The 72,089-nt window shown below is 36.3% G+C and overlaps 3 protein-coding genes across 3 annotated transcripts in view; 2 read left to right on the plus strand and 1 right to left on the minus strand.

Moving 5' to 3' along the window:
- The window catches only part of LOC113337071 (zinc finger protein 3-like), a 720-nt gene extending 287 nt beyond the window's left edge, over positions 1–433 (minus strand). Inside the window, exon 1 of the mRNA XM_026582759.1 lies at positions 1–433. This exon is cut by the window's left edge and continues 287 nt beyond it. Within this exon, the coding sequence (XP_026438544.1) occupies positions 1–433 (433 nt within the window).
- A 40,226-nt stretch (positions 434–40,659) lies between these two features.
- Positions 40,660–41,361, plus strand: LOC113337072 (germin-like protein subfamily T member 2). The gene has a single exon (XM_026582760.1). The coding sequence runs from the start codon at positions 40,660–40,662 to the stop codon at positions 41,359–41,361; it is 702 nt and encodes a 233-aa protein (XP_026438545.1).
- Positions 41,362–47,490: 6,129 nt separating this feature from the next.
- Positions 47,491–48,222, plus strand: LOC113337073 (oxalate oxidase 1-like). The gene has a single exon (XM_026582762.1). The coding sequence runs from the start codon at positions 47,491–47,493 to the stop codon at positions 48,220–48,222; it is 732 nt and encodes a 243-aa protein (XP_026438547.1).
- The last annotated feature ends 23,867 nt before the right edge of the window (positions 48,223–72,089 follow it).

A 72,089-nucleotide genomic window follows, 5' to 3' on the forward strand; every position in this document is an offset into this window, starting at 1 on the left:
CATAGATTCCATAATCAAACCTAGGTCCACCATGTGATCCAAACCCATCAGAGAATAATTGCTGCTGATGATGATTATTATGAGAAAATTGATGATTAAGAATTGCTGCATGAGGAGTTGTTATATATCTTGATGAATTAAGATGATTATAGTGATGATTAGCAAAGATTAATGGAGGATGTAAAGAAGAAGCGGCAGCGGCTAAACTACAGAGTCTATATTCAGAAGCTCTTTGTGCTTTTCTTGCTGCTGTTCTTTCCTTTTTGTGAGCGTTCTGATGCCCTCCTAATGCTTGTGAACTGTAAAACTTTCTTGAACAAAATAAACATGGAAAAACCCTATTTGCTCCTCCATCATTTGACTGATCCATAGTATTGTTGCTGTTATCTTCATGATGCAGTCTTGAATTCCCTATTTCCTGATCACCACCCATCTCCCTATAAAACAAATTAAGAAAACACTTTAGATCATTTAAAAAAAAAAATTAATAAATCAACTCACAAATTAAACTTTTTAATAAGTACTTTGTGCACTTACCCTTTGAATTTTATGATGATGATTTGTTGATATTAAACAAAAGAAATCAAAGAAGATATATGTAGAGTTTTTGAAATTATTAGACAGAGATGGAGAGAGTTGAGTTGAAGTAGTTTTTGAATTGAGATTTTGAAGAGATTAGTAACTGTAAGTATAATAATAGATGTCTAGTAGCTGCAAGCTAGTGTTTGCTATCTGTTTTTCCTTCCTTATTCAAAAGACGTTTTGCATGCCAATATGGAGATGGGGAGTGATTGATTGGTGGGATAATTATGATTATGATCAGAGAGAGAGATAGTAGTATTTTTGGTTTGAACTTTGAAAATCAAAAATGGTATCTTCTTCCTTCTTCCAACTTCTTTAAATCTTGAGATTTTTTTTTTGTTATGTGTATGTGTTGTGTCTGATTATGCATCTGTCAGACTGAGTGACATTTATCGGTTTCATGGGCACTTGGTTTCCTTTTGCAGACGTTTTGATTTCTCTATTTTCTTTTTCTTTTCTCTTTTCTTCTACCAGTAACTTTTTTCCTTTTTTTATCCATTTATCAACTGCATTTATAACTTGTTCTAAACAATTAATGTTGTAGAATTGTAAGCAAAGAATTCAAACTTCAACTGGATCATCTCCTCTAATCTAGTTATCCGGCTGTGTTCCTTGATTGACTATGTATCCCTTTTATAGAGAAAGTGATCTGTGTTCCTTGATTTACTATATATCCCTTTTATAGAGAAAGTGATTTCCGGACCAAAAATTTAAACAGAAGCAAGCAAGGCCTAATTAATGTAATTAATTTTGGTCATTGAGCGTATAATACTCGCTTATTGATCATTTACTGATCACAATGATAGGGAGACCAAAAGCATGCAAGGCCTGATTAATGATAGTAATCTGGTTTTCAACTAAAAGTGCAGGAAAACTTCCCAAACAGTTACCCATCTAAATATTGTGCGCTAAGCTTATCATAACCCACTCTTCCAAGGGAATGGCTGGGTTTTATCGTTGGCTCACGACAGGCTGTGTAGAAAAGCTACACAGGCGAAGTTATCAAAATACATCTAGAAAAGTGTTGGTGCCTAGATTGTAACTAGGCCACCGACCAACTCATGGCTTTGGCTAAGAATTCTAAATATTACCCCAAAAAAAATCAATTTAAATTCTATTTATCGATTTAAAGTTTATATAATTTCTATATATTGTCCAAGAAAAATCAATGTGAATTCTAAAAATAGATAGAAAAACTTGCGACCCCCACGCTGGAGTGCAAATGTAGGGCCGAACAAGGGGTTTAACATGTACAAACCTGTTCCAAGTCAGACAGACTTTGTTTAGTAAGCAAGATGGTGGTGATCAGAGTCGATCAGATCAGAGATGAGATCATATCAGATTAGATTTCGTCATCTTCTCTTTACATTGTGGGGATTTTTGAACTCCAAAGTAACTAGATAAATAAATGGAGACAAATGGCTAATGCACTTCCAGAACTTTGAACACTAACTCTCATTCTTTAACCTTCAGTGTCTTCCACGTGTCTACTGATGATCGGTAGATTCAAGGTGGATTAGCCACGTGTTTTACAAACAGAGTGGTGGATTAGCCAATGAGATGATGTACACAGCAGAATATCAATTGCATGCATATGCCGATTGATAAGCCAATTACAAGAAGAGGGAGGAGCTTCCAACTTTTATGACCGATCCCTTTCTCCATGTCTTTAGTTAGTTTAGTTTTTTTGGGGGAGTTTGATGGTTGGTGTTTAAATGGGGTTCGTCACTTTTGTTTTAATACCTGTTGGTTGGTTTCTATTTCTCTTGTTGTTGTTACCAATGCATTCTATCTATCTCATGCTCATGGCTCTCTGTCTGACTTCTCAGTTATTTAATAGTGTTATGGACTTTGCCACTTTGGAGACACACTAGTCTGCCAAAAACTGCACACTTCACCTCTTCTATCTATCCATCCACCGCCAATCCATGCAACTTGTGGTTATGGAAATTCGTCGATTTTCAAAAAATAATTGGGATACGAGATATGTTGGGCTATGCGTATTTATTAAAAATAATTAATGTAATAATAATTCATTTTAGTGTAAAAAATCACATAAAATAAGAAATTTCTAAATACTATCTGGAATATATAAAAATAAATAGATAAAAGCTATCTAAATTCTCGCTCACCCGTTACTCATCAATACGATCTTCATCAAAAAGCACCGCTTCTAGTTCGGGCTTGTCAAGAGAAAGATTTGAAAATTCAAAGTTCTCCCACACCGTCTAGTGGATCAAATGCATCTCCACTGATATTCTAGATTCTATTTTCTCTTTGAATAATTAATAAGAATGTTAGTGTTAGACATTTGTATACTACTTGTATAGAATAATTTTAATAAGTACGAATATATTACATACCTATAAATATTTGATATATTCTGTATATATATATTTATATATTGAAATTATTTGGCAATATATTAGATATAATTATATATCTTATATTACAGGAAGTATTTCTTTTAAAATACCCTAGAGGTATCACAAAAGTATCCCTTATCCTTTTCGTAATTAATAAAAAGTGACACCTTAAATGAAGTATCTGATACCTGTCCTCATGTATCATCAAGTATACTTTACGGATTTTGAAATGTTCATGCTTCCTAGGTTTCTTTGTTTGCTTTCCCTCTTTATTGCCATTTTTCTTTTCTTCCTAAGCATGCTCTGAACTTCATGGTTATGGATGGATACATAGATATGTAGAGTACAGCAATAGTAGCATCTATTAATCCTCTGTCTATGCGATTCAGGGACCGGACTACTACCACTGCACGTAAATCATTTCCAGAGCTTTGTACCACATCAAAGAAGCCGCATGGGTCATTTTCTGACTTGTCGTTTTCCCTATGGTGGGTTGGGTATTGTAGTGGGCCAGTTTAACTGGCAGGGTTAGGATAGGGTCTTGGGCCCTACTTTCGCGTGAACAATAAAAATAAAATCCCTATGATTCATGCATTGCTGTTTAACCAGAACCCTCTACTCCCTGTAAAGGGTTTTCCATTCCCAGATAGAGAGGGGTGAGAGCCAAATATTGGGAAAGAAATAGGGGTATCAAGCAAAGTCATTATTTTACATTGTAATCTCTATGTTTCGTTTTACACTGTTTTTCTTTATACATTTTTTTGGGACATATCTATGAATACATTCTCGTTTAAACCCAAAGAGAAACAAAATAGTATCCAGTTGCCTCTGGTTTTATTCAATCATATCTAAAATGAGAAGCAACACAAATTAGTAACTTTGAAGTTTATATACAAGAATAAAAACATATCTAGAGAGCCCTATAAGTTTTCTACTTTTACTTCCTTTAATACCCAACTTCTCCATGGCGCTGAATTTACTGTTTCTTAACACATAAGTGTAGAATTGTCTTGGTGCTCTTTTTTTTTTTTTTTTTTTTTTTGAGGAGAAAGCTTAACATATTAAGAAAAACAAAAAACAAAAAAATTACAAAGAAAAGGAAAAACAAAGCTCCAAAGAGTCCAATACAAGGTCAAGAAAAGACCAATACAAGATGCAACAGCAAAACAAGATATAAAGCAAAAGCAAGGAGACGATGCACCGCAACATCAAGTCATTTCTTCTTTGCTGATTTTCTGCCAAGCTTGTCATTTTTAGGTTCATCCTTCCAGCCTAGTTTTTCAAGCTTCCTTTCCTTCCTAGATTTCTGAAATTTAACATTTAATTCACTGAATATACTCATATTTGCCTGTTTTCCACTAGGATCTCCTAGCAAAGTGGAAATGTCTTCAATATGTTGAGCTTTAGTCTTATGAATCTTGATAGGAATGTCTGCAAGAGATTTCTCCTTCACAATTTCCATGTCATCAGCAGAAGAATCGTTGTTCTCGTTGTCAATTGGCGGCAGTATTAGAGTTCAAATACTTGTCAGATTCTTTTAAAGGATCTTCACCCGTATTAAAGAGATTTTCTAGTCCTAATTCTATAATCCCCACTGAAGAAGCAGAGTCATCGGCAATGGGGATAGCGTCATTCTCACTATTCTTCAATTTTTCCTCCGCATACTCCAATTGTAAGATGCTGAAAGAATTTAATTGTCCAAGATTCTCAACAAATGGAGCATCTTCCATTCTCCTTGTATGCTTCTTTCTTCTAGAATAAGCTACCCATTCCTCTTCAACTGGTTGAATCTCAATCACCTGAATTTCACAATCTTTTCTCACAATCTCACTTGTGGCAATTTCATTCTCAAGAACAGGAGGATCATCTTTCTCATTAGCAGCCCCAATGGACACTGATTTTTCTATGGGATTTTCGTCACTTGCAGAATTAGAGACATGGTTTTTCTTAGGCACCCATTTTTTGATATACTTTGGAGCCGAATTTGAGATACATTTTCCACCTGTATGTCCAAAGCTTTTGCAGTGAGAACAAGCAGAGGGTTTCCATGGATATTCAGCCCTCACCTCGTACTTTATGTCATCAATTTGAAATGATAGCTTAGATGGGAAAGAGAAGTTGGCATCAATTTCAACACAAACCCTGGAAAAAAGCCATTCTTTTCTTCATCGCAGTTGGAGCATCTGTCATGATAGGTTTTCCTACAAGACTACAAATCCTAGAAAAACCAATAACATTCCAGAGATGTAGTGGAACACCTCTAAGATCCATCCAGATAGGAACTGAACTTATTGAATCAATCTTTTGCCTAAAAAAGGAGACCAAGGTCGAATAAGAAACAATTCTTAGCAATATGCACTGATCCTAATTCCAAAACCCAGGCCCTATCTTCTTCAAGAGAAAATTTCAACATGAAGGCTTGTTCTCCATGAATAGTCATGGAGAAATCACCTTTGGTTTTCCAAAAAGAAGTCAAGTTTTCTTTCACGAAATTGAAATCAAGTCTGTTTCCCACAAAATAACCAACCGAAAAAGATTCACAGATAGCTATGTGGGGTTGTAATTCACCTGAAGAGAAAATTGCAAATTCATTGACATCCTTTCTAGGTTCTTCAAAAGCAAGTTTAATTGAAGAAGAAGTTGACGTAGCTGAAGGATCTTTGAAACAAGAGATATAACTTTGAGATCCAGTTCGATTTCCTCCCAAATCATTAATTGGCAGAGAAGATCCATCTAAGGCTGGAAAGTTTTCAGACCCAAAATTAAGAGAGTTTCCGATTTGATTTGAATGATGAGTGAGAAGGAGGATTAACTCCGCAGTCCATGGTGAAGAAAAAGAAAATATATGACCTAAAAACTCCCTCGAAATCGCCTTGACACGTCATCATATTCTCTCTCTCTCTCTCATTTCGCGACCCTAGTTTTAGTGCCACATCACTATGGTTGTCTTGGTGCTTGGTGTATTCTTCTACCATCAAATGAAGAGAAGACAACAATATTAAAAAAAAGGAAACCTAGCTAGTCTAAAAAGGAAACAAGAGATTTTATCATGCTTATTGCACTTTTCCTGAAGTCATTCTTGTTTAATTTTGAGATCAGAACTTTATTACAGATTTTTTGTTTTGAAGCTCCCTTAACTATAAAAGCAAAGTTAGGTCAAGTTTCTGGTCCTTATCCTTAACACCAGCAATAATAATCTTCATTTGTTGATCATGCTCAGGACTTTCTTTAATATTCAGCAATGATAGATGAGATTATGAACTAGTATTATTTGCAGTAGTAGACGATAATTCTCCGTTATTGTACCCATTTTGTCTTAAACTCTTTTGCCAATTCAAGAAGAGGAACTGAGGAAGCACCAGCTGCTAAACTACAGAATCTATATTTAGAAGCTTTTTGTGATTTTCTTCATCTCCACCCATTTCTACTATTAAACAAAGTTCACAAACACTCTAGAAAATGAATGAATCCCTTTTGAATCTGATGATGGTTTATTGATCTTTAACAAAAGCAATCAAATTAAAGAAGTAAAATAAAGAAAAAAACTCACAAGCCCACAAAGAGTGGGCCCACTGGACTGCATATGTGGGACCCGAGCAAGGGATTTTAACGTGGACAAACTTGCTGCAGCAAGTCAGGCTCTGTTCGGTTTAGTAATGCAAGGAGATGATGGCGGTGATCAGGCGATCAGATGAGATGAGATCATAGCAGATCAGATTTCGTCATCTTAGGATACATTATGGGGATTTGTGAACTCCAAAGTAACTAGTTGATAAACAAAGGTGGCTAATGTACTTACTTCAGAGAATTTTGATGATATTAAACCTGACTCTTTAACCTTCTTTGTCTTCCACATGTCTGCGGTGGAAGGTAGATTCGAGGTTGATTAGACACGTGTCATGCTATTGAAGTGGTGGTGGAAAGAAGACTTTGGTGTTATTAAGCCAATGAAATGAGGCAGAAATATCAAGTGCATGCATAATGCCAATAGATAATCCAATCAAAAGAAGAAGATCTTCCAAATTCCAACTTGGACTTACATTATTTACGACTCCCTTTAGTTAGTTTAGTTTTTGGATGGTTGGTGTTTAAATTGGGTTCGTTAGTCTCTTTTGTTTTAATTCCTGTTGGTTGGTTTCTGTTTCTGTTGATATGTTGTTGTTGTTACCAACGCATTCTATCTATCTCATCTCATGCTCATGGCTCTCTGTCTACTTTTGTGTTAATGTGAAAGCAAAGTAAAAGAGAGAGTTATTTAAGAGAGTTATGGGACTTCAGACTGCAAAAACTCTGCAAACTTTACCTATTCTATCTTTCCATATCCACCGCCAATCCATGCAATTTGTTGGTATCTTTCTTTCCCTCTCTTTCTTCCTCAGCATGCACTGAACTTCATGACTATGAAGAGTGTAGTATAGACAGTAGCATCTATTCCTTTCTATGTGATGCAGGGCCGGACTACTACTAATAATCATTTTCCAGAATTCATTTTGTAACAGGCACACGGGCTATTTCTCGTTGTAATCAACTGTGTGCTGGTCTTGTATTTTCTACATTTTTTCGTCACTATATATACATTTTTGGCGACATCCCCGTACATTCCGATTTGGAACGAACCCAAAGAAAATCCATTTCACTTTGGTTTTAGATCCAATCCCAAAATGGGAAACAAACACATATTATTAGGGTAAAAGACATCGTAAAATAGTTTACAGCAATTACTAAAATATACCCGGTTATTTTGATAATTTCTAAGATAACCCATTTTTATTTTTCCTTCATGTTTTTTCAATAAATCGGTTAAGGCTGTTATGTTAGTAAACAGGGTGAAGTTAACTGATGTAAGTAGGCTGTAAAATGGCTACCCTGACAGTTTTTTTTTTTAATTTCCCTAAATTGAGAATATACAGTATTAGCAAACAAAATTCAAGATACATGCATCATGCCATAACATCTATTGGTCAACTCATAACATGTTTTCCACTCTTTTCTGCGAAGACTCTAATTTAGTTACATACCTGTGAACAATTTGTAGTTCAATACTTCATGAATACAGAACATACCGTTTATTGGTTACTCCACACCACAAAAATCATGAGTTCGATGCCTATAATGAACAAAATTTCCAACATACCGTTTATAGATTACTCCACACCACAAGAATCCTGAGTTCCATACCTATAACAAACAGAATTTCCAAATACGCATTCAAGTTGTTAAGTTTTAGTGAGAATGTCAAAATCCATCAAGAGAATTTCTCACTAAACTTAATCACATATTACAAAAAAAATTCATAGAAATTTCCCTAGATTTAACTCCTTAATAGCTTATAGTGAACAAATGCATTGTCCAATTTTCAACGGGTTTTATTACAACTCAGAGTACAAAGCATAGCAGGATCACCGGTTGGTGTAAACTTAACAAGATAAACATCCATATTCTACTCCTCCTCATAATCTTCATCTTCTTTATTACTCTTTGCAATTTTCCTGTTCTTATTATTCTGATTTTTGGTTGATGATGTTGCATTACCATTACCAGTTCTTCTCAGTTCATCATATCACCGTCAACAGACTGGAAGGACATCAAAATTATTGTCTTTTTCACTTCTAAAAGACAAAGTGAAAAACAAATTGAACTATACATTAATCCACATGCTTTCTCTTTAACATCACCTTTCCGTGTAACATCATTAATCCACATGATCTCTTTGTAATGAATTCTTCCCTTCAAGAGGCATCAGAAAAGAAGATTTTTTATCTCCATATATCTTTATTTTTGCCATGGAATGGTTTTCTAGAACCTTATTAGAGGCTCATGATTCTAAAGCAGTCAAAGGGATTATAGCTGCAAGAGGTGCTCTCCCTATCAATCACTTGCTTTTTGCAGATGATTGTATCATTTTCACTGAAGCAAATTTAACAAGTGTGAATAATATACTTCAAACTTTAGAAGATTTTAGCTCACAATCTGGTCAGGTCACTAATTTTGACAAATCCTAAGTGCACTATAATAATAATTAGATCCAGCTCTATGAAATTCTATCAGTAGTATCCTGGGAGTTAATTCTATGAAGGGAAATGAGAAATACTTAGGGTTTCCTCTAGTTTTAGGTAAGTCCAAGACTAAATCTTTTGAAGAAATTAAACTAGCTTTTGAAAAAAGACTTGGGCATTGGCAAGGCATTAATCTTCATCAAGCTGGCAGAACAACTATGGTAAAGATAGTTCTCAATACAGTTCCTATGTATCATATGATTACTTTTAAGAAGCCTAAAATACTGCTCAAAAAACTTGATACTTTACAAAGAAAATTATGGTGGGGATATAAAAATAATAGAGGTATGAACTTAATTGCTTGGAATAAAATGTGCATATCTAAATATTTGGGTGGTCTAGCTTTTAGAGATCTGGAAATGCTTAATCATGATGTAGTCACCAAATTATCCTGGAGAATTTGTCAACAATCTGATCACTTGCTGTTGATGAGTGCCAAATATTGTATATATTTATCCCTTTTTGTTGGCATTTAACTCATCTTTTGATCATTAATTCTACATTTTATCCCATATTCTGTATTTTCATTGTTTTCAAGAATAAATATTTTTATTAATTAATTTTGCATTTTTAGGTAATAAATAAAGTTCGGATGAGTCGCGGAGCGAAAAGAGCAGAAAAGTAGTGAAAAGCCGGGAGAAATTACGCAAGGAAACCGCGAAGAATGGTGCGCACAACCTCATTTTCTACACACAAAAGCGCCTCCGTTCTCAGCCATCAGATCAGTTCTCAGAAGCATCCGACGGTCGCTCCTTCATAGAGCATCAAAATCGGAAGTCTCTGCCAAGCACCACAGCGCTGAAATTCCAAGCCTTCAGATTAGATGGTAGTTGAATCCAACGGTCGCTCCCTTGCTGTGCATCAAAGTTTGATATCTCCGCCTTACACTACAGCACCTAACTCCATCTGGTGCCGTTAACTTCGTTGCACCTCAGAATCCGACGGTCGCTTCACACATCCTTCCATCTATCCGTTCGATTCCACTCAGAACCAATGATCCAACATCTCAGATTCGCCAACATCTAAACTTGAGGTCTCCGCCTCACACCATAGCAACACATACCCTATTCCCAACCAAACAACCCCTAATCCTAATCCCATCGAGCTCTTCTTCCCCTTCTTCCCAAAAAATTGCAGAGCTCTGCAACACCACCTCCCCTCTTGCCATGCCGCCAACACCATCACCTCCACAGTTCTGCCACCACCACCAGTTCCATCACTGCCACCACCATCTCCAACACCCGACAACATCCTAGCCTAGCTATTTTCTTCATCTCACAACCTCTGAAACCCTAGGTTTTGGGGTGAGTAAAATAGCTAGAAATTAGGGGACAATAGGAGCAGGAAGAGCATCAGAGGGACATCAAGAAGCATGGGTCGAGCAAATTTTGGGAGTTTGTAGGTAAATTTTATGTAATTTAAAATTGGCCTAATTTTCTGATTTGGGGAAAATGGGTGTAAACCCTAATTTGCTAATTTGGGTATAAATAGAACTGATGTATGAGATGTAAAACTGTTTTCTTGCCACAAGTTTCCACCCAATTTGGGTTAGGTTAATTTCAATTGTTCATGCACTGTTAATTGTTCCTGTTAATTTTCAGTTTCAACTGTTAATCTCTTGCCATTGTTAATATTGCTTGTTACTTCTTGTTACTGTTAAATGTGCTCTTGTTAATGCACTGTTAATGTTAATGTGTGATGCTCCTGTTGTTAGTTAGACTCATTGTTTTGTCACTGTGAATGCCATGTTTAGTGTAATGTTTGTCATGTTCTAAACTATCATGCTAGGGACTTGATGAATCACTAATTCCTTATTGTGTAGTACATTGATTATATTGCTTTAGAAGGCTAAGCAGGTTTAGGAAAAACTTGAACTTAGTTCATCATCACCTCACTTTCACAATGTATGCCATGTATACTTTGTAGTTAGGTTCATGAGTTGTTGATAAGCTGCAACTCAAGCTGAATTCATAAGCCTTTGACTAGTTGTGCTGTAGAAAGACAATTAGTGCTTTGGAAATAATACCATAGTTGTGTTTAACTTTCTATAGGAGAATACATAATAAAAGTTAGAGTGAATTCAACCCCTAGTTCCCATCCATAATCAACCTTCCCTGTCATCCATAAATCCATCTTCAACTGTTAGTCTTGTTTTCTTTCACTTGTTTGTTTTACCTGCATTTTCTGTTTTGCATTTTCTTTTCTACTTGCTTCCCCTCCTGCCACTTCTGTTGCATTTCTTCTACTGTTGCAATTGCTGCTGCAGCACTTGTGCTGCTATGCTTTCCCTTGCTGCTGCCAATCCACTTCTGTGACTGTTGCATTGCTGCTGCTTGCTTTGCTCTCCAAGGCTCACTTCACTCCTGAGCCCAAGTCCACTTCAGTGAAACCAAAGGCTAAAGGCCCAACCAACTGAGCCCAACTCACAGTTCACTTCCAAAAGCCCAGAGCACAATTTGAGCTCAACTGTAAGACCAAAACCAAAGCCCAGTTCATTAAGGCCCCAAGTCAAATTCATTGTTAAGGCCCAGCCCAATTCATAAGTGAACAACTGAGCACAAGACTCAGTTCACTGTAAGGCCAAAGCCTATTAAACTGTTAAGCCCAATTCATAGTTGAACTGTTGAGCCCAAAGCTCAAATCAGTTCACTGAAACCAAAGCCCATATTCCACATTTCTGAGCCCAAGCTCAGTTCGATCCATTTCAAAATCACTCAAAGCCCAACAGTCTCAAAAGGCTTCATAGCCAATAGCAACTTAGAACCCAATTAGCTAAAACACTTCCGAAACACACCCGATCTCTGTGGATCGACCCGTACTTGCACGAGCTACAACTGACGACCGTGCACTTGCGGTATTATTGTAGGCCCGTTTTCATCGCATCATTTTTACACACCTTTCGAGGCCTGCCAAGTTTTTGGCGCCGCTGCCGGGGATTGGTGCTGTGTTTTATCTGTGTTTTTCTTAGCTATTTTGCATTTCATTTCATAGCATTTGCATGCATCTGCTTCATTTCATTTGCTATTGGACCTGCTGATTCTGAACCTGTTTTTCCTCTGCTGGGACGCCACTAAGGAAAAGAACCAAAACCCAACTGGGTTTTTGCAACAATATCAGAGCAGCTGGGCTGTGCTAAAAAGGTAAGCCTAAACCCATTCATTAATGAGAGAACCCAACCTGTGGGCTTCCAAATTTTTAATTGTGGGCTTGTAATAATTAACCCAATTTTTTGGGCTTTTTATTTTTCTATTTTGGGTTTGTAATAATTTATTGTGGGCTTGTTGTTTAATTTGTGGGCTTGTATTTATTTTGTGTGGGCTTGTTTAAATTTTTCCATTGGACTTGTATTTTGGACTCTGGGTTTAAACCCAGCTGATAACCGATTGTGGGCCGCAGCCTTCCTTCCATTTCATTAGAGGCTTGCACAGTGGGCTTGCTCCCATTCAAAAACCAAATTATTTTTTTTTTAATTTTATTTTTCTTTAAAAAAAAAAAAAAAAAAAAAAAAAATATTTCTACTTTGCTCCCAATTTTAAAACCAAATTTTTACTTGCTCCCATCTTAAACCAAATTTTTATTTTTACTCCCATTTTAAACCAAATTTTCAAATGTCTCCCACCAAAACCAAATTTTTCCCAAAAATCCAAACCCTTTAAAAACCAAATTTTTCCCAAAAATCCAAACCCTTTAAAAACCAAATTCTGAGCTTTGTAACATAGTTACTTAGCTTTTGAGCCAATCATGTCTGGATATTGGTCTGCTCCTGGGGATGGAAATAAAACTCTTAGAGAACTTGCTTATGGGCATTGCCACGTTATGAACCTTCCACGGACCATGATGTCAATAGTCATAGGAATTATTATGGACATTTTCAAAGTCCCGAGCCGCAATACATGAACCCTAATGACTATTCATACATGCATCATTCGCCACAACGTGAAAATGAACATTTTGCTAGTGCCTCACTCACACAATCATCACTTATGGATCAAATAGAAGCTCGAATCACAGCTTTAGAAATGCAAGCACATGAGGAATCTGTCACATCTAATTTTCTTAGGCAACCTGAAATCTATGCATGTCCCGCATGTGGTAGTTTAGACCACCCTGTTGAGAATTGTCATATTTTGCATAATTTTAGGCAATCTAGAGAAAATCCAAGGTATGAAATGCCCATAAATTGTGAGAATGGTAGTCATTGGGACCATAATCAATCCTTTGAGGGTTGCGATCAATCTTTTATAAACCCTAATGACCATGCACACATGTACCAATCACCACAATTTGAACATGAAGAATTTTGTACTCCCATGAATTTAGACTCCACCACAGAAGCTTTCAGACTTAGTGAGCAAAACTTCGATAGATCTACATCACGAATTCAGGCATATTTAGATCAGATTTTGCTTCACCTACAAAAGGAGGAAATTCATGAGGAAATGTATGTTGTCCCTAATGAAGTGTCTAGTCCCATTCATGTAAATGATGTTGAATATGAACCTAATTTAGAGGAACATGAATCGACTAACGACACCACCACTTTTAATGAGGACCAATATGCATGCTACCATGATGATGATTATGATGATTATGATGATGTTAGAAGAACATGAAAATATTGTGGAACCTGTTGGTTCAATAACATATGGCTTCTCGCCCTCGACCTTCATGAATGTTGTTTTTTCTAATACTCATTGTAATTCATATGATTTTGATATTGACATGGGATTCGTACAATTATTCTGTGAAGATGAGCATGACATAGGAATAGTTGAATCTTCTGTAGACACTAATATGCATGAAAATATTTGATGTGTCTGATTCTCTACCTAGGTCACATTGTGATATTTCTCCTGATTTGCCGATGCATGAGAATGAATCTGTTGATGATGTTGATGATTCTAAGTGTGAACTTGCCAATGTGAGTGATGATTGTGAGCATGATGTGACATGTGTAGATGAGTTAGAAGATTTTGATTTGATTGATAATGATATGCCTATTCTTCTACCTAAGTCACAATCTGATGGCCTTCCACCCAACCTAGATTTGGTTTGTACCAATATTATAAAACCAATTTCTTGAGAATGCCCAACCTAGGTTTGGAACTGTGTGCTTCCCAAGTCCTTTGGACTATTTTGCTTCCAAATATAATACATTTGAGGAACCACAGTTGGAAATAGCATGTTTGCCCGTCCCTAGCACAGTTCATTTTGAGCTAGACCTTGCTGATGATGAACCCCCAAAACTGCGCGATTTTGTTTTCAAAATTATATCTTCTGTAAAATCCAGGTTTTGGGGGTAGCTCATTTTGTTTCACAGTTTCACTTGCGTTTCTTTCCTGTTATATTGTGTGAAGCTGTTGAAATGTCTACACTTCGTCTTTTGGGTTGATCCTCAACTCTTTAGATTGTTAGTGTATGGTGAATTTTTTGTATATAATCCAGTAGATAAAATTTTAAAAACCCTTTTGTTCCTTTTGTATATATTTTGCTAATCCAATATGATCTCGGTGTGAAATATGTTGGATTTTTGCCTTGAATAACGGAGTTTTAATTCTGCTTTCGCCGAAATCGGGTATTCTCTCTCCTTTTACTCTACTCAGCATGTCCCTTTCCATATGTTGCATTTTAATTCTTTCCATATTTTGAAACATTGAGGACAATGTTTAGTTTAGGTTTGGGGGTATAGAGTAGATACCACGATAATATGCCATAATTGAAAACAAAACTCCATCTTTTTGAAAAAAAAAAAAAAAAAAAAAAAAATTGAAAAATTCCAAAAAAAAAGAAAATTAAAAAAATCAAAATTCAATAAAAAATTAAAAAATGAAAAAATCATAAAAATGGAGCTCATTTACCTTGAAATGTTGACTCTTGTGCAAATATGTATTATTATTAGGAGTCTTAGTCTAGATATTTAGGCACCCTGATTCTAGCACAATTTACGTAGTGATAAGAAATTTGCACGCGCACGATCTACCAATACATGTATGGCCTCGATCTTCAAGGTGTTGGATAGGAAGTTACGATTGCCAATCACTTTAGAATACTGAACGAAACTTGACTAGCTTGTTCCTTGGTTGGTTGGGATAGAAGATGGAGGTTACATTAAGAAAAACAACCATCGAATTTAACTGGGTGCATCAAAAAGGGCTACCTCTTGCAAAGTGTCATGTAATTTTTTTTTGTTTCTTTTTGTTATGTATCAAAAGTGCTACCATATGTAAAAATCAGTATCTTTTGTGTTCAAAAAAAAAAAAAAAAAAAAAAAAAAAAATCGATGTATATATTCAGAAAAAAATATCAGAAAAATACAAAAAAAATCAAGTATTTATCAATTCCATCATCTCTTGTTCCAAAAATAAAAAGAGAATAGTCAATGTAAATAAGAGTCATGTAAATAGTCATCTTTTGTTGTTTCGTTGTAATAAGCAAGGAGGGTGTATGCCATTGATGTACAACGCGAGAAATTGTGAAATACCTCCAACTCATTCACAATTCTCGTAAAGTCCGGACAGCTAGCTAGATTTCGACCTCAGTTCTTAGCCTGAGAAACTATCTCTTGGTGATTAGTAGTCATAACTTCAGATCTTTCTTTACACATGTGTAGATACACTTTACACTCTTATCACATGTCCTTATTTGTTATCAGTGCTAGGATTGTGCCTTCGATAGCTAGATTGACATCTCCATTTTGCTGTGAGCTTAACTGTTTTGCACATGTCACGTTTGATGGAATATGAGCTTATATTTTGTCCTTAGGTTTTGTAGGCACACCTCTGGTAAACCTTCACGAGACTTCAACTCGTCCACTAGGGACACTTAGTGGTTTAAAAGGCTTAGTGCATACGCTAAATGCATTCGAGAGACCAGCGACAGTGGTATAGTTAGGATTTCCTTAGTTTTGTTTTACTTGAGGACAAGTAAAATTCAGGTTTGGGGGTATTTGATGAGTGCCAAATATTGTATATATTTATCCCTTTTTGTTGGCATTTAACTCATCTTTTGATCATTAATTCTACATTTTATCCCATATTCTGTATTTTCATTGTTTTCAAGAATAAATATTTTTCTTACTTAATTTTGCATTTTTAGGTAATAAATAAAGTTCGGATGAGTCGCGGAGCGAAAAGAGCAGAAAAGTAGTGAAAAGCCGGGAGAAATTACGCAAGGAAGCCGCGAAGAATGGTGCGCACAACCTCATTTTCTACACACAAAAGCGCCTCCGTTCTCAGCCATCAGATCAGTTCTCGGGAGCATCCGACGGTCGCTTCTTCATAGATCATCAAAATCGGAAGTCTCTGCCAAGCACCACAGCGCTGAAATTCCAAGCCTTCAGATTAGATGGTAGTTGAATCCAACGGTCGCTCCCTTGCTGTGCATCAAAGTTTGATATCTCCGCCTTACACTACAGCACCTAACTCCATCTGGTGCCGTTAACTTCGTTGCACCTCAGAATCCGACGGTCGCTTCACACATCCTTCCATCTATCCGTTCGATTCCACTCAGAACCAATGATCCAACATCTCAGATTCGCCAACATCTAAACTTGAGGTCTCCGCCTCACACCATAGCAACACATACCCTATTCCCAACCAAACAACCCCTAATCCTAATCCCATCGAGCTCTTCTTCCCCTTCTTCCCAAAAAATTGCAGAGCTCTGCAACACCACCTCCCCTCTCTGCCATGCCGCCAACACCATCACCTCCACAGTTCTGCCACCACCACCAGTTCCATCACTGCCACCACCATCTCCAACACCCGACAACATCCTAGCCTAGCTATTTTCTTCATCTCACAACCTCTGAAACCCTAGGTTTTGGGGTGAGTAAAATAGCTAGAAATTAGGGGACAATAGGAGCAGGAAGAGCATCAGAGGGACATCAAGAAGCATGGGTCGAGCAAATTTTGGGAGTTTGTAGGTAAATTTTATGTAATTTAAAATTGGCCTAATTTTCTGATTTGGGGAAAATGGGTGTAAACCCTAATTTGCTAATTTGGGTATAAATAGAACTGATGTATGAGATGTAAAACTTGTTCTTGGACTAGCCAAGTTTCCACCCAATTTGGGTTAGGTTAATTTCAATTGTTCATGCACTGTTAATTGTTCCTGTTAATTTTCAGTTTCAACTGTTAATCTCTTGCCATTGTTAATATTGCTTTGTTACTCTCTTGTTACTGTTAAATGTGCTCTTGTTAATGCACTGTTAATGTTAATGTGTGATGCTCCTGTTGTTAGTTAGACTCATTGTTTTGTCACTGTGAATGCCATGTTTAGTGTAATGTTTGTCATGTTCTAAACTATCATGCTAGGGACTTGATGAATCATTAATTCCTTATTGTGTAGTACATTGATTATATTGCTTTAGAAGGCTAAGCAGGTTTAGGAAAAACTTGAACTTAGTTCATCATCACCTCACTTTCACAATGTATGCCATGTATACTTTGTAGTTAGGTTCATGAGCTGTTGATAAGCTGCAACTCAAGCTGAATTCATAAGCCTTTGACTAGTTGTGCTGTAGAAAGACAATTAGTGCTTTGGAAATAATACCATAGTTGTGTTTAACTTTCTATAGGAGAATACATAATAAAAGTTAGAGTGAATTCAACCCCTAGTTCCCATCCATAATCAACCTTCCCTGTCATCCATAAATCCATCTTCAACTGTTAGTCTTGTTTTCTTTCACTTGTTTGTTTTACCTGCATTTTCTGTTTTGCATTTTCTTTTCTACTTGCTTCCCCTCCTGCCACTTCTGTTGCATTTCTTCTACTGTTGCAATTGCTGCTGCAGCACTTGTGCTGCTATGCTTTCCCTTGCTGCTGCCAATCCACTTCTGTGACTGTTGCATTGCTGCTGCTTGCTTTGCTCTCCAAGGCTCACTTCACTCCTGAGCCCAAGTCCACTTCAGTGAAACCAAAGGCTAAAGGCCCAACCAACTGAGCCCAACTCACAGTTCACTTCCAAAAGCCCAGAGCACAATTTGAGCTCAACTGTAAGACCAAAACCAAAGCCCAGTTCATTAAGGCCCCAAGTCAAATTCATTGTTAAGGCCCATCCCAATTCATAAGTGAACAACTGAGCACAAGACTCAGTTCACTGTAAGGCCAAAGCCTATTAAACTGTTAAGCCCAATTCATAGTTGAACTGTTGAGCCCAAAGCTCAAATCAGTTCACTGAAACCAAAGCCCATATTCCACATTTCTGAGCCCAAGCTCAGTTCGATCCATTTCAAAATCACTCAAAGCCCAACAGTCTCAAAAGGCTTCATAGCCAATAGCAACTTAGAACCCAATTAGCTAAAACACTTCCGAAACACACCCGATCTCTGTGGATCGACCCGTACTTGCACGAGCTACAACTGACGACCGTGCACTTGCGGTATTACTGTAGGCCCGTTTTCATCGCATCATTTTTATACACTCTTCCGGACCTGCCAGCTGTCCAGGGTACTTAAGGCTAAATACTTCAAAAAGGAAGATTTTTTACATTTAACTGAAGAGAGGAAAAATACTTCTTGGACTTGGAAGGGGATTGAGCTAGGTTTTCCAATACTGCTGAATAATTTTTGCATGGAAGTTAATTATTGAAAAGGTACTAAAATCTGGGTAGATAAATGGATCACTGGTGGTGAATTCAAAGTGGAACCTCTTTATCCTTCTCATCTGCAATATGTTTTTGTCAGTGAACTTATTATTACAGGAACTGGTACTTGGAATGTCTCTCTCCTAACCATATTATTCACTCCTGACATTGTTGAGAAAATTCTCACTATGCAACTTTCCTCAGAAGAAGAAGATAGTATTAAATGAATTCCTTCCAAAGATGGTAGGTTTACTGTCAAGTCTGCTTATAATAAACTAATGGAATCTAAAGTTCAGTAGAAGATTGCTTTAAATGTTGTTCCAAAGGAAGTTACCACATCGTGTTAAACTTTTCACATGGAAGTGTTTGAAAGGAATTGTTCCTACAAGAATCAGACTGTCTCAACCAATTCATAATATGGAAACTCAATGTGAAATATGTAAGAATGAGGAGGAAACTCTATATCATCTTATAATCAACTGTAATCACGCTAGAGCTATTTGGAGAATTCTCAATATCAACATTGATCAAGTTACAATGCATTGTCAGACAGTTCGGGATTGGATAACTTCTTGGTTTCAAGATGTGCAATACACAGGAACGGATGATCTGTAGAAATGGAGAGAACTGTTAATGGTTGGATGTTGGATCATTTGGAAAGAGAGATGTGATTGTGTCTTCCAGGATAAATCTCTTAACCCATATAATACTTCGACTAGAAACCAATATCAACTGCTAAGTTTTCATAACTCTGTGCAGGACAGTTTAGCTATTATTGATCCTTCAGATTTTGTTTATGGATTTCATGATAAACATACACATACTCATTTGCATAATACTCATTCAGAACCTACTAACACTTTTAAAATATTTGTGGATGCTTCATTTAATAGTGATACCAATGATTCTAGTAATGGCATTGTCTTGTACAATATTGCAAGAGAATGCACAGGGTTTAATGGAACCTATACAACTAGAGTAATTGATGCTGAATCTGGAGAATGCATGGAAATTCTGGAAGGACTAAGATGGGTTCGAGCCATGGAGATGGATAATATTCATATTATTGTTGATGTTGAGGTGGTAGTTAATGCTATTAATAATAACCCATTGTGTGTAAGATGGGAAAATAGAAAACTTCTGCGAGATATTAAATCTCAGTTAGGGTCTTTTTGTTGTTGTTAAAATCAGTCATGTAAGGAGAAATGCTAATCAATTAGCTGACTTCATTGCTAAGTCTGTCAGAAAGGATAAGTCAGTCATTGAAGAATTTAGTTGCAATCATTTGGATATTGATACTTTGTTATCCAGGTTTTTTTGATCCCGACAAAATTTAAGCAATACAATTTTCATTTATCTAAAAAAAAACATGGAATGGATTTATTTAGGGGAAAATAATCATTTAGTACTTTTTTAGGTGGTCCCAAGTCAGTTTAGTCCTTTGGGAAAACACTTTTACTGTTTGGTCCATAATTGTTTAAAAATATTAAATGGACGAAAATAACCTTCCATGTTAATTTCTACTTATTTTTTTGTAACAGTTCATTCTTCAAAATGAAATCCTGTTAATTTCTACTTATTTTTTCTTTCAGAAATCACCTACAAAAACCGACTTCATTCCAGAAATGAAGTCCATATAAAAACCTAAAAAAACAGACTTCATTCCAGAAATGAAGTCCATATAAGAACCTAAAAAAACATACTTCATTACATAAATGAACTCCATATAAAAACCCAAAAGAACAAACTTCATTCCAGAAATGAAGCCCATATAAAAACCTAAAAAAACAGACTTCATTCCAGAAATGAAGTCCATATAAAACTTCATCTTCAACAACATCAACAAACATCATAGTCTTCAAATCAGCACCAACAATATCGTATTCATCATCTTCATCATCTTCAACAACAACATCAAACAGTAGAGACGAAAAAAAAAGACAGAAAAACTACATCTTCTTCAAAAACTAAATCATCATCATCGTCTTTGGCATCAACAACATCATCTTCATCATCTTTATCATCTTCCTCATCTTCAACAACAACAGAAAATAATATCATCATCTTCTTTATCGTCTTCATCATCAAAAAAAAGCATTAGCAGAGAAATAACAGCCCAAAAACATCGTAGTTCATCATCACCTTCATCATCTTCATCATGAACAGAGAAAAAAAAATTGGGGAGAAAAAGAAACTAAATCTGGAAATAAAGAATTGAGAGAATGTAAATCTGAAAATAAAGAAGAGAGAGAAAGTGAATCTGAAAATAATATATTTTCTTCTCTTGTTTTATGTATATATGGACCCCTACAAGATGACAATTACATCATCCATGACGTCACCCTAGGACAAAATCATTATTTATAGGACCAAACTATAATATACATTTCCAAAAAGAACCAAACAGACAGTTGTCTAGGTCAAATGGACTAGACCCCCTCTAATATATCATTTGGAGGACTAATATGTATTTCCTACATTATTTAGTGGGGATCCTACCTTAGTTTGTCGGTCAGGACAAGTCATGGGATTCAACTCGTGGGCCGTTGATATAAATTGTTTCCGAGGTTTTTGAGAGATGTGAAACACGATAATTGTAAAGTTGACTCCTACATTTAAGTGGGCTTTGAAATAGAGGTGTCATTTTTAGTAATTTCCTTCTGGACTTCCTCTAGTAGAAGATCTAGATTAATTGTCTTGCGTTCGAATCTTCTAGACTAGTTGTTTTAACTTTTAACAGGAAATTGCATCATGATCTTTGCGAACGGTCTATAACCCATCAAAATTGATTCGTATGTGTATCACTAAAAGCAAAGATGTGTACGTCATTGTTAATTTCTAAACTTGTTGCATATTTTTAAGAATCCATAAAAGTCTGTTAATTCCTTTGGAGTTGGAAACCACTAGTTTAGACAATCTCATCCAGTGCATTGATAACTCATTGGAAAACAGTTCTGCATTCTCATTGGAATATCTCACTTGAGATTTTCATGGTTAAACAAAAATTGAGATTTGACTTTTTGCATAGAAGAGTCCACAGAAAAAGCATACAACTCAGACTAAAACTTAACCCGAGAAAATACATGCCAATGGACTAATACCCAACCAACAAGGAAGAAAACAAATCCTCAACAGAAACAACACCCACCCTCAGGCAGAGAAAGATTTTCGATACATTAGACAGACAAATAGTGACACTAATTAAGACCCAGAAAACTCAACTTCGTCAGCAATTCTATAGTTCCCCATGGAAAGAGAAGTTGATCAGCTAGTGAATGTATTGGAAAAACCAATCACTAGGAACCCCATGTATAGCGGAATCAAGTGTTGTCTGATTGACACCGAGATCTTCTTGCATCTGATCGTCGAAAACCCAATTTGACTTATGAAAAAAAGGCCCACAGAGCGAGAAAAGCCAAATACAAAATATTTGCTTTAACACTGAGCCAAAAATATTCGGTCTGAAAATAGCTCATATAAGTAAGCCGTTTAACCAATGGTTTATCAAGAAGACAATTCCGGAGCCTACTAAAATGCCTTTCCGTAAGAGGATTGTGGGAAATTAAATAATAGATGAAACTGGCAAATGGTATAATGGCAACCCCAATCGCCATAGCCGAAAGTTTACTATGTAGTATAAGATACCAATAAAACGGTGGACCGATGGTTTTGACTACTATCGTGTAACTTAAACTGATACAGGCCACCGCAATAGCCAGCAGCACCTCAAGATATCCAACTATTGAAGCCGTGGATCCGGATGGACGCTGTTTAATAGCATCAAATGTGATTACAAGAATCGTCAATCCACATACTACAAGTGATAGTGAATTAAGGAGTATGTATGATTGGTAAATTCTTGGGGATGTATACGCCAAGATAGCGGTCCCAGCGTAACGTATCAGATAAGGGGAAAAACCAGAACCACCTCCCTTAGTAGTATTGTAGTTGGAAGTAATATTCATCCACCAATAATCTTCCAAAACAATACCAGGTGCTGATTTCTTGAACGTGTATGATGGATACATTGATATAGTGTATGATTCACTCTTCTTTGCAGCGGTTAATAGATCCTCGACAAAGTTAGCTCTATAAGAGATAATCTCATCATCAACAGTACTAATATTACCTCTTATCGTCTCCTGTGGCGGCAGGTTGTTTGTATGCGAATAATACGATTGAAAACCTTCAGACATAGCATAGTCGTCGATAACCTTGTTTAGATAATAAGTAAACATAACAGGGTCTGCAATAGAATCAATCTTATTGTCTTCCTGGAAAACACCACCAGGTGGATTCATAACAGCTTGAAAAGCGACCCCGGCTATCAGAGCTGCTACAATCATTATGGTGTTTAGTCTTTCTTTTAGCCACTCATTTTTTGATGCTGCACTGAGTTCTCCAAGATCTGGAGTAGTGTGGTAATCATAACAACTTATCCCCAAGTCGTACATTTCATTTCTATCCAACATTTGTAGGGCTGTTACTTCCTCGTTGTTTTGGATATTTATATCAGCTCCTATACAATCACTCTTTATCAAATATTTTAACATCTGCAGAACAAAAAGTGGGATTAATATTGTTAGACGATCTATCTTCGTTTGGGATGGATTGAACTCCAAGTGTTGGTAAAGACATCAGCACTTTGTCATATGATCAGGTTGTATGTGCATGTCAATACTAATTAATAGTAAAAAGTTAAGACTAATATTTACCTTCATCCGCTTCCGTTCTGCCGCCAGGTGCAAGATTGTGTTCCCACCACTGTCCACGGAGTTTACAGAGATTGGGTCTGGGATATCAGCAGGATTCGCAGGGTTATCCACCAAGTATTTAACCAACTTCTCCATGGCCCTGAACTTATTATGTTTAACACATAAGTGGAGTATTGTCTCGTTTGTGTTGGGTAGTCTATGATGAATAGCTCCAGGGCCCCTTTCGATCAACAAATCCATGATTTTAACTTCATCTCTCATGGCTGCTAGATGTAAGGGTGTTCCTCCATTATTGTCTGGAACTAAACAAGCACCTGGGTTGACAGGGTGGGCATTTAACAGCTCTCCCACCATGTCAAGATTGTATCTTGCGGAAGCCAAGTGAAGAGGAGTACAACCTTGGGAGTCTACCTCCATTGCGAGTTGTGGATCGTGATTCACAATTTCTCTAGCAAATTTAACAAAACCATGCATAGCTGCTACATGTAAAGGAGTTTGGAGGAAACTAGTAAATTTTTGTTCAGCAAGAGGAAAATTTGGATCCGCAGCGAGTATTCTCCCGAGTGATTCAGCATCACCTTTTCGTGTAACATCACGAATGGTTTCCATACGCTTTCTCTTTGAGTGATTTCTCTATCTCACAATTTAGGTGGGTATTTATAGGGTAATAATGAAAGACATCACCAATATAGTTTCTTGAGGGTAAATAAGTTTTTCTAAAGTGTGTAGGGGATGAGTAAGATAAATATATAAGCAAGATTGTGGACCACATGTTGTCCGGGATTACATGTTGTCCGGGTTTCATCCTGATTTGCATCCTATGTCGGTATTGGGAATTGGAGTGTGAGAAATGGGAAAGGAAAGGTCCTTCTGGTGTGTGAGTGTGAATAGTGAGGTGGGGTGGGAATTGGGAAGAAGATTCAGGAAAGTTCAGTCAGTTGGATGTGTGTGAGTCGTTGAAATATGGCCTCTTCTCCTGCGCCAACTACATCCTTGTTTTGGAGCATAATTTGGACTTGGACTGAGTAGGACATATGCAATTGCGGCCGTACGTGAAATCAATTGGTCCTGTAAGTGCAAGTGTATGTTTTGGTATTATTAGTAGAACTTTGTATGATTTGAGAGGGATGCCATTTTCGAAGTCGTATGCGGTTGGCTTCAAATTCTTCGTTAATTTGAAGAATTGATATGGCCATGGGCCCGTGCATGACAACTTGACATGTTAGAATCACCGACTTATTTCATTTAGTAATTTTTTTGGTCGTTTCTTGAGAAAATGGTGTATGTATGTATACGCGTTTTCTACTAGTGGGCGAACCATAGACACATTGCATTGTCCACAAATGGAAATAGGAATCTTTGATATATAGACCAACATTTTTATTCAGCCACTAAAATTAAATTTAGCTCAGAAGACCCAAGTCAGGACATCTCTTATCTCACTACACTGGCTGGGACAAACTCATGCCAGCATCCCCAACATAAAAGAAGGCTGTTTTTAGGAACATCATTTTCTTTCATAGCATACAAAGTAGTTTCCCTATCTAGGGTATCCTGATAAGGGGTATCCCTGAAATCTGTTCAATTACCTATTTACCCTTAAACCTTCATAATTACTAATCTGCCCTTCCCTTAAACCTTCATATATAAACCTAAAATTCTAAATCCAAAATCAGTTTCATCTTCTCTTCTTCTTCAACTTCAGCCGAACCTCTTCTCCATCACAAAAAAAAAAAGAATTCATCACCGAACGAAAAATTTTCATCGTTGATTCCTTCTTCCTTTGATCGTCGATTAATCTCCACTACATAACAAGATGGGTCCTCGTTTAAAGATTAAAGCAATTCGTTCTAAAACCTCTCAATCAATTGAAGAACCAATTGAGTATGAAGAGGTAGAAACTGAAAACCAAACATAAATCTAGAAAATCCTCCAATTCAAGAACCAACTCCTGAAATGAGAATAAGAAAGTAAGTTCTACAAACACATCTCATATTTGATGTTTTTGATTGTTATAATAGGTTAATACGTCAAAAATTAGTGTTTTTCGGCGCTTACAGTTTATGGGCTCACAATTAAGTCTAGATCCTAGGCTCATAAAATTTACATAAAATATTAATATTTTCCAATACACGTTTGACAGAGGAAAAATCAAGCAAACGAAGATCAAAAAGCAAAGAGATACTACATGCTAGACGATCATCTCCGCAAAAATTTATCCCAGCTACGGTAGACCCTTACGATCATCTTCGCAAAACTTTTATCCAAGGTAAGGTAGAACCTTTTAGGTGATGAACATTTCAAATCTAACAAATGAGGATAAACATATATGGTGCAACTAGAATTAATTTCTACATCAATAAACATCTATTTTATCTACTCTTTCACTAATACAAAAGATTCATCAGGGAGTGGTACATCAATCTATGTAGGTAGTGTGTAACATCATGCCCACTTTCTTCGAAACAAAAGCTTCAATAGATATCCAAGAACTAAAATATCACATTTTGAGATCCTAATTTTAAAGTAACGTGGCCTGATTAATCTATTTCATTTCCTTCGGCATTGGGAGCAATACTGTTGGAAGATGTCTCGAGTCTTTCAGAAGCTAATAGAAGTTGGAACAAAGGAAAAAGTAAATTATATGCCACAAAACAAGATCTACATGGACCAATGATATGTGAACAGCGGGGAAACTTATTACAAACCATACAAGTTTCAAGTTCTCAACATGAATGGGACATAACTGTACGCTATCAGCAAAAAAATTTACAATATAGTTCCACATGGGACTAATCACTTTCAAATCTGTATATTGATTCGCAAAATCACTTCCAAATATATAAGGTTTTGAGTAGCAAAATCACATTCATATCTGCCTTTGTATATAATAAGTTGTAGAGCGACTTGGTGCATGTTTGATTTGACTCGGCCTATGACTCAACCCGTATCAGATGTCAGACCTTTTTTTTTGAATCAGATATGGTTCGTGATCTGAGTCAGATCTAATTTCGGACGTCTCAGATCTGTTTGACTCATATTTTTGAATTGGATGATTCGGATCTAACTCAAAAAACAGACATATTGAGTCATATCCATATGAGTCAGGTGATTTTAATCTGATCCAGACAAGTCACGTGAGTCAGCAGAAAAAAACAAGGTGTTAGATGATGGGTCATCAACTAGGGGTGTAAATAATACCCTAAAATACTCGGCCTGCCTATACCCATCAAAGCCTGCCTGTACACGAAGTGGCCCAAAACCTGTTATGGCCCGACGCGGGCCGCCTGACCTGTCCTCGATTATTTTTTTGGGCAGGCTCGGGCTTTGCAATTAATTATGATACCTGGCATGGTAGCCGGTCTGGTGCCCGATCCGAAAACTTTATTATATGTCATCAATCATTTAGTATCCTCTTAAAAAGACTTAAAAATTACCATTTTATAATTATATATCTAGAAAAATAAAATACATAGCTGTTTTATTTATAGTTAACCTTTTCAAAATATTAACGGTAATGTTTTTCTTATTTGTAAAGTTATAAAATATTACAACTTAATCATAATACAGTACATTAAATGTTTTAAATGAATTAAACAAAGTTGTTAGTTGGCAACCTAGCAATAAGATGGGCACCAACTCCTTTCTGAATGGCAACGCCTAACCTATGAAAAATAAAACTACCAAATCTACTACTACCGTCATTACTAACTAAACAATTCTTTAGGCGCTTAAAAAAATATAAAGTATCCTTACCAAGCTCCACTAAGGTAGAGAAAGTCAAAACCCCCAAGCCATGGCCATGGGAAACACACTTGTCCAAATATTTAATGTGTTTACGTGAAATCGCATTAGATATAACTATATCTGGAACGAATGAGCGAACCCCCTCCCAAGTGAAGGGTGAGACACTTGTGACACCCATACAAACATCTTTTCCATTTTCCCAATTAGGCACAATAATATCAGCAGGTTTCAAATCTTTGTCGTCATCTGTTAGAAAACCAAGAGAAGCTTCCTTACGCGCAGGCACACCAGCTTTGTAACAAATGTCAGCGATTACATCTCGAACGATATCATGTCGAAACTTGGGGCCTATACCCTTAGCACAATGCAGCGCATGATCCCCAAAAATGTCTATGGGTTTGTTACAACTTGGGCATAAACCATTCTCAAAAAAAAAGGGATGCCAAAACGATAACACAACAAAACTCTGAACTCTCTAGGTCCAATACATTGATTGAGACCACTGATAGGTACAGTCAATAAATAGTCTTGAGCATTCTTAACACGATTGCATTGTCACAAGATGGAATCTCTTGAAGACATAGTAAAGAAATTTGTTATTGAGATTTCAATATAAAATAATACTATCACTCATGACATGTAATATCAAGAAAGAAACAAATATTGTATTGAAAATAAATAAATTTGATACCATCTATGTTTGAAAATTTAGACTTTTAAAAAAAAATTATTTGCAAAGTAGTGGTCTGTCAGGCTCGATCTGACCTGCCCGTATAAAAGCGGGCTTTGTGCGTATTTTAAGTAGTAAATTATCTATCTTTACCCGACCTGTCCGGCTTGAATATTATTATGGGCTCACAAATACTTAACCTGGCCTGCCCGGCCTGTCTTAGTTTTTGGGCTGACGGGCTTACCTCATTTACACCCCTATCATCACCAAATCCAAAAACAAGGGAAGCAAACTAACGACCCTAGCCCTTGCAATTTGCACTGGCATGAAAAGATCTTGTCTATATATATATATAGGATAGGATAGGAAATGGGCTCATTTTGGTAAAGATGCAGCTCACTACCTGAGTATCGGCACCTATATGATGATCCCATAGCGGGTTGGGAATATACGCGTTTTTTGTATGGGAATGTGGTGGTGGTACGTTCTACTTATACTCAAAATAGCATTATGATATTTCTTGTCAATCTGATTAGATTCAGTGAATTTGATGACGATAAGGAAAATGCAGAAGAAAGCTAAAATGAAAGAGCAATGAAAATTCAAACGACGATAATGACCATTGTTAATTTTTCGTAGAGATGTGCCTCTTCGTGTGAGTTGATATTGCAGATGATATTTAAAGCAGCACGAATCTGTTCTTTTGTCTTACCGTCAGCTAACTTGGTTATTTCCCCACATAATAAATCTAGCAAGCTTTGGAGAATGTCCTACATGGAAGCTTCATGGGCCTTGGCAAACAAAATAATTATGGGGAACTTAGGCGCATGCCCAAAAAAAAAAATTCTTACCGCCAGACCCACAATTAATTTCTGATACAGTCGCACCCATAATTATTTAAAAATATTAAAAAGTACTGAAAGACTCTATTACCCTTCATCGTTTTTGGGCATAATTTTTTTCCTTCTCCGCCAGTTTCTTTCCCTATTCCTCCATTAATCCCAGTAATGGACCTGCAAAGACTTTTTTCTCCATAATTTAAAGAAATAAATCATTTAAAATCGATGATTCAAAGAAATAAATCATTGCTAAACCCTAGAATACAGTTCAACAAAAATGGATGAAACACCAGCAAGAACACGTCTTCAGAAATCGAAAGAGAAGAAATCAGGTACTAAATCTAGTTTAATCGATGGTATTGTTGCATGCATTCATTAGATTTGATTTTTTTTTTCGATTTTAATTTTTTTTTTAATGTTGATGACCTAAAAGACGAAGAAGAAAAAATCAAGTCGAAGAAACAGAGAAAAAGTTATGCAGCTAAATTTTAACTTGTTATGAAGTTAAAATTTAGATGCATAACTTGTTATGCAGTTAAAAACTAGTTGATAACATGTTATGCAGAAGTAATAATATGCTGCATAACTTGTTATGCAGTTAAAATTTAGTTATGCAGATGCATCAAAGGTTATGCTTATCATAAATCACTGCGGATGCAAACAAAAATGCATAACTAGTTGTGCAGTACAAAGAAAATGTGCATAACAAGTTATACAGTACAAAAAAATGTGCATAACCAGTTATGCAGATGCATTACAAGTTATGCAGTACAAAAAAAAATGTGCATAACTAGTTATGCAGTACAAAGAAAATGTGCATAACTTGTTATGTGGCACAAAAAAAAAGTGCATAAACAGTTATGCAGATGCATAAGACATTATGCAGTACAGAAAAATGTGCATAACTAGTTATGCAGATGCATCAAAGGTTATGCTTATCATAAATCACTGCAGATGCAAAAAAAATATGCATAACTAGTTATGCAGTACAAAGAAAATGTGCATAACAAGTTATGCAGTACAAAAAAAAATGTGCATAACCAGTTATGCAGATGCATAACTTGTTATGTGGCACAAAAATAAATGTGCATAACCAGTTATGCAGATGCATAACAAGTTACGCAGTACAAAAAAATGTGCATAACTAGTTATGTAGTACAAAGAAAATGTGCATAACTTGTTATGTGGCACAAAAAAAATGTGCATAACCAGTTATGCAGATGCATAAGACATTATGCAGTACAGAACAATGTGCATAACTGCTTATACGGTAAAATCAACTATGCATAACTGCGTAGCTTATTATGCATAACTGGTTATGCAGTAAAAACAACTATGCATAACTGCATAACTTATCATGCATAACTTGTTATGCAGTAAAAGCAAAAATGCTGAACTCCATAATTTATCATGCATAACTGGTTATGCAGTAAAGGCAAACGTGCTGAACTGCGTAACTTATCATGCATAACTTGTTATGCAATAAAAGCAAACATGCTGAACTGTGTAGCTTACTATGCATAACTGGTTATGCAGTAAAATCAACTATGCAGAACTGCATAACTTATTATGCATAAAGACAACTATGCATAACTGCGTAACTTATCATGCATAACTTGTTATGCAGTAAAATCAACTATGCATAACTGCGTAGCTTATTATGCATAACTGCTTATGCAGTAAAATCAACTATGCATAACTGGTTATGCAGTAAAAACAACTATGCATAACTGCGTAACTTATGATGCATAACTTGTTATGCAGTAAAAGAAAACATGCTGAACTTCGTAATTTATCATGCAGAACTGGTTATGCAGTAAAAGAAAACATGCTGAACTGCATAACTTATCATGCATGACTGGTTATGCAGTAAAAGCAAACATGCTGAACTGCATAACTTATTATGCATAACTGCTTATGCAGTAAAATCAACTATGCATAACTGCATAGCTTATTATGCATAACTGGTTATGCAGTAAAGTCAACTATGCAGAACTGCATAACTTATTATGCATAACTGCTTATGCAGTAAAAAAAACTATGCATAACTGCGTAACTTTGACTGCATGACAAGTTATGCATTGTTTAGAGTATCTGCATAACCTGTTATGCATATAAAGTTATGCCTTCCCTGATGAGTGTTATTAAATCATGTTGCAGTTTCAGGAGAACTTTAGATATGAGTACAGATTTTCTTCTCTGCCGGTTTCTTTCCCTATTCCTCCATTAATCTCTGTAACGGATCTGCAAAGATTTTTTCAACAGAACAGAAGCAAAACCTAGTAAATTGGTATGTCAACATCGGAACATGAAATCGAAACAAAAAAATTTAATCGAAAAGATCTGCATTGATGTTAACAAATTCAAAACCTAGAAAATAAACAAAAACAAGCTTAAAAGATCTAAAAAACGATTCGAAAAACTAAATTAAGCTTCGGAAACCTAAAATAATAGATCCTAATCTTACAGAAACTAAAACATAGTATCGAATCAAGATTAAACAAAAATCAGAATCAAGATTGGAATAAAAACGAACGAACCTGAAGCTTTGTTGAGTAAATTGAATCTCTTTCGGTAATCAAAGACAAGTGAGGCTAAAGCTTGTTGAGTAAATTGAATCAATCTCTCGATAATCAATCTCTCGAAAATAAACAGGATTTTGAAACTGAAAGTGAGGCTAAACTGGGAAATAAAAAAGAAAATTAACGAATTTTGAAAACTCTGGGACTGCAAATAATTTGTTGGCTGCTTTTGATTGCGCCCGTGAGATTTTGTGAGGGTGGGTTTCACAGTAGGAAAATGTGTAAGAATGGGTCTCCCAGTAGTTTTCACAATAATTATCTTGGTCAACATATTTCTTGCAGTAATCTAGCACTTTCTCTGATATTTTCCCCCGTACAATCTACAAGGGGATGCCACCCTCAATGCAGGTTTCTTCTTCCATCACATTCCTGATGGTATCAGAAACGACAGCAGTAACTTTGTCACCTAGAATTTTTTTGCCTCCCGAGCTTTTTAATATCACCTTGCCAGTGCATGGGGACACTTTTTCTAGGTTGTTGAGAACATATAGACTCCATGACTATTTATATATATGCATCCATTTAATTCTCATCGACCATGCATTCTTCTCAAAATTTACGCTAATAAATGTGATTATACTTACAATTACGAAGAAATATTCAGATTTCTTGTCAATATCTCTAATTTGTTCAATACAGTTTCTTTCAAAAATACTGAATCAAAGCCAAATATTTTTTCATCATAATAAAACATCACGCTTAATGGCATACATTTTGAGAAGCCAAAATATTAGGAGATATATTTTTATTGTGTATATTGTATATATGGTTATGTATTTTGCTAGTTAGAAAATATATTATTTTGTGTTAATGCTCACTAAATCTATTTGGGGTTTTCTCTTATTTAGTCTTAGAGAAACCATTTTGTAAGATTAGGTTTTTCTATAATAAGAAATCTTTATCTTTTCTATACCTTGTCGTTTCATGGCATCTGAGCCAAGAAATACTTCACCAAATAAAACCAAATCAGAAAATTACGCTTAAGATTAGCACCATAACTTGTGTAGCTAATGTAGCAATCATAACCATTAATTTATGTGGAGGATCTCTGTCATCTCAAGATCGACTAAGGCTTGATGACACTTTTACTGATACCCAACGGGAAACCTTTATGCAAATGCTTAAATATTCGAATAATGATTTGAAGCTTTCTGATAAATGGATACTTGATACAGGGGCTTCACGACACATGACAGGAACTAAAGATTTTTTATTTAAGACTCATAAAAGAGGCTTTCATCCGTAAATCTTCCGAATGGCACATACTCTCATGCTCCATGCAAAGGTACTATGGTGTTTGGAACCAATATGAAATTATTTCATGGTTTATTTGTTCTTGATCTCCACTGCAACTTGATTTCTTTAGCATGTTTAATTAAAGATTGAGATGTATTGTCACTTTGACTGATAAATTATGTGTGATACAGGACCGCACTAAGAGGACGGTGTTTGGTGTGGGTGAGGAACGAGACGGGGTCTATATTATTCATAGTGGAATGCTCATTACTGCAGATCGAGTATCGGCTGGAGATGATTATTGTTTATGGCATAGACGTTTAGGTCATGCATCTAATAAGCTTGTTTCCTTACTTCCGGGTATGAATAAAGTTGATTGTCAGAAATTTCTTAAGAAACCGTGTGATATTTTCTTTAAAGCTAAACAAACTCGGACTACTTTTCTGGTTAGTGAGAATAAAGCTGATAACCTCTTCAATTTAGTTCATTGTGATGTGTGGGGTTCTTATCCCCTGATAGGTCAAATGACATTTTATCCCCCGAACTATCACCTGATCCAACAAATTATGTTTCATTGCTGCCCGGATTCACAGTGGGTGGTGTTTGAGTGTTGTCAGACAATAATAAAACAGATCCTCCTGCAGAAATCACTGACCATTCATCCACCGCTACTTCATTATTATTTTTCAAAAAATCCGTGTCAGAAAATTTATTTTCAAAGAAGACTACATCACGAGGCACAAAAAACTGTTCCGTCTCCAAATCAAACAACCGCCAACCCTTTTTCCCATAAGGATAACCAACAAAGATACATCACCGACTTCGTGGATTAAACTTAATACGATCATGACGTACAATATTTGGATAGCACAAACATCCAAATACACGAATATGACCATAAATATGAGGCTTTCTATGTAGCAATTCATATGGAGCTTTTCCATTAAGAAAGGTAGTAGGTGTGCGATTAATAATATAAGCATCACTTAGAATGCATTCGCCCCAAAACCAAAGAGGTAAATTTGTTTGAAATCGCAAAGCACACGCCACATTCAATATATGCTGATGCTTGCATTCTACTCGCCCATTTTATTGTGGTGTATCCATACATGAGGTTTGAAATTCTATCCCATGTGCATAAAAATATGAAATCAGTGATTCCGTACCATAACCACTACGAACGTTCTTAACTTGTCTATCAAATTGTGTCTCAGCCATAACACAAAAATCCTGAAATCCTGCACCACCTCAGTTTTACGTGCCATCAAATAAATCCAAATATAACGAGAATAATTGTCGACAATGGTAAAAAAATAATGTGCACCACAAAAGCATGGAGTACGGACAGATGTGTCTCATCTAATGATTACTTACTTAATGTGTCAGGTGACAATTCAGAGACTATTGAATCTCTACAGAACGTGCAACAAATGTGAATGAGCCAGCAACTTCAGGAGACAATAGGGTCTCATATACTGATTGTTGTTTGAATAAATTAGATGAAAGTTCAGAGACTAACAAACCTCTACAGAATGTGAGTGAAATTTCGGAAATTATTTTGCAGACGGGCGCACCTCCAGGGACTGACGCAACAGATGGATCTTTTGTCTCACCTGGTTTGCAGAATGTGTCCGGGAGGATCAGCGACACTTCTGATGTAATAGACAAACGTGATGGTATCAGGGATACTTCTGATAATGCAGTTCGACGTAGTGGCCACACTCGGGTTCCTAATACTTAGTTAAAGGATTATATATGTAAAAATGTGAAAGAAATAGACCCCGGCTCCTCCATTCCTCGTTCCTCAGCGTTTTCAGGTACGTCTTATCCCATAAATAATTATGTGTCTTGAATTCTGCTAATCATACTCATTTTTTGACGGCGATTACTACTATTAAAGAACCTACTAATTATGCTGAAACTGTTCGTCTTCCTGTTTGGCATGTAGCCATGTCTAAGGAAATTAGTGTTCTTGATAAGAATGACACGTTATCTGTTACGGACCTTCCCCCGGGACGAAGGCTATTGGTTCTGTAAATGGGTCTAAAAAATTAAATATAAATTGATGGTACCATCGAGCGGTATAAGGCTTGCTTGGTTGTTCTTGGTAATAGACAAGTTGAAGGGGTTGATTATAATGAAACCTTTGCTCCCGTATCTAAAATGGTTTCTCTTAGAAAAATTTTACCAGTCGCAGTTGCTCGTGATTGGGAGTTGATAGACACATTTTAATGTCTACATTGTCCTTAATTTTCTGTATTGTTGGTACTCGATTTCGTACTTATTACGGTGTTTTATGTGTGTGTAGGTATTTTTGGGCAATAAATATTTTTGGAAAAATCGGCTCAAAAGGTTGTCTAAATGCACCCAAGTTACAACTGTTATTCGGATTCCAGCAACGGTTAAGGGGTGACCACTGGATAAGGGGCAACTTCTTCTCAAATTCAAAAAAATCATTTTAGCGGGAAAATATTCCCTATCACTGGCAGAGTTTCGATCGGAAGTTGATGGTGTTTGGATGAGAATAAAGGGATGAAATTTATTGGGTAGTTGTGATATATCATAACAAAGCTAGTGTGGGTGTTCGTTAAGGCTGGAATTGGCTGAATAACGTGTTTCAATCCATAATAGTGGCACAAACTTTCACGGGTTTATTTGAGTTTGGCACGAGTCGAGGCGTGTAATGCATGAGATGGGAGTGTGTTGCGCTACAGAGATGCGTGAAGAAGATAAAGAAGGAGCGTTTCCAGCTGTAAAACGCGTAAGGAGCTAAAACAGGAAAGAAAATACCCGAAAATATTTTCTTTCACTGCTGAGAATTTGTGAAGTTATGGAGGAGATTCGATGCATCTTTCGGGTATAAACAGAGTTCCTTGGGGTCATACAATGGTTATCGAGCGGTTGGAGAGGATAGGGAGCAATTAGTTTCATCATAAAGTCGAGAAAATCAAGTTACAGAGATATCTTTCTGCTGATATAACCATCAAGAACACGAAGAACATAAGACGCATGTTGAACAGTCGTATTTGCTACAATGAAAGCGACAGTTTCGTGATAGTCGTATTTGCTACCACGTCTGCAACACTTTATTTTTATCGTTCTCTGTAACAGTTGGTTTGTAACAAATATAATTGTTACAAAACCCGATTTTCACCATTTTCTCCTCCTTTTTATCAATTGTAAAACACTTGTGAGCATCAATGAATTATTTTGAGAGGTTTTCAACATGATGAGGGGCTAAGTACCCGGTGGTCGAGGCAACGGAGGAAACTATTCATTCATGCTTGGTTGGTAATTTCTTTTTACAATTTTTTTAATTATTTATTTATTCAATTCACTAAGATCAACATAAAAATAAAAAATGGTTTTCTTAATTAGTCGTGAATCAATTTGATGTATTATGCTTAGATTTATTTCTTTAATAATTCATACTTAGGGATTACAATTTAATATTTGGACACCTTATAGATTGATAGTGAATTAATAAAAAAGAGCTTAATAATAATTCTAGAAATAATATTGTAAACCAATCAACTAGAAAGAATAGTGGAATCCCGGAGCCTTGGTCTATTTGAAATCCTGAAATAAACCATTAAATTTGCTTTATTTGTAAGTTTTATTAAGTCTAAAAATCCATTTCCTTCACAAGTCCTAGAGTTCAAAACACTTTTTGCTACAACTTAAAATTCACATTAAGATTTACATAAATAGATGTTCACAATGCCTTTCTACATGGGGATCTTGATGAGGAAGTTTATATGCAACTTCCTCCCGGATATTCGACTAATTCTCCTGGTAAAGTGTGTCGACTCCATAAATATTTTTATGGTCTTCGTCAAGGTCCTCGTAATTGGTTCGCTAAGCTTGGAGGTGCACTTAAGGCATTTGAGTTCGCACAGTCTTATGTTGATTATTCTCTATTTATCCTACTGTGAGGTGGGAATTCTATTAACGTGCTTGTTTATGTGGAAGATTTAATTATTGTTGGGAACAATTCCGCTACTATTATTGATTTCAAAGCATATTTAAGTCGTTGTTTTCATATGAAAGATTTTGGAAATCACAAGTATTTTCTTGGTATTGAAATGTCTCGAGGAACTGATGGACTGTTTTTATCTCAAGGAAAATATCCGTTAGACATTTTGTCTAACACTGGACTTCTTGGAGCCAAACCAGCTACTTCACCCATTTATCAACATCATCACTTAGCTCTTGATGATGGCCCTCTATATTATGATTCATCTCAGTATCGTCGGCTTATTGGACGCTTGATTTATTTGACCATTACGGATCCTGAATTATGTTACTCGGTGCATGTATTGACTCAATTTATGTAGTCTACTCGGGTGTCTCATTGGGAAGCTTCTCTCCGAGTTCTTCGTTATCTAAAGCGCCATTTTGGTCAAGGGATTGTTTTACACAAGGATAGTTCTATTCAACTTACTTCTTATTATGACTCTGATTGGGCCTCCTGCCCTCTTAGTCATTGTTCACTTACTGTTTATTAACGCACATAACATTGGGGAGGCTCCCCTATATCTTGGAAAACAAAGAAACCAGGGGCCCCACATAACATTGCACCCATCCAGATGTTATTAACGCACCTGGATCGTTGGATGAGATATTGCGGGAGAAAACCGCGATATGTCTAATAATTATAAAGTTAAAGTTGTAGAGACAAGGTCCGCTATGAATATTGTGAAAAAACTTTGTCGAACTATCCGAACTTGATGGAAATGAAGAACATGGAGAACAGTTCGGTTATTTCGAAGAAAAAAGTTCCTAGACGAACTTTTTTTCCTTGCCGAACTTTTAATTTTCCAAGCTGAACTTCTATTTTCCTAGACGAACTCAAAAATTCGGCTACATCGCAATTTTTTTCTCCTAACCGAACTTTTCTCTGAAAGAAAAAGCTCAATTAAAGCTAAGTTCGGATACCTGTGTTTTCAGAAACATTAGCCGAACTACACCTGCAGGTGATTTCATCTATCTGTTCTTCAGATATCATAGCCGAGCTTTATTTCCAAAGCTGAAATCAGTTTATAAAAATTTGATTTTTTCAAAATTTTTGGCCAATTCAAGCAACATTAAGTAAATTTGAAGTACACGTATATACCCACAACCCTCTTTTCGAAATGAACCATCTCAAAAAAATAAACCCTGCCTCTTCTTGTTCTCTCTCAATAATTATTCTTCTAAAAAAACCACTTTAAAATTAACCTCATAGTCACTAATTACCGTAACTTAATCATTTAACTAACTAATTTTACACTAACTTAAATAAAAAAGGGTAATTTTGGTATTAACATAAATACCTAGATAAGGGGTGACCTAAACTAAGTTTTATGGGCTATATTTGGCTGCTAGATTAGCCAAAAAGCATTGCACATTAAAAAAAATGTTGTCGATTTGTTAACATTACTTGTCTTTCTAGACATTGCTCACATGTGAACTATTAGCGAGATAGTGTCTTTGAATGGTTCAACGCAATTAAAATCACCTTTTCGCGAAATAGTTTCAGCGCAGGAAATTGTATTTCAGCGCAAGGCAAAAATATTTTTTGCACTGAACGATTCAACGCAGCCTCGCTGTTTCATTCTGCGACTAACATGGTGGATTAGCTCTACCACATGACTTAGCCTTGGGTTTACTTTATAATGACCTACCCAATATGAAAAAATGCCCATACGAAATTGATGGTTCCCATAAAAACGGTTCCTAATAAATTTTTGCATAGTGTAATACAAACTCTGGCCTTTTGGTGGGTATTCTTAACTAAGGCAATGCACCATTTCCAGTGAACCATGTTTTAGGACATACATAAATTTTTTGAGACATACAACTTTATTTTCCTAACTAGGGTGTGTTTATAAGGGGTGTCTAATGGGTATGCAATGACCTATATACCCTTAATCAATATATATTATTAAATTACCCTTATCCTTAATTTAAAAACCAAAAATGAAAATCAGTTTTAAACTTAAAAATCTTCTCTTCTTCTCTACCCAATACTTTCTCGCAAAACTTTAATCGTCGATTGGTGAAAATTTTATCGTTGATCAAACACAACTACAAAAATAACTCGCACAAAGAAACCAGCAGTAGGTAGTCATTCTAAATTTTCTTCTAATCCTCCAAATGAAGGACACGAAGAAGTTGAAGGATCGGACGCAGAAATTCAACAAAATGAAGAAGCAACTCCTAAAATAATGATTAGAATGTATTTTCTGATTTATAAAATATGATTAATTGAGAAAATCTAGAACTTGTTGTGATTATTGAACGAAGTTCGGATGATTAGCGAGATGAATTATGAGTCGAACTGTTCATTGTTCTTCGTTCAGAAAGTGCTTATGAACAGTTCGGCTGATAATTCATCTCTAAACGGTAGACGAACTTTCCAGGTGGTTAATACAGTATTAGGTTTGGCTAATACCTTCCCAACCTTTCCCTGCCGAACCTAAGAAGTGAAATTTACCCCACGTGGTTGTCAGATTTGGCTAACCCGATTAGATCACTTTCAAGACGAATATATCTCTGTAAACACTTCGAAAATATTGATTTATAGGCTTTAGGTTCGGCTGACTCGTGCTAATGAGTTATCAGCCGAACTTCCCTTTGTAGACTTAATTCTTTCGATCTTGTTTTGGTCATAACTTCTTCATCCGATGTCAGAATGACCTCACACTTTTTGCGTTGTCATCGTATTCTTATTCTCTTGAAGATGAAGATAAAATGTACTTGAATTTAATGGGTTGAATTTCAAACTTGGTAGTCTCCATTAGTAGACTTCAATTTCTTAACACTTTTATAGTCATTTCCTCTTCTTTTTGTTGACTAATCCTAAGAAAATATGCACAATAGAAAACATACGTAATAAAAAGTCGGAACCCTAAATGTGTATAAACTTAAGTGCTTTTTGTAAAATGAGAAACATGTTCGGCTCATATGATTGTTTGAATATGAGTCGAACTTGGAAAAATATATGGTTCGGCTGACACGATATTTAGAGTAAAAACTGAACCTTCAACTTCAATTTTTTTCTAAACTCTTAGGATAAGGTTCGGCTTATAATGAAAATTTCATATTAGCCGAACATTTAACTAGTTAGTAAGACGGAAGTTACAAAATATAAGTTCTGCTAATAACTATTTCCAGTAAGCCGAATTGTTCATCTTCTGTAGTATACCAGTTAGGTTCGGCTGATAATTTCAAGCTGAACCTATCTCTGGTTCGCCTATCTTGATAAAAAAAATCAATTTTTTGATGAGTTCAACCGACAAAAATGAAATTAAACATAATCTAGAAGTATACTTGTCTATTGATAGCATTGGGTTCCTCATCGATGTATTCATCTTCAAGATTTGGCTCATAAAAATCATCATAATGAGTTTGAGTTTGCGTAAAATCAGTCTCATAATCTTGGAAAATCAGCCACCTCCGGGTCATTCTTGTAGTTGATGTGCGATTTCTTAGTTTTTCTAGATGAAGATTCTCCCTCCTCATCCATTTTGATTACTTGAATCAAAAAACAAGTTTTCTCCTCACTTTCCTTCCTCCTTTTAAAAAAAATAACCTAACCTTTTTTCTTCCCCTAAATTTATCAACAATTTTTTTTAACTAATTACATACTTAATCACTAATTATTAATATTAATTACTAATTAAGATTTAATATAACTACTCATTAGTATTGATACTAATACTAAAAGGGCAGTTTTGTCATTACAAAAATATTTGATTAAGGGGCTTTTGAATTTACTATTTAATGACCCTATTTTGACATTACTTGAGATGCCCTGAAATTTTTCGGTATGCCCTAAAACAGGTTTGTTCTTTACAGTTAGGTGATGCGTTAATTTATGGTTATCTAATATGATAGTTGATAATACCTGATGGGCGGTCCATCAGAACTTGGTGACATGTACGTCTCTCTATTGTCTTTTTTGGGTTTGCATAGTGACGCATAGGGCTATGATTTTCCTTTCTCTTCAGAAAAGTTCCAGTTTTCGATCTATCCTATCAAAAAAAGAGGTTTTATCAACCTAGATAAGATAATCAGTAGACAAGGGAGTCTTATCTTTTTTTGTGCTATCTTCTTTGGCTAATCTATGTACTATAGACGGTAATTTCTACGTCTTTATAGACACTAGCTAGAAAGGAGCAGATGTTAAACCTATATAAATAGTGGCAGAAGCAACATAACTGAACAGTAAACTCATAAACATTTTGATCTAGCAGGACCTGCAGATCAATACACCATGTTCAAGAAAAACAACGCCATGGCTGTTAAATTGAGTATTAAAACCACATCATCATTCTTCCTAGTTCTGTGTTTAACTGTGATCATGATTTTTACTTTGTCATGCTATTCTGCTGATCCGGACCCGCTCCAAGACATTTGTGTTGCTGACTTGAACTCCAAAATTAAAATTAATGGGTACCCTTGCAAGCCGGACTCTGAGGTTACATCAGAAGATTTCTTCTATAGTGGCTTGGTGACTGGAGCAAGCACAGAGACACCCTTCGGGTTTGGAGTGAAACGTGGTGATGTTAGATACTTCCCTGGGGTGAACACCCAAGGACTTTCGGTAAACCGAGTCGACATTGCACCTGGTGGACTTATTCCATTTCATGTGCACCCTCGAGCAAGTGAAGCTAATTTTATCTTAAAAGGGACATGCCTTGTTGGGTTCATAACCACTGCTGATGTTTTGTACGCAAAGGTTCGAAAAGTTGGAGACTTGTCTATTATACCCAGAGGACTTGTGCACTTTGTAGTCAACGTTGGGAAGGAGAAGGCCGTTCTGATAGCTATTTTCAATAGTCAACTGCCCGGGATTGCCGAACTTCCTAATAACATGTTTAATTCTACCCCAACGATTGCTGATTATATTTTGGCTAAGAATTTCCGAGTTGATGAGAAGATCATCGCTATCATAAAGTCTAAGTTTGGTAGCCAAACAAAAATAGCTAAAATCTAGCGAATACTCTGAATGGTTCTTTGGTTACTTTAAGTTGGGAAGATATGTCTCCCTAGTGAGTGGAGGTCGTGTCTTCCTGAATAGTCTGTCAAATGTTCGAGTAAGTATCACTTGAAAAGTCAATATAATAAAGCCAAGTATGCTAGGTTTAATCATTGCCGTAATCGCGAATGGTGGCACCAACCACCTTCTCTACGTACTGGAGTCCTTCCTGTCTATGAGCAGGACTATGTAACTTTGATGTTTGACTTTGTAACAAGGGACTGATGCATAGTTCCTTTGCTTTATTTATGAACTACATTTCCTAATTAGTTAAATTTTCCATAAACCTCAAGATTGCATGCATCGTACACAGAGTTTTTCATGCACAGGTCTAAAGTTTTTGGTCATTCAATTTCTTCACTTACTAGGAAAGATGCATCCACAATGCACATTCCATGCCGTTTGCAGGCATGTGTGATACAGAAGTATGCAGAAACAAAATGGACCTCTGCCTAGTTGGTTTGCGGAAATGCATGCAGGCAGGGCCGACACTAAAATTTTTGTGCCCCAAAGCAGACATAAAGATTGTAGCAGTGAGTCTTTACCTCTCAATTTTCTGCATCCCTAATTTTATAAAGTTTCTATGAACCAAAGGGAAACAACAGAAGAGTATAAAATCCAAAAGAAAATATCAGGAGGAAGAAACACCATAAAATGTACGATTGAATTCAACCCTATTAGCAAAACCACCAAAATCCCATAGAGGAAAGAACACTGACGGATATCAGGAGGAAGGAACACCAGTTACCTACGAGAGAGTACCTAACCGGTTCATCTATTTATTTATTTTCGGATTTTGAACACTGATGCATGGAACTAAAAAGATAATTAGGTGTATGAATTTTCTAAACATAGAAAACCCCAATTAGGATGGTTAATCATCTGTAGATAGAAAAACTTCAAGGCTGTACGTTTTCTGATTATCATCAAATTGGAGAGGAAAAATGAATGGACACTGTAGCTGCAGGACAACCACACCCTTTCTTTTTTTTTTTGATCGGTAAATAAGAATTTTATTGAGACTTAAGCCACCAAAGAATACAAATACAAGGAATTAGTCACCGACCAAGGTAGGACAAGGAATCCACCTGGAGAAAAAAGAAAATCAAGCAACCAAAAGAAACCAAAAAGAAAACCTCTACAGTACACACATAAATAAATAGGACAACCACACCCTTATGATAATCTATTAATGACTCGAGGCATGTTGAACGTAAACTCCCAAATATTATCATGAAGTATTACAATTCAAGCAAAGTAAAAACACTAATCTAGTAATCACACAATTTTCTCTGTCAGAAAGATCTCAACCTCCACAATACTCTCCTACCCCTTATATGGGCACCTAAATAGTGGATAATAGCTAATTTACATATTGGGTTACATATAATAAATCTTTTTTTCTCTCTTTTTATCTCGGTTATCTCTAGGCGATGTCATCGTGTAGATGCTAGAAAGTTAAACTTCTCTTTGCAGAAGGTATCACACGTTTCACGTGAACCTTATCTTCGTATTTCCTCAATTATCGCACATCTATCATGATGTCATCGCTTACCTCAATAGTGACATATTAAAGTTGTATATCGGTCTTATACACTTTGCATTGTTAGGTGCCCTTCGGTCATTCCATATAGGCCATGCAATATTTTGTATCCACATTTTGTTTTTTTTCGCATTGTTCTCGCGAAGAGAGAAAGGTGTGAGAATTTCAACCTATTTTCGCAATGATCTTGTCCTCTGAAATTCTTACTTTTTGCATAACTGCTTACACATGTTGATTGACACGTCTCTACTTCTATCCCTTTTTAACTGGTAACTGCTCCCGCGGGTTCGCATGCCCAAATAAATGTAGCGGAGAGAGATAATTCTCTTATTAACTCATTTATTGTTCTATCTTCTCAAAATTCTGTCGTCATAAATTCTCCTTCTTCTCTGTAGATTTTCCTCTCTCCAAGCTCTGTAACTTTTACGGTGTTGATTTTCATGTCCGAACAGCAAAACACGCTTCCCACCGACGAATCTTCTTCAAGATTAGTTAATCTTTCATAAATTGATTTGATTTCCTGATTTTATCCTAATCGCGATTTCTGAATTGGTTTTTGAATTTTCTGCTACTGTTGTTGTTGATGTGGTCTATTATACTCTCTATTGTTTATGTTCCCGTACGGTTGCATTATTTTAGTTTAATACTGCCAAAATCAATTAAGAAACCCTCGTCGGAATTTCAAGAGGAATTAAAATCAAAAGGGTTTAATTTCTGATTCCAAAGGATTGTTTGCCTATTACCGAAAAATTATATCTGCGTCCACTCGCTTGGACCAGTGAGGACAGTTCTCATCCCTAATTTTGCATCAGAGATGTATTGTAAGGAAAGTTCATTTATTGTCTTTAGGAACAAACGTTTTCTTTCTGGAAAACCCAAGAAAAATAACTTCGATAGATATTCTGCATATTCACGGGGGCATAACTTCCCTTTAGGGGAGACACTAGGGATTAACGCATGCCATAACCGCAAGGGCATAATTTTTATTTGATATGCATTTTTCGGTATTACGATGTCAAAATTTATACTTATTATTTGTCGTGTTATCCTCCTTATCAAAAGTAAATAAATAATCGATGATATTTCCGGTTTTCAGTTTATAAATCCTTTCTCATGTACCCATACATTATTTATTTCTAGTATGTTTGACACTTTCATATTTTCCTAAATATGTATTCTCAAGTCGCGAATTTCTCATATTTAATTTTCACATTCTCTTTCCAAAAAAAAAAGTTATGTGTTTGATAGTTACAATGGAATCTTATGGGTCATTTGAAATAATATTGCACTTCTGAATTTCCATTATTTTAGTGACTATGCAAAACCTACGTTAGTTACTAAAAAATTACGTCGTGTGAGTTTATTCTCTTAGATAGTCGGGTACGTATGCCTTAAAAATGTCCAGATCTTTGTTGACTTTTTCCCCTTTTAAGGACAGTCAAAAAAGATTAAAATCCGGTACGAAATCAACAATAAATACCACATTCGATGTTCTTACGATAAGATCTCCAGTGTCTCACAACTCCTATCCATTTACGATCTTGACCTTTTTAATGTGAGGTAATTCGCTGCATTAAAATGATGAAACCATGGTTAGCTAGTTAGTCATGAGGTCAACCTCTTAGCCTGATAATAGTAGGCTCTGTTTTCCATCATGAAATAAAAATGACGTTAAAACATTTACCAAGGATTATTTTTGTGTGAAACGACTTATAGAATATCTTGGATGCGCCATAATTTTTACAATCAATTGGCGTTACTTTTGCGTTTATTACCTGAAAAATTAAAATCATGTAACTGTACCCAAGAAAACCACTTATTAAGGTAGAAAAAGAGTCTCGATGATAAAATTATAACGGTAAACATGTGTATGTTATCAATATCTTCTTTGCACTATCTTATAGTAGTAAACATGTGCGCAAAACAAATATGTATGTTTTATCATTTATAGTAGTACTATCCTAAAACCACGGTATCATTGTCACTGATCCACAAAACACTAAAATTCTAAAAACCCATAACAAAAAAGTTGAGGTAAAATATTTAGCAATTTTATCAAAATTTGAGAATATAAAGAATAAAGCGTAACTCATTCAAGGATAACAATTGGTAATAGGATAGATACTAAGAATGATAAGGTTCGCTTGTGATTTGAGTGGTGAAATGAAATTAAATACAAAGAAAAACTATGAGCTATTGATTATATCAAGGTGGTTGTTTGACCAAGACATGTAACTTTGCAGGTGAGTATAAAAGTGAACCATTGAAGCATCTGAATTATAGAAAGTCGAATGAAGGAGGGGATGCTTCTGAACACAGAAATATTGGTTGTTTTTTTATTTATTTTTTTAAATTTTTTGTAGAATCTATATTTTGGATGCAACAACTTAAATTAGCATCATGCGTTTGATACCGATTAGGACATCCACATATTAGCACTAAGAAATTAGGTATCCAAAGATGACGATCCCATATCCGATTGGTAGGACAAAAGAATAAAGCATTTGAAACTGCTACTGTGCTCGTTGCTGCTTTCACTACGTTGAACGCTTTTAGGAACGCGACAACATTGACAAATTATGAATGGAATGGAATATTTGCCAAACATTGAACACATTATAATTCATATAAAAACATAATACGTGGGTGGTCAACCGTAAGATAAGTTTCTCATTAGTTATAAGATATATGATTCTCAATATTCATTCCACCAGCATTGAGGAACTTTGTTCGGAGTAATCTGAAAATGAAAATGCAAAAACAATAAGGATAAAATAACCAGAATCACAAATGTGAGAATGTATGAGTAAAAAAGAATGACAAAAATGACCAGGCTCAAAAAACAAATTTAAGTAGGTTCCATCTTTTCAAAGTTTAACACACAAAAAAAAAATATAAAAAATAAAATAAATAGGTTAGATACCCATGGAAAATACATGTTCAGGGAATTGAGAAAAATCACATCGCTTCCAAACTGTGCTTGTTGAAAGCCCAGTGGAACATCTAAAATCAAATCATACCATGTTCGATGAAATATACATAATTTTCTTTTTTAGTCGTTTGTTCAGATTGAGATTCAAAGTCATATAAAAATAGGAAAAGTAAACAAAACATGATCTGGGAGCAATCAAAGAAGTGACAGTAATTTAAGACTATGCAACTAACTCGATTTAAAAAAAAGAAATACTTAATCAAATATCAGCTACTATGGTTGAAGGAGATGAATACATTTTATTTTTCACCGGCCATCGTTGTTCACCTATAATTACCACCCTCACAACGCCATCCACCACTACTCTTGCTACCGAAACAACTTCCTCCACCACTATCCATAGCACCATAACGTTTTGCCATCTCCACATCTCACCAACTCCGCCACGATCACCACTATGACCACTTATATAATTGTTATCAAATTTATTACATTAGTTAATAAAAATGTATTTATATAATTATTACTCGTAATAGACTAATTTATTTACTGTTATTTTTGATATGACATTTATTATGACGTAATGAAATATTTTTCGTAAAAAATTAATGAGATATTAGTGATATGTAAATAAACTATGGCAGTTTGATGTATTTCTATACCCAATTACAACAATCACTCTTGAGAAACAACCATTAATAGCTTCTAATAATATAATTTTTCGTAAAATTATTTATCAATGAGATTTTATATTTATTAGATCAATTAAAAAAAATGAAAAATTTAATAAATCATTCACCATAAATAATTAATAAGACACCAATTAATAAAACACTAATAATAACATTCAAGCTGAACAAACCACAACCCAATTTATCTTTACTTTAGATAAATTTTGACCACTCTTTATATGGGTAAAGTTCGCAAAACTTTATTTTGCATTCTAGATATGTATATTTGAAAATTAAAATTTAATTCGTCTAGGCGGCCGAAGGCTTTCCGTTTTTGGTATGTGCGGACATTGGCACAGTGCAATACAAACTATGGGGCTTTTGGTGGGTGTTCTTCCCTAAGGCAATGCACCATTTATAGTCATGCATATGCATTTTATCATTTTCTAAATTTAAGCAGCAGTTGAGCTCATTTCAAGTTAGGTGATGCGCCGAATCACGACTATATCTAATAATGATAGTTTAGAGTACCTGATGGGCGGTCCATCACAAGTTGGTGACATGTATGTCTCTCTATAGTCTTTTTTGGATTTTGCACCGTGACGTACAGGGCTATGATTTTCTATTTTTGGGAAAAGTTACTAATATTATTAAGAGAGCGTTTCCATTAGGAAAGAAAAGTTTCAATCTCCGATCCATCCTAACAAAAAAAGAGGTTTTATCAACCTAGATAAGATAATCAGTAGAGATAGGAGTCCATCTTCTTTGGTTCTAGTTTCTTTCGCTATTCTACCTACTGTAAACTGAAATTCCTACGTGTTTATAGACACTAGCTAGAAAGGAGAAGATGTTGAACCTATATAAATAGTAGCAGAAGTAACATAACATAATAGTAAACACATAAACATTTCGATCAAGCAGGACCTGCTGATCAATATACCATGTTTCAGAGAAACAAACCACTGGCTGCTAAGTTTAGTATTAAAACAACATCATCATTCTTCCTAGTACTGTATTCAAGTGTGATCCTGTTTTTTACTTTGACATGCTTTTCTGCTGATCCCGATCCGCTCCAAGACATTTGTGTTGCTGACTTGAAATCCAAAATTAAAGTGAATGGGTATCCTTGCAAGCCGCAGTCTCAAGCAACATCAGAAGATTTCTTCTATAGTGGCTTGGTGAATGGAGCAAGCACAGATACTCCCTTCGGTTTTGGAGTGAAACGTGGTGATGTTAAAAACTTTCCTGGGTTAAACACCCAAGGACTTTCGGTAAACCGAGTCGACATCGCACCTGGCGGAGTTATTCCATTTCATGTGCACCCTCGAGCAAGTGAAGCTAATTTTGTCTTAAAAGGGGAATGCCTTGTTGGGTTCATAACTACTCCTGATACTGATACTGTTTTATACTCAAAGGTTCGGAAAGTTGGAGAGTTGTCTATTATTCCCAAAGGACTTGTGCACATCGTAGTGAACGTTGGATGGGAGAAGGCTGTTCTGATAGCTATTTTCAATAGTCAACTGCCCGGGATTGCCGAAATTCCTAATAACCTCTTTAATTCTACCCCACCGATTCCCGATTATATTTTGGCTAAGAACTTCCGTGTTGATGAGAAGATCATCGCAACCATAAAGTCTAAATTTAGAAACCAAAACAAAATAGCTAAAATCTAAGTGAATGCTCTTAATGGTTCTTTGGGAAGATGGTGTCTCTAGCGTGGGCATGTCGAGTCTTGTTGAATAGTATGTCGAAGTCTTGCGATCGAGTAAGTTTCGGTCAAAATATCAATCAATATAATATAGCCAAGTATGCTAGGTTTAATCCTTTCCGTAATCGCCAATGGTGCAACCAACCACCTCCAACGTACTGGAGTCCATCCTGTCTATGAGCAGGACAATGTAATTTTGTTATTTGGTTTTGTGATAAGGGACTCGTGCATCGTCCCTTTGCTTTATCTATGAACTACATTAGTTTAATTATTAATTTGGATTTCCATTATTTGGTCGAAGTCTTACTACAGCTGTTATTCCTTTTTAACTAAATATAACGCTCTTCAATCTTTCGCCCTTGATTATCGATTAGTTCGCATGTTCCATTTTCTTCAATATTTTTAATTGTGAAGAGTCCTTCCCAAAATGGTGGTATCTTTTAGCATGATGTTCCACTGGGCGATAACGTTTTGCACCATGCCAAATCGTTCGGTTAAAGACTTCGCCCTTTAACGCGATCAATTTTTCCTTCCCCCGTCCACTTTGCGAAATAATCTGCAGTCACAATCTGACATTAAATTTCTCTTCTCTCGCCTTTAACTCCAGAAATTTCTCAATTCCTTTCCTTGGCCTTGTAGCTTGCATGGAAATTGCGATAGGATCTAGATATTATTTAGGGAATTATACAAATCTAGGCCTGTTTTTTTTATGGTTTACAAAACTAAGCCAATTTTTTTATTTGTTACAAAACTAGTCCTTATTTGACCAAAATCAGTGGATGGAAAGTTAAAATCCACGTAGGCAGTTAATAGGACTTAAAAAAACCTATTAGCCCTATGAATCGTTGAGTTCACTCATCTTGTGATTGTAGATGGATCGGGTTTCCGAGACATGTTCATTCACTAAAATGAGTTGGAATCTGGTCTTGGATCTCATCTTCGAGTCATAGGGCACAGAGGAAGCAAGACCAAGACCAGGAACAACTATCAGGGCGTAAGAAGATTAAAAGGTTAGGGCAATCCCTTCTCTATAGAGAGTGACCTGCATTAGTTGGCGTTACCGAATTCACGTACGAAAGAAAGATACGAACTTGGTAAATGGAAATTGAACTGCTAATCAAGACATATCGAACACTTATAGCGCATGAACTGCTAATGAAGAGTTGCCTTGTATTGACACTTTGCATCTTGGTCACAAGCTTCTAACATAGCAATTTGAAACAGTCACAAGGGGTATGGGCTATTAGGGATGGTAATGGTGGAGGTGCAAGTATGCAGATGAGATGGATGATGGTGTGTGTGCTGGTGTAACGGTGGTATGCAAATGATGGATGAAGTGTAGTAGATGCAGTGTAATATAACAATAAAAAAGCTTGCTGCAACTGAACTGGTAGAGGAGTTGTGAGGTTAAACTCACCTCAATATCTTGTCATCTTAAGTCTGGTCAAACCCTTGCTGAGCATCCAAGATAACCATAGCTAGAACCAACGGCCGTAACAAAGTAAGGCAGAAATGATCGTGACTGAATTGCACTTTGCATTTACATAAACTGATGAGTCAGGGATTTTGACAAACACCTTGTATGCGTGTGCAAACTGATGATAGACAAAACTATGTTGCATTTGTTTTCCTGCTAACTATTTTTCCTTCCCTGCAGATATCAATCTCATACACAACCCAAACATTTCTCATCATTCATAATCTCTGAAGATCTTAATCTTCTGTCGTTCAACATCTCCGTCTTTTTCTTGGTGATTTTTGAATTTGAAGAACAACAAAAAAATAAAATAATGGAATCAAATAGATTACAGATTCAGATGATGGAAATGGAGATGCTACTACGTCTTTTCAATTTACCACCAAATTGTAGCTACAACAGCAGCGAGCATCAACTTCTTTGTAAACACCTCCTACAGAACTCACAGACTCTTCACAACCACCAACAATTTCATTAATAACCAGCTAAAAAAAATATGATTATTTCCTTCCCTGTGAGCCAGCATAATCAAACACCAACCCAAAATTCTTCCCACCATCATTGATTCGAATCAAACAAAACCCTTTGAACACATCCCCTAGAACCTGTTAACACATCAATCTTCGATACCAATTCTAGCCGCAGTAATAAAAACATCTGCTTCATCAATTTGACTCAAACCCATTCATTGCCTTGTTCTTCTCACAAACCCTAGCTGCTTCCTTTTATTCCTTCTTCATTATCAAGCACCAACGTCAACAACAGCAGGTGTTCTTTCTTGAATTGATTTCTCAAATCTATCTCACTAAAATCAATCCAAATTCAAATAAGAGTCGAACCTAAACCCTCAAATTCTTCTCAATCTGTTCATCAATTCCATTAAAGATAAACACCACCAAACCCATCTTCTATTTCATCTATTAGAACCCAAAATCATCGTCGATCTTCTTTTTGCGCTATTGGATAACATGAACCACCATAGTTACTGGTTCTAATCTCTTTTGTTTGAAAATGGCTGGTGAAGTACAGAAATCGGGAAGAAGAAATAGATGCAAGAGAGGAACTGAATGAAGATATTTTAGGGGTTCAGATCGAAACCTGTTTTCAGATGTATATCGGATTAAGTCACAACCGTTCAAAAATATTCGATATTTCCTGATTTTGGATTAGGGGTTCAGATCGAAACACGTGCACAATAATAACTATGCTACTGACAGACGTATGAAAAGGGCCTTTTTGAAATCTTCACACGTTCAAGAGATCTCCATATACGAGATTTTGTCTAGATATTGACTAGCCAAGACGAGATATTGATTGAAATGACGGATTTGGATGGAATCCGATTAATTGGCTTAGATTTGTATGATATAAAAAAAAAAGGTTTAGAATTGAATACGAGGGTCCAGAACAGACATATATATATAATTGTATATATTCTTATTATTTATATCCTTTGTTGCGATCATAAAGACAATCGACTCCTTCCTTCTTTTTTATTCCCTTGCCATCTTTTTCTGGTTTAACTTCTTCTGAAGTCTCCTTTCATACCAGATGATATCCAATTCATGGAAAGTCTTCGCCTTCTTCATATCCCCTTTAATTCCTCGCGTTTTTAGGGACCACTCAAAAGTATTTAGGGGCCAACAATAAAAAAAAAAAGGTCACCCAAAGGGAAAATGTAGCCAGCCCTTATCTCGCGTAATTCGTAATGGCAAAATTATCCTTATATATTCGGAGGATATGATAATATTTTTATCCTCCGATTGCAATCGGAAGCCAAAATATTACCCAGACTTCCGATTGTAGTCGGTGCAGTATTAGAATGATTTCTGTTTCATTTTTTCCATTTCTTTTTCATTTTTGAGTTGTTAAAGTTATAGAGAAGAAGGTGAAGGAAAAAAGGGAAAACCCATTTTATCACTACAAAAATGGATGGATATGAAGAAGAAGGTGAGAATCATGGCGAAGAACAAAATATTGAGGGTTCACGACCGTTTAGAGAAGACGATTTGGGGTATATGTTGAATGATCCAAACTTTTGTGGAGAAGAAAACCTAGACGACCCTTTCATGGAAGAAAATGGAGAATCGCCTGATATTGAAGCTAACGATGCATGTAAAACACAGGTATTGTGTTAAGAAACTCAAATACTCGATTTGCATGCGTTTGTGTGCTTTTGTAAACAAGAAAAACCGATTATTGCATGCATTGAATGCCATGAACTACCCAGATTCGGTAGATAATTTCTCGAATAAACTTACGAATATAACACATAGAGTACCAAATATGTATATTAGGTAGTTCCAATATTAGTAGTTTACTGCCGAATATGAGAAAAAACCCCAAACTGGTTTTCCAAAAAGATCTACATTCGGTAGTTATGTAGAGTTATTTACCCCCGAATGGCCCCAAAAACGAATTCCTCAAAAATTTTCAAAACTCAATATTCTTATCCTTTACAATCGGTAATAGTTTAACATTATTTGACTGCCGAATATAACAGTGGCCTCAAAATAAAATTTCCGAAAACTTGAAAATCAGATGTTTATCGATTAAAGTTATCTCCCGGTTATTTATATTCGGCTGTTTTACTATATATTTTAGCTTCCGATTATATCATTTTTTGCACTCAGTAAACTGTGTACATTCATTTGCATAAATAGGGTGTTCTGGGTAACTGATAGGATTCCGAATATAGTATATTCGGCAGTTTGACTTATTTAATAACCTCCGATTATTGTATAATAATTTGTTGCTTTCATATGCAGGCCGTTGAAGAGTTTGTTGATGATTTCTATTTGAGGCCCGAACTTCTCTATACTATGCAAAAGATTTGGTATACTCATTACTACTTTTTTTTTTTTCAAAATTTATATCTTAAATGGTTATGCTTATTAGATTTGTTTTGTTTTATGCACGTTTAGACATTTGGAAGTAAGAAGGAGGCAAAGGAATAGCTTATGAACAATGCAAAAGATAACATGTGCATGGTAGTTCAAAATAATCATGTTAGTGACACTCGATTTGAAATGATTTGTGAGCGAGGTGGGACGCGAAAGAGTCACGAGGGAAAGAATAGTAAGTACGTACGGAAGACGAATAGGAAATACCGAAGCAATACCAAGAAGATAGGATGCCCATTTAAGATTGTCTTCTATAAGCCCGATGGTATTAAAGGTAAAGAGTATAAAATGTATAAAGTTGATAACGGTTGTCACAACCATGATGATCCGTCGGATTTAATTGGACATGTAATGGTTGCCAAGTTAAAACCACATCAAATGCATACGGTGAGGTCTATGAGGATCCAAAGAGCGAGTCCGATCTTAAGTAAAATAAAGGCGGACGACCCCGACAACTTGTCTTCTTTGTCTACAATTAAGTCGTCCCTAGATACGATCAAAAGGACTGAATGGGATGGTAGAACGGTCATGCAACATCGGAGTGGTTAGCGGAGTTACACGGCTACACCTTGAGAAGGGAAGAAAAGGATGGTATAGTGGTTCGTATTTTCTTGTCAAATATTGATGCATAATTTGGAGGAAGCCCTTCACCCTTGTTTAAGGGAGGTTGATGAACCTATTAAGCAAAAGAATACCGGTAGCCGAACACCGAAGTGTCGAGGACCATCCAAAGAAAAGAGTTGAAGGAGTATTTGTCTAATAAAAGAATATTGTCTAGGCACGAGCGTTCGGAAGACGAATTTGAAGATGAGTCAGAACCTAAGAAAAGAGGTCGTCCAAGAAATGATCAAAGTGGACCAACCACCCGACAAGTAAGGCCAAAGATTCTACAGAGCCTTCTCAAGTAAGTCAACCCAATGTTGTCGAAGAAGTTGTTGAGCAAATGAACGCCTCGCAACAAACCCAACCAATGGAAATTCTTACTATAAAAGAGGACAAAGGTACTCTTCGTTTCCCTAGAGATATTAATGGAAGACCAAATCGATCCACATATACAATATACAAGGAGTATTTGGAACAACTCCCTCCACTTATCATTCCATTTGTTTTGTCGACCGACGAGGTTGATGGGGATGGAAATTGTGGGTTTCACGTTGCGACGGAACAAATGGGTTACTTTAGAGAGGCGGATATCGAAGATGTCACCCAATGCCAATATTTAAGAAATAACATGGCGGTACAACCAGTGAAGGACAAGGTTTTTTTTATGGAGATGATGAGGCGAGGAGATAGATACGACAAAGAACAAGAGTTCAAAGACTTAGTTGCGCGTGCGAAGTGCCGAAAGGGATTGAAAACAATCGGATCCAAGTATTGGATGACAATGCCTAAATTTGGATATCTCCTAGCGGACGTTTTGAATTGCGTGGTACATTTTTTTGTTACTCCTATGTATGGACTTAGCATGACGTTTGCACCCACAAGAACGGCTTGCGACGAGTCGGTTAAAGATAGAAGAATCGTAATGGCATTTGTGAATGAAATGCATTTTATCGGTTTAAGAGTAAAGAAAGATTGTCCGTTACCTCCGTTGAGTAAGTGTCACGATTACTTCCCGATGAACCATTGCAAGGATTGGGTGAAACAATATGAGTCCAACATGGTTGATTGGGATCGCGTTATGGACAAAAACTTTCCCGCTGAGTTACTCGAATTGATCCCCTCGGATGATGACGATGTTTGATCGTTTTTTTTTCGAACATGTAATTTGTACAAGTTTTTTGGAAACTTTTTTGTGAAGATATATTATTTAATCGGTCGCAAAAAATACAATGTTGTCTCCTGAATGTAGGAATCGGGCTCTTTGATACACGTTTTGATTCCGAATATTATAATCGGTAGGTAATAATACACGTTTTGATTCTGAATATTATAATCGGTATAACTCTTAAATATCTATCTACCGATTTGGTGGGTATTTCGAGGCACGGCTATAATTTTTTTGAAACTATGTAATCGGAAAAACAGTATTATAACACTTCAATCCAATTAATCATATTCGGGAATTCCATATTTTATCAAACCGCCGATTAATGTTAGAAACGACTCTCCTCTCCACTTGGAATAAGCATCTTGTGCCGCAAACCTGTCGTCTCTGTGCCTAGCAAGAAAACGGTTGTACTCGGTGCACAATTTTATAACATGGTGCACCCTAGAAGAAACATGGGATGGTTCATAATTGTGGCGTGGCTTCTTGTACTTACCAACAAAAGGACCCAATGAAACGTTAATCCAAAATATACGATCGTCCTGCTGTTCTTTGGGTAGATCTTTCACAATGTAATAATTTTTTATCCATTCGGTCTCTTCCTCAACTTGTTTTAATCTTTCTCTATGATGGAATTTTTATTGACCTCGCTTCTTAGCCTTGATTTCCTCTTCCTCCTCCTTCGTTGCCACTAACGATGGTTTAATTTTTTTGTGTTGTTTGTTCCTTTTTTTTATTTCTTCTTCCATTGCTGCAATTGATGTAGTTGTTCGCTTGCATCTTCGAAGTATGTTGTCGATTGATGATGGACTTGCCATTGAAAAGGTTTTTCATTCTGATTTTTTACTCAATAATAACTGAGAGGGGTTACCATCCTTATATAGATTAGAGTTCCAACAGCTCTAATTTTTGAAAATATGGCCGTTGCGGTTTCTGAAAATATGGCCTTTGAGGTTTCGTATCAATGATGCACTACATTCGGTTGCTAACGATACACGTATTCCCTCCGAATAAGACATTCAGTAGCGAACTTAAATTTTTATCTACCGATTAGGTTGGTATTTCTAAACACGACTATACTATTCGGAGGATAATTTTTTTTTGTAAAGTCCCGAATGTACGATAGCCCAAAAATCAGAATTTGGGAAAAACTGATACTTTTCAAATTTTGAACTTGCAATAATCGGAAGTCAACTCAGTTACCCAAACTTCCGAATATGGGTTGTCTAACCTTCTATATTGCCCTTGGAACCACCTAGAGCCATGACATGGTTTGTTTTGAACTTGTAATATTCGGAGGATAATTTTTTTTTGTAAAGTCCCGAATGTACGATGGCCCAAAAATCAGAATTTGGGAAAAACTGATACTTTTCAAATTTTGAACTTGCAATAATCGGAAGTCAACTAAGTTACCCAAACTTCCGAATATGGGTTGTCTAACCTTCTATATTGGCCCTTGGAACCACCTAGAGCCATGGCATGGTTTGTTTTGAACTTGTAATATTCGGAGGATAATTTTTTTTGTAAAGTCCCGAATGTACATGGCCCAAAAATCAGAATTTGGGAAAAACTGATACTTTTCAAATTTTGAACTTGCAATAATCGGAAGTCAACTCAGTTACCCAAACTTCCGAATATGGGTTGTCTAACCATCTATATTGGCCCTTTGAACCACTTAGAGCCATGGCATGGTTTGTTTTGAACTTGTAATATTCAAAGGATAATTTTTTTTGTAAAGTCCGGAATGTACGATGGCCCAAAAATCAGAATTTGGGAAAAACTGATACTTTTGAAATTTTGAACTTGCAATAATCGGAAGTCAACTCAGTTACCCAAACTTCCGAATATGGGTGTTCTAACCTTCTATATTGGTCCTTGGAACCACCTAGATCCATGGCATGGTTTGTTTTGAACTTGTAATATTCGGAGGATAATTTTTTTTTGTAAAGTCCCGAATGTACGATGGCCCAAAAACCAGAATTTGGGAAAAACTGATACTTTTCAAATTTTGAACTTGCAATAATCGGAAGTCAACTCAGTTACCCAAACTTCCGAATATGGGTTGTCTAACCTTCTATATTGGCCCTTGGAACCACCTAGAGCCATGGCATGGTTTGTTTTGAACTTGTAATATTCGGAGGATAATTTTTTGTTTGTAAAGTCCCGAATGTACGATGGCCCAAAAATCAGAATTTGGGAAAAACTGATACTTTTCAAATTTTGAACTTGCAATAATCGAAAGTCAACTCAGTTACCCAAACTTCCGAATATGCATCATATGTATTGTCTATCGAATAACTATAGAGTGAGTTATAGAGTTAAAGAAAAAACATGCAATAGTGCCACGTTCCCGGCAACTTGGCAGGTTCCTAGCCTCGAAGCCTTTCTCAACTCTTCCATCAAGAATGCTAGGTATACCGTGCCCCAAGAATAGTCACCGACTTCATGGAGAGGATCCAAAAGTTGTATAAGGTTGGCGTCGATCCGGTTGCCAGAAGTATTGGGGAATATGACACATCCCAATACACAAAGGAGATATGCGGTGGCGGCGTGGTTCACTTGCTCATCAGTTAACGTTCCATTCTTTTCCTTCTCCAAGGTGCCTCGGAACATTTTCATCAACGCTGTAATGTTGATCTGTCTTGTTCTATAACTTGCATGCCTCCTAAACTCTGTTGTTGTTGTCTCTTCATCCCAACCTAAGCACTTTTTAGTTAGAGCATAAAGTTGTGCCCAACTTAACTGCTTTGTGTAGTTGAACTTCACAGTTGTGCCTTGGTCGGGAAGGTTAATAATCTGCACAACATCATCCGGGGTAATCTTCATCTCCCCAAACGGCATATGCAAAGTATCGGTCTTAGGATACATTCTCTCCACAAACGCCGATATGGCCACACGATCATGTTCCAACAATGAATTCTCGGCGGCATTAGCTAACCCCGAGTTGGAAACAATTGACTTGAACCTTTCACATTCACCGATAAAGGCCACACAAGCATTTTTGTTGGTGCGGCGGTAGGTTTGAGTAGACGGACCGCATCTTGATGATCCTATTAAATTACATAAAAAAATCCTTAATACAAATATTACGATATAACACATAGACAATACATTAATAAAAAATAGTAATTTTATTACCTCGGTTTCGTATATTTCTCTGGCCCATGAGTCTTTGTATCCAAATAGTAATTTTCCTCCATCCGCCGGTAGCCCAAGGATTGTGCCTGCTGGAATACCCTTCTTCTTCAAGTGCTGAGGGACAAGATGTGATGTTTTCTTAGCAATATCCTTCTTTACACCATATTTTCCTTTTTTGTCTTTTTGGGTACCACTTGGTTGTCCTTCTTCTTCTACTCTTGGCACTGGATCAACTGGTTTAACACTTGGTTCTGCACTTTGTTGAGCGGCTTGTTCAACACTTGGTTGCACCCCTTGTTCATTGCCTTGTTGTTCTACACTTTGTTCACCACTTGGTTGCACTCCTTGTTGACTGCTTTGTTCTTGTAAGCTTTGTTGACCACTTGAATTATCTTTGGAACTCCTTTCCCTCCTAGCACTGGCTGTCACTTTCTTCCTCCTTTCTCGACTTTGTCTAAACAACAAACAAAGGAACAATATTTACAAACTATACAATCGGAAGACAAAGTATGGAAATATAACCCGAATGTACACATTCGGACATAAGAAGACACATACTGTTCCCGAATACAAAACAATCGAAAGCTAACTAAACATATTTACAACCGAATATGCATCAATTGGAGTTCATAAGCTCTAAATTTTTCATCCTACACAATCGGAAGACAAAGTACACAACTATAACCCGAATAAACAAATTCGGAAGTAAGAAGACACATATTTTTCCCGAATGAAAAACAATCGGAATATATTTAAACATGTTTACAACCGAATATTCATCAACCGGAGTTCAGAAACTCTAAAATTTTATCCTACACAATCGGAGGTATAAAACATTATATTGTCTTCCGAATAAATACTGGTCCCAAAATGGGATTTTTCCTATATCAGAAATTTTGAGATTTTTTCAATATATATATATATATATATATTCGGTAGTGAATGTACTTCCGAATACTGTGTGTCTACTTAAATATATTCGGGAGCCAAAAAATTCATTAAACTACCGATTATTACCAGTTTGTATCCAGGAAGATATGACCAACAATATTCGGCAGATAACCAACAAATATTTCTCCGAAATACTGTCGATGTTCTTGAGAAATGAAGAACACGACTACATTCGGAAGTAAATAAGCATGAATATCGCCCGAATCTGGATAAATAACCGAAAACCCTAGAATTTTTTTTCTCGATTCGTCGAATTAAAGCGAAATAAACCCCAAAAATGATAGATTCTTACCTAATTGGGGCCATTTGAAGTTGACGAAGTGTTTGACTATCGGAATCGCCACCACCGACTACATCGACATGTACTTCTTCTTCGCGTTCTTCGTGTTCTTCTTCATTTGCAGCAACAATTTCTTTATTTCTTGCTAAAATCCCAATCTTTGGATCGATACCCCGAGCAACGTTTTTGGTTCTAGGTCTGTGGGTTTCATTTCCCTTATCCATTGTTTTACAAACGAATCGACGATGTTTTGATTTTACGATTCGCAACGATGTTTCGGTTGAACACAAGAACGAGGGAAGTTTTTTTTGCTTCCACAATCGGAAGATAATATGAAACTGGAAGAAGAAGAGTTGAAATGAGTAGAATTTTTTTTGATTTGGTTTTTATACAGTTTTACCAGAAGGGCATTTATGTAACTTCAATATCATATAGGGTACCCCTTAACTAGAATCTTTGGCTGGGTATAAATTGATGGCCCCTAAATCCTTTCGGGTGGCCCCTAAAAACGCGAGGCTTTAATTTCTCCTATTCTCTCTGGCATTGAAAAACACAAGCACTGGTAAAAGGTTAATGCTACACCATTAATCCCATGTATAAATGGCCTTCCGATTAGTGCTTTGTAGGGTGATTCCACGTTTACCACAAAAAAAATTATTTTGTTTTCAATGATCCAAGATTGATAATCAGAGTAATCGTCTATTTCGATTTAGATATTACACCATTAAATCTATAAATGTTGTACGTATATGGGATAAGCTTTAAAGGGATAAGCTTTGAATCCTTGTAACCCATTGTATTGTACTCAAGGTAAAAGAGAATATCTACTGAGGTTCCTGGGTCAAACAAGATCCTGTTTGTTGCCCACGTTTCTTTTTATTGAATATCGTCTTCTTCCCATTTTGAATATGGTCCAATGTTTAAAGTAACTGCCATAAGATCCGTATACAACTCTCTTCCTTTTGGGGCATCCTCTGCTGTAAACTAGAGGGCTTTTTTCTGCCTTTCCTTCAAAGGAGAAACCTTCACGACCCTATGAATCTCTTGTCCATTGCTGTCACGCTTGTGTAAAATTTTTAATACATTATCAGGAAAATCTTCAATACTCTTTGACGCACTGACGGACCTACAGCTGGGCTAACCCAGCCCAGGTAGCCATCACAATCCAACAGCCTTAAAAGAGAAATGATATGGTCGACCAAAGCCATTAGCCCGGACTGGAAAATGAATTAAGATTTTTTTGGGTCCGTCCCTGCTTTGACGAGTGGATGATAGAGTTGCATCTAAGATAATTAGCATTCTTATCCCCTATAATGAGGAGCTTTCGGGCTGGTGGATTTCCCTGTTGCTGTTGAATCTATGGTCGCATAGGTGGTGGTGGTAATGTTGCCAGCCACATTAGGAAATATTTCAACTTCCCTTCCTCAATTAATCTCAGGATAATCCTATGTATGTTTCTGCAGTCATTAGTGGGATGTCCGTGAAATCTGTGATATGTGCAAAACTCATTGCTGGTCTCCCTGGTGGGCGTTCTATTCCAAAATTATTATTTATTTATTTATTTTGGGATGGTGTGGGTTGGTATTTCTTCCATTAATATCACACATTCCCATATTTTGTCTTTATAGGTATTCAACTTTGAGAGTTTTACTTCTTCAAATGGTTTCACGTTAAGTATGTGTTTCCCAGACCTCTGATCTTTGATCAGGAGATCTGCCTCTTTGGTCATCAAATCTTCTTTCTTGGTTATTTTCACCATTATTCTTGTTTCTGTTTTCTGTGTTGAACATATCTTCGTCAATACATGACATGGCCACCTGATTTTGTTGATTGTTATTGGATGGTTCTCTATGTTCTATCTGGGAGGTACTTGTTATCGCATTGTTTGTTCGTGAGAGTAGTCGTGAAATTTCTTCTTTCGCGGAAGGTTGTTGTGCTATCATCTCTTGGTGTTTTTCTTCCAAAGTGATGTACTCTTCCTGGTAGTCTCTTAGTTCTTTAATTTCTATCTTGTTTCTCTTTTTAAATATTTCAGTAAACAATAAGTATGACGCCCACAACGCATTTATGAATGCGAGGATCAAATTCCTTTCTGATATTTTCCCTTCTTGTTCACTTCACGTAGTTTTCCAATATTTAGTCAGACTTCGCAATCCCTCCCATTGTCTCTCTTCTTCAGGTTGAATTTTTTTTTATGTCCGGTCTTAATGAATGGTTAGTGATGTAAGTTTCAAGGAATATTCTTCATAACTCGTTGGAGAATGACATAAATCCTTCTTCTAAACCTCCAAACCATGCGAGTGCCTCACCTGTCAAGCTAGATGGAGAGTATTTACATAACACTACATCATGACTTTCCCATTGAAGAAATGCAAGCATATCGGTTTTGATATGTTGTATAGCGCTCCTCGCTCAGTCAATTATATTGTTGGATGTGGGTAGAATACATTTTGAAGGGATCTTCGCGTATAATAATTGTAATGCGAATGGAGATCGCCCATTTTCTTTAATTGCCTGTTCCGCATTCATTCTTTTTCTTTCGCCATTCTGATTATTCATCTTTGTCCTCATTTCATCTAATTCTCTTAATATTGTGCGATTCAAGTTTTCTTCGCCAGCCTACCTAGTTCTTTCCTCCTATCTACTTAATCTATTGCTTCTTGAAAATCTAGCTCTTCACTGTCGTCTCTTCTGCAACGTTGTCTTCCATTTTATTAGGAAATAATATATATGAGAGTCTATATTTAGGAGATATGTCTATGTTTAGAGTTTGATCTTAGTTAGGAAAGTAGTTTGAGTGGTCGACAAGTTTGTGAACAATATAAATTGGTTGTTAAGCCATGAGAATTAAGACACCAAGAATTATTATCAATGTAGTCTTTTATGCTTCCGCGTTTATGCTCTCCTCTCTCTTGCTCGATCCTTAACATGGTATCAGAGCAAGGTGAGAGGGGGAGAGGAGAGGAAAAGAAGTTAGAGAATTGTTTTCATTAAAGGAGAAGAAGTTGTGCAAAGTTATGATGGTTTAAAGAAGTGTTTGAAGGCTTGTCAAGCTCCATGTTGCCGCATTGGTGTTTTTAGGGTTCAAAAAAAAAAAAAAAAAAAAAAAAAAAAAGGATTGCTTCTGATGGACGCTGGTAATGGAGACGTGATCACTGCTGCTCCTGTTTGGTGTTTGATGAAGTTGCAACGAAGAGATTTTATGGCCGAGATAATTATCGAATAAAAGAAGGAAGGAAAGCTACTACTACTACTGCCATATAACGTTGGTCTTTACCAATTTTTTATGAAGAGGAGATGCATCTCAGTCTCGACATGGTGAATGAGGAACTAAAAATAGCTTGACGCCATTGAATTCTTTTAATGGAAGGTGGTGATTGTTGTTGATATAAGAAGAGAACTGAGATGAGTTAGGACATCGTTTGAGGTGATGGTTATGACTACCAGAAGAGGATTACGTTGCTTCCAAAGGTTAACGGCAAATATTTTTAAAGGGTGAGAATTCGTGGTGATCGAGGACAACTTAATTTGTCGTTGTTTGAAAACACGAGTTCTAGTGTGATTTGGAAGAATTGGTTTCGTGGATGATTAAGGAGAAGAAGACGCTGTGAATATTGATGGTACTGCAGAAAAATAAGTTGAGTATTGTTTGATGTACAGACACAACGAATGGTGGTCGCTGGTAAGCTTTAAAAAAAAAAAAAAAAAAAAAAAAAAAAAATCACAGTACGTGATGTTTAGGGCTTGCTGAGAGTTGCTTTGTGTTGACGCTATGATTGGAAGATGATGGAGGATGAGCAGGGTATGATACGTGCTGGTGATCGGTGTTGAAGAATAATGGAGTTTCGTTTCAACAAAGCTCTTGATAGGGTTCTAATCTGTTTTGAGAGAGGAATACAGAGAAGAAGTTCAGCAAATTCATGGTGAACCAGATTTCAGTTTGAAGTAGACGAGGAGTTTTTTGTTGATCCGTGATGGAGGTTAGAATGGTGACATGCTGCCATTGTCTTGGTGTCGTTGAGGGCAGTGTGTTGATGCCTCCTAATCATGCCGTGAGATACTCATTACCATTATATGTGATAATGGGTTTTTGGTATTTGAGAAGAACTCGGAAACTAAACAAAAGAACGGGGAAGACGCATTAGGAGTCTGTGGTCGCAAAAAAAAAAAAAAAAAAAAGAAAGAAAAAAAAAAAAAAAATGTTACAGGAGAACAGTTGCAGAAGTGTTAGAGAAAAGGTTTGTAGCAGAAAAAAAGTGTGACAGTTTCTGTCAGAGACGTTGCAGAAATCAGAATTGATGATGATTAAGAACAAGGGTTGCCGTGGCAGAGCATTGGATAATTTTAGAAGGTAAAAAAAAAAAAAAAGCTTTGGGTGAGTGGTTGTTTGAGCTTAAACTTGGAAGATTGAACTGTGTTTGAAGAGTTTATGAGAGAAACTTGGAAAACTTACAAAGTGTGGCAGACTTTGTGATAGTTATTGCTTGTGGCAGAAGCATAACAAGAGAAAGATTGTGAGAGAATCTTGAAAAACAAAGAAGTGTGACGGTTTTCGCAACAATAGCGTGACTGGAACAAGAGAAGAAGAAACAACATTCATGTTGTGAAGAAAGAAAAAAAAAAAAGAGAAGAAAACAATCACCAAGAGGTGATGAGAAAAGAACAACAATAATAGGCTGAAATCCTATGAGTTGTCGAGAGAGTACAAAAAGTATTCTATCGAAGAAACCAAGAAACCAAGAGTACAAGAAGTATTCTTCAGAAGATGGAACCGAAATGTTCTAAAACTACGAAGAGGACCGTAATGTCCCTAAACTTTCGAAGGGGACCGAAATCGTCCTAAAACTATGAAGGGGACCGTAATGTCCTTAAACTACGAAGAGGACCGAAATGTCCTTAAACTACGAATGGGACCGAAACGTCCTTAAATTACGAAGAGGACCGAAAGATGTCCTTAAACTAAGAAAATGGGACCGAAAGCGTAATGTCCTTAAACTATGAAGGGGACCGAAACGTCCTTAAACTACGAAGAGGACCGAAAGATGTCCTTAAACTACGAAAATGGGACCGAAAGCGTAATGTCCTTAAACTATGAAGGGGACCGAAACGTCCTTAAACTACGAAAATGGGACCGAAAGCGTAATGTCCTTAAACTATGAAGGGGACCGAAACGTCCTTAAACTACAAAGAGGATTGAAACGTCCTTAAACTACGATCTGAAGGTTTTTTTTTTTCGCAAAAGCGTTTAAAAAAAAAAAACCGAAGTTAAATTTCTTTTGTCCAAGATGGGCATTCGTGATCTACATGCTCCATCTTGAGGGAGGGTATTAGGAAATAATATATATGAGAGTCTATATTTAGGAGATATGTCTATGTTTAGAGTTTGATCTTAGTTAGGAAAGTAGTTTGAGTGGTCGACAAGTTTGTGAACAATATAAATTGGTTGTTAAGCCATGAGAATTAAGACACCAAGAATTATTATCAATGTAGTCTTTTATGCTTCCGCGTTTATGCTCTCCTCTCTCTTGCTCGATCCTTAACACATTTCCATTGCCATTTCTTGGTTGATTTTTCCAGAGGGGATTTTATTCTACGTTCGTTTCTCTTCGATGACGATTATGCTGATTTTATTCTTTTTCTTCTTCGTGAGGATATTCTGGGCGATTTTCCTCTCTTTTCTCTCTGCAATGATGTTCAGTGTGATTCTCTTCTCCATCTTTTCTGTGATGATCTTCAGGGCGATTCTCACCTTTTTTTTTTCTGCTATGGGACCTACTTTTTCTTGATGTGCTTCTGCTCTTCCTTGATTCTGAAATAGTGTGTGATCTTTTCTCATTGAGCCTGTTATTCTCATATATTAGAACTGCATTTTTTCGCACGACGTTCGTCCATTCCTTAGATACCTCTCTCTCTGTCAGTCTTTCTACCATTAACATTTTCCTTAACTCTACTAAGGTCATATTTTCTTCATCACTTAGACTTCGTCTTTATAGGGAGTTGTTTGATCATCCTCTTCTGCAGTATCCATGTCATTCTTATGGACAGTTACTTCGTCATATATGTTCCTGTTAATTTTGTCGGCTAATAACATAGGTTCAACCTGTGGTTGTACAAGATGGACTAGGGGTTGCACAGGTTGATTTGCAGCACACCTTTCGCCTGCGGCCGATGTTTCACAAATTTCTCATTTTCCTCTACTTTTGTCTGTAACCCTTGTACTCCTTCGCGTAGCTATCACGTGTTCTTCTCTTGATGCGATTCTCACCATTTTCATATCTAAATGTTACTTGACTGAGTTATCACCAACTTTAAAGGATAAATTGTAAATCTTTAAAGCTTGATAGTATTTTAAAAAATATCGAGAATGGTGAATATCTCTGAATATTTGTGCTATCGAAACTTAAAAAACTTTGAAAGTGTAAGAATCTCTCACCCAAGTTTCAGATCTAGAACTTGAGGATGATGAAAAACTCTAAAATATGGCGAAATCCTGAAAGAGAAAACTATTCAATCTCCGGTGTTGTAAAACCAAACAATAAAGAGAACCTTTAAGACACAAAAAATGATGAAGATAATGAACTTAAACCATTCTTCCCAACAACTTAACGGGTGAGGATAAAATTCTTACTACTCCAAGTTGTTTCTATGCGCCAAAATGTAGCCGAAGAAAAGCCTATAACTACATCCTTATGATCTCTTGTGTAAATGAATCAACAAATAATGAATATAATCTTGAGTTTTATTATGAAGATGATGGTATTACAACGGAGGCTAAAAGAAAAAACTAGTTTGAGAAATCACAAAACTTTCTCTTGAAGGTAATACTTAGACTAGAAAAGATCTCAACCCCTTTAAGAATACTCTCTTGCCCCTTATCTAGGATTTTGCATAGTGGACGACAACTAATATTAAAATATGGATGACAACTAATAAAGTCCTACCTTTCGCCTATTATTTCGGGAACCTTTATGCAAAATCATCACGCTGGTAAAATGAAGTCAACCTTTTCTTCGTACAAGGTGTTACACTTAATATGTGAACCTTATCTTCGTATAGCCACATTATGACATCATTGATTACTTCAATAGTTACTCATCAGGATTGTGTTGTCGCTCTTTGATGTGAATCTTTCTTTCGCGCTTGTTTAATATTCTTGACTCGCCTAGCTAGAGTAATGCGATCTTTCTGCATCCACAACGTGATTTTGCACATCACCCAAAAATAGCACAAGACGACAAAACATGTGATCTAACACAGTACGGGCACAATACATTAGCTTTTTGTGCTACGTTATGCCAGACTAAACATACTTGCAGAACACAATAGGCGCCACAAATAAGCATGTGACACAACACAATCCAAACTAACACACTTCACAACATGTCACAACATGGCCAAAAAAATAGCACGCGTAAAGCACGACACATATACAAAATGCTTATCAATTTAACGGATGATAACATATAATTACAGTACGTAATACATCTACAACCTAATTTAAATACCTCCCTTATAATGTCCTACCTACATTTGACTAGTTTGACCGGTATAAAAAAATCAACTTATTCTATGATTTTGCAGAGCCATACAAGCTTATAAATACTTTGTGTGCTGCTCATTGGTTACGCTTAGAATGTGCATTTAGTTTGTTAAATCTGGTCACCCTACAAGATTTTATTCAATCTGGTCAAATGACATACTTTCAATGTATAGGGTTTGTTCTCTGTTTTTTAATGAATATACCAAATTTCTCTAACTTGGACCAGATCAATATTCACTATTCAGGTTTGACTATATTTTTTTATCTAAATACATATAAACTTTTTGGTATAATTTCATTGTTTAATGGAATATTTTCATATACCATCCCGGTTCCGTTGCTTCCGTGGACATTACGCAATCGATCGGATCGAAGCTTTAGAATCAGTAATTAGCCTTGCGGAATCTTCATTTTATGTACTAAGATTCATTCCTGCTCAACCGACGAGTCCAGATCTCGTTAAACCAAGACAGTTTCCTGATTCAATATTATACTTGATAGAATATTTCTTTTTATTGATTCAACGTGTTTGTTTACTTAAAATAGTTTCTAAAATAATTTCAAATGATATATTGTCCATTTAGATGCTCGTGATAATGTCTCCCTTATTGTAATGTATATCATTAAGCGATTACGTATTGCTTATAAAATGTGTATTGGTACGACATACAACATCACATTTATTCGTGTGATGAGCCTGTGTGTTGTGCCTACCTTTTTACTAGTAAAGCATAACACGGCAAAACATGTTTAGATCATCGGCACAATACGGCACGCAGCACGTGAAGCACACAGCTTCATGTGCCGGGCCAGCACGTTTTACTCCTCTAGTAGAGGATAACTCACTGGGCTGTAAACACTTTTTCACAGTGAAATACAAACTCGGGCATTTGGTGGGTGTTCTTAGCTGTGCCAATGCACCATTTACAGTCATGCATATGCATTTTTTCTTTTTTCAAATTTAAGCAGTAGCCAAGCTTATTGGTTCATCACGAGTTAGGTGATGCGTCCATCTCAATTTGGTGATCCATACGTCTCTCTATTGTCTTTTTTTGGGTTTTGCACGGTGATGCATACAGGTCATAACGTCTTCTTATTTTGATGGAAAGTTACTAATATAATTAAGAGAGAGCGTTTACATTATGTAAGAAAGGTTCCATTTTTGGTCTATCCTAACATAAAAAAGATTTTATCAACCCAGAAAAGATATTCAGTAGACAAGGAGTCTATCCTTTTTGTTCTAGCTTCTTTCGCTAATCTATCTTAATATGGAACAAGGTAAAAGAAAGCAATACTAGATTGCTATAAGCAAGAAGAGAAGAAAATTCAAGCAAGAAGAGAAAGATAAGTTTTGTGTTTAATAATTTGATCGAGTAATAGATAGATCTTACAAGACTTAATCTAGCCTTTATATAGGCTTGAAGAATAACTAAACTAGGAAACAGAAAACTAAAAGGAAATCTAAAAGAATCCTAAAAATAAGAAAGACTGAAACTAGGAAACCATGGAAGCCAAACCTCTAAGCGGAATCTTCTGGAATTGTAGTATGCCCTGCATCAGTCCCCCCTTCTAGCGTAAAGCTCGTCCTCGAGTTGTCCAAACAAACCAGAAGTTCATTGTCACCATGAAACGTAAAAATCTCTTGAACATTAAATGTGTTGGAGATATTCCAATCATTTGGTAGATCAATAACATAAGCATTATCATTGATCTTCTTTAAAACCTTGAAAGGACCATATTTCTTCAACTTGGTTTTGTTATAAGTACCCACAGGAAATCTCTCTTTTCTTAGATGTATCATCACGAGCTCCCCTTCCTTGAAGGTTTTAAACCTCTTGTGTTTATCAGCATCCTCTTTATATTTAGAATTGGACTTCTCCAGTTTAGATTTTACTTCATTATGTAATTCATTTGCTTTGTCTACAAAAGAGTCGGCTGCAGTGTTTGTACTCTGTGTGGTGGGTAAGGCTACCAAATCAAGAGTATGATTAGGTACTTTAGAGTACACAATCTCAAATGGAGTTTTCCCAGTAGAACGATTCACAGAAGCGTTGAAAGCGAATTCCATATGTGGAAATAACACATCCCACTGCTTACTATTATCCAGGCACTTAGCTCTAATCAAATTCCCAAGTGATCTATTAACAACCTCAGTCTGTTCAGTTTGCGGATGTGAAGTTGTGCTGAATTGTAAAACTGTGCCTAAGCGCATCCATAAACTTTTCCAGAAATAACTCAAAAATTTTGTATCTCTGTCAGAAGTGATAGACTTTGGAACCCCATGCAATCTTACTACTTCTTTAAAGAACAAAGAAGCAACATTAGAAGCGTCAGTTGATTTCTTACAAGCTACGAAGTGAGCCTTTTTAGAGTAACGATCAACTACGACCATAACAGAATCATTACCTCTAGCAGTACGAGGTAAACCAAGTATAAAATCCATACTTATATCAACCCAAGGTGCATCAGGAACTGGTAAAGGAGTATACAACCCGGTATTTTGAATTGTACCCTTTGCTCTCTGAAAGACCATGCATTTTTGTACGAACTTTTGTACATCACGTTTCAAAGATGGCCAGAAATATCTTTCTTCAATCAGGGCAATGGTTTTATCTCTCCCAAAATGACCACCAAGACCATTGCCATGTAATTCTCGCATAAGATGTAAACGTAAAGACCCTTGAGGAATACATAATCGATTCCCTTTAAAAAGAAAACCTTATTGTATAAGAAAATCATCAACCCCATGAGTTTGAGAACTGCATTGATCCCATAGTTTGCCAAAATCTCCATCTTCTGGATAAATGTCTTTGATATAGTCAAATGCATAACTCTCATTACGAATTGTTGTTAATAGATGACTTCTTCTACTTAAGGCATCAGCAACTTGATTCAATTTGCCACTTTTATATCTCACAGAGAAAGTGTATTTGTTGAGTGTGGAAAGCCATCGATCATGCATTCTGTTAACTTTAGCAGAAGTATTCAAAAACTTCAAAGCATGGTTGTAAGTGTTGACAACAAATTCCCTATGTATAAGATAAGTATGCCACTGCGTAAGAGATTGAACAAGAGCTAATAACTCTAATTCATATGTAGACCATTTCTTTTGTGCATCTGAATTCTTCTCACTGTAATATGCAATTGGATGACCCTCCTGTGATAATACTGCACCAATACCAACAACATATGCATCACAATCTATATCAAAAGTCTTGTTGAAATTCGGAAGTGAAAGAATTGGTGCCGTACAAAGCTTTTATTTAAGAAGAATAAAGCTTTTATCCATTGCTTCTGTCCACTCAAACTTCTCCTTCTTGAGACAGTCAGTCAAAGGTGCAGAAATAGAGCTAAAGTTCTTCACAAATCTTCGATAGAAAGAAGCTAAACCATGAAAACTACGAACATCACGAATAGAAGTAGGAACTGGCCAATCTTCAATTGCTTGAACTTTAGAAGTATCAACATGAATACCATCAGTAGAAATCACATATCCCAAAAATGTTACTGAAGAATCCATGAAGGTACACTTCTTCAAATTAACATATAAAGAGTTGTCAGCAAGAACTTGAAACACTTGTGAAAGATGTTGGAGGTGTTCTGGCTCACTGCGACTAAAAATTAGTATGTCATCAAAATAGACAATAACAAATTTACTGAGAAAGGGTTGGAGAACCTGATTCATAAGTCGCATAAAAGTACTAGGTGCATTAGATAACCCAAATGGCATGACCAGCCATTCATATAAACCTTCACGTGTCTTGAATGCTGTTTTCCACTCATCTCCACCTCAAATGCGTATTTGGTGGTAACTACTGCGTAAATCCAAATTAGTAAAAATAATAGAGCCCGACAGTAAATCAATCATATCATCAATACGCGGGATCGGAAATCTATAAGGAATGGTGATGCGATTTAATGCTCTGCAATCGATACACATCCTCCATCCATTGTCTTTTTTACTAACCAAGAAGGAAGGACTGGCACAAGGACTGTTGCTAGGTCGTATCAAACCCTTTGTAAGCAAATCATTTACCTGTACCTGTAATATCTCATGCTCAGCAGGACTCAAGCGATAGTGTGCTTGGTTTGGTAAAGAGGCTCCAGGAATATAATCGATGCAGTGTTGAATATTCCATAAAGGAGGTAATGCAGTTGGTAGTTCATCTGGAAATAAAACATTATATTGAAATAATAAGGGCTTCACCTTTGCAGGAAACTCAATCATAGGCTTAGAATCTTCATGGGAATGTAAAGAATGTTGTGGGTGCAAAGAAAGAATAACAGTGGCTACGACAACATCAGTCTGCGCACAAGAGTTTGAAGTGGAATTGGATGGACTAAGAACCTTTGTTTTCCCATTATGAACAAAAGTGTAAGTATTCTCGAAACCATTGTGAACCGCGTGAAGATCGTATTTCCAAGGTCTTCCAAGAAGAAGATGGGTTGCCGTCATATTAATGACATCACATAGAACTGTGTCTTCATAACCCTCAAAAGAGAATGACACATAACACTGAAGAGTAATCTTCTGTGTGCTAGAGGCATTAACCCATCCTACAATGTAAGGTTCTGTATGAAAAGTTACTGGTAGTTCAAGCTTCTTAACTACGTGATCAGCAATATAATTATCCATACTGCAGATTTTACCCCCAATATAACATCTGGATTTAAAGATACTGTGTCTCTGAGACTTGCATAGTTGAGTAAGAAATAATGGACGAATCATCCCAAAAAACTCATCGTCATCACCAGGTGAGTCTTCATCTTCGAACTCATTAAGCGCACCAGTGACTTCATTAATGAACTGAGGTTCACCAATCAAAGCATTGAATTTCCGACAATCACTAGACGTGAGCCCCGATTGCTGGCATTTATTGCACTTATCTCCACGAAATTTTGTATAAGTATTAGTAGTTCTCTGTTGCGGTGGAAATTGTTGTTGCCTGTTATTAAACCGATTCCATGTAGTAGGAGAAGTTGGTTGCAGAGAGTGAGACTGCTGACCCGGCTGAAGATCAACTGGATTGGCTAAGATAGGTATAGCCAGAGGTGGAGTATAAGGCACAATATGGTTAGGTTGTCGATGTGAATGGCTAACATCATCATAAGGAGGCCTGGGAATAGTCAAAACAGTATCTGGAGAAAAGTTTTGAGATGAATTGGTACCCCTGGAATTATTTTGATAACGTCCTTGTCTGGATGGATAAGTCCTAGAAGAACGAAGACGGCGATTTTCTATCTTAATAGCTTGCTGCACATCTTCGACCATTGTAAAAACTGAATGAGTCATACCATTTTATATTAATCTATTCAGCCCCTCAATGAATCTTGCAACTAACTGTTCTTCAGATTCTTTGAGTTGATTTCGTGCCACCAAATTATAAAAATCTGACACATATTCTTCAACAATGTGTGCCCCCTGCTGAATATTCTGCAATTTGATGAAAAGTTGCTGCATAAAGTCTCTAGGTAAGAACTTATCCCTGATCAAAGTTTTCATACGTGTCCAAGTACGTATTTTCGGTTTGTTAGCGTTTCTACGATCATCACAGATCTTATCCCACCAGGCTGCAGCTCCTCCTTTGAGCTTGTAAGTCACAAATTTGACCTTAGAATCTTCAGGGACTTCCATAAATTCGAAAAAAGCTTCTACCTCAAAGAACCAATCAGTTAGTTCTTTAAGAAGAAAATTTCCAGAGAAGTTGGGAATATCAGTTTTTAGCTTATATTCGGGTAAAGAACTGTAAGGGTTGTGACCAGTTTTTAAACGTC

Source organism: Papaver somniferum, unplaced genomic scaffold, assembly GCF_003573695.1.
Source record: "Papaver somniferum cultivar HN1 unplaced genomic scaffold, ASM357369v1 unplaced-scaffold_158, whole genome shotgun sequence".
Lineage (NCBI taxonomy): Eukaryota > Viridiplantae > Streptophyta > Magnoliopsida > Ranunculales > Papaveraceae > Papaver > Papaver somniferum.

Coding starts and splice junctions, on each gene's coding strand:
- LOC113337072 (XM_026582760.1), top strand. CDS start 40,660: ATGGCTGTTAAATTGAGTATTAAAACCACATCATCATTCTTCCTAGTT.
- LOC113337073 (XM_026582762.1), top strand. CDS start 47,491: ATGTTTCAGAGAAACAAACCACTGGCTGCTAAGTTTAGTATTAAAACA.